Raw genomic sequence first — 72,089 nt, forward strand, 5'->3', positions numbered from 1 at the left:
AAGGTCCAGGGCACAGAATGTTCATCCTGCCCTTTGATGCCCATCCATCTTCCTGGTTTTAGTGCTTTAAATATTGTTTATCTTTTGCTCTGTATTACCCAGCCTGGCAGATTTTTCCCACAATTATCTTTTTATGAGGGAGGACTTTCTCCCTAGCAAGAATTTGAAATGGCTTCCACTTATTGAAATTATGCACATTCCTTTGAAGTTGATATCTGGGATTGCTTGACCAATATTGTTTAATGTTTAGTATACCATCCTTATCTGCCTTCTCAATGGAATATAAAGTTTGAGCTGCTATAATCTTGCCTCCTAACTCATCTCATTAGGTTTAACATCAGTTTATCACCAGGTTTACCCAATTGGGGATAAACATAGAACATAGAACAGTACAGCACAGAACAGGCCCTTCGGCCCTCGATGTTGTGCCGAGCAATGATCACCCCACTCAAACCCACGCATCCACCCTATACCCGTAACCCAACAACCCCCCCCCCTTAACCTTACTTTTTTAGGACACTACGGGCAATTTAGCATGGCCAATCCACCTAACCCGCACATCATTAGCCTGTGGGAGGAAACCGGAGCACCCGGAGGAAATCCACGCACACACGGGGAGGACGTGCAGACTCCGCACAGACAGTGACCCAGCCGGGAATCGAACCTGGGACCAATAAAGTTCCAGTATTTTAAATGTAATCTAACCTGCACATTTTTAAGTCTTAGACTAGCTTGCCAAGATTTATATTACACTGTTCTGAGTATATATTATAGCACTTCATCAAGTTTTTGATTGTTGTGCCAAATTATCTAAACATTGAAAGTAAATAACAAAAGTACACACTTTCATTTTGTGATATATCCTGTTTTTCCTCCAGAATAATGGCCAACTTGGTCGTCATAAAGCGCATTTTAATATTTCCAGCTGGTAAGACTCTAAAGTCTCCAGAGTGTAGCCTCCAATAATTTCTGAAACATTTTACATCTTAAGTATCATTTGTTTTCAAATTCCTCCATAGTTGCAACTCTCCCGATCACTTAACCGCTCCCTGTCTTAGAATCCTTTGAGATGCCTGTGCTCTTCAGGTTTTGGCTATTTGCGTATTCCTAATTTTTTTGCTCTGCCTTCAGCTTCCAAGGCCTAAAGTTCTGGAATTTCTTCCTTTACCCTCTCCAGTTCTCAAACGTCCACTCCACACTTCTATGAGTCTCCTTAAAATCTACCTCTTTCACCAGGTTATTGGTTACATGTTAAAACATCTCTTTCTGCGGCTTGGCGTCAAATCTTTTTTGATCATGCCCCAGTTAAATGCCTTGGGACATCTTTGCTCTGTCAAAGGTGCTATATTAATTCAAATTGTCATTTACCACTCTCTGAACATTCTGCATTGCATGTATACCCATTTGTGTGGTGTGACAGTCCAGAAGTGGCCACAGTGGAGCTGATTTATGAATTGGCCCCTCCTTGTAAGGAGCATCATGAACAGGATGCATTAATCATGCAATTGCAAGCCCACGCAATGTGATTTTTCGTACCAGTACGTCATGACCTGTGCTTCCTGATATTCCCAATTGGGAATAAAGTGAAGAATTCGCTGAGGCCCCCAGCAGCGGATTTAGATGATGAGTGTGCGAGGAGAATGTGGTGGGAGGCCCAAATATCGGTTTCATGCTGACGTGAATTTACAACAGGATCTTCCGCTGGTGCTCGCCATGGTGGATTGGAAAATCTGCCAGAGTATACCCGTCTAAAGTCGAAAGAAGAAGAAGACTGTTTGATATCAGCATTGTGGTTTCGTGCCCCACATTAGCCACAATTGTTTGTCTTTGGCCATACTAGTCTGGAAACGCCTGATCTCAGAAGCTAAACAGACTCAGGTCTGGTTCACACTTGGATGGGAGACTGCCTGTGAATGCCAGGTGCAGCAGGATGGGCTTAGCTCAGTTGGCTGGACAGTTGATTCGTGATGCAGAGTGAGGCCAACAGAATGGGTTCAATTCCCAGGACCAGCTGAGGATATTTATGAAGGCCCACCTTCACAACCTTGCCCCTCACCTGAGGTGTGGTGATCCTCAGGTTACATGATCACCAGTCAGCTCTCCCCCTCAATGGGTAAAGCAGACTATGGTCATCTGGAACTATGCCAAATTTGCTTCCCATGCCCGCTGGACATGATAGGTGCTTGGGTGCTTTATTGACCCACTTAATCACATTTTAATTTGCTATTTTAAGTTTTATTTCTGATTTGTTTTTGTTTCAGGCAGTATCCCGTTAAGAGGCTGCCCATTTTAATTCATCCCTGTTTATTTAATTTAGTTTATCTGGTTCAATCAAAATAGTTTGAAAGCCTGCCGTAGGATGGTGCGTATCTCATTTGGATCTTGTTAAAAGGATGCAGATGAAGGTCAGATGCCAGCTGCAAAACACGGCAATGTGAAAGACATTTGGAATAATGTAGTGGGCAGACATCGGAACTCACTGGAACAAAGTATGGGGTGCCAGCGACGTTCGGGGTGGAGGCAGCCCGCAACCTTAGAAGCCTAGAACATCACAGTAGTGTGTCAGCGGTGCATCTGCAGGTAGGCCGGCTCTAGGGTTGCTGGCGCCCCAGGCAAGCTGAACTTCGGCGCCCTTGGGGGGGGGGGGGGGGGGGCGAGGGGGGGCGGGGGCGGGGCCGAGGGGGGGCGGGGCGGGGCCGAGGGGGGGGGCGGGGGCGGGGCCGAGGAGGGGTGGGGGCGGGGCCGAGGGGGGGGCCGAGGCCGAGGGGGGGGGGGGCGAGGAGGGGCGGGGCCGAGGAGGGGCGGGGGCGGACCCGAGGGGGGGGCGGGGGGGGGCGGGCCCGAGGGGGGGCGGGGGGGGCGGACCCGAGGGGGGGGCGGACACGCGGGGGGGCGGACCCGAAGGGGGGGCGGACCCGAGGGCGGGGGGGCGGACCCGAGGGCGGGGCGGACCCGAGGGCGGGGCGGTGGGGCGGACCCGAGGGCGGGGCGGGGGGGGACTGAGCGGGGGGGCGGACCGAGCCGGAGGACCGCCCTGGTGACGGGCGGCCACCGCGCATGCGCTGGTTGGCAACGGCCCAACTGCGCATGCGCGGGACCCGAGTCTCTATCGCCCCCGAGCACATGGCGCCCCGGGCGACTGCCCGAGTTGTCGGTGCCTTGAGCCGGCCCTGGTAGGCGTACCAGATTAGGTGTCCTGGAGGGGGTCCAAATTCCACCTCAGAATGTACTTGAAGATCCATCTTCCTTCTTCTAGTCTCAGAGTGCTCCCAGAGATCTATCTTCATTTTCACGCAGTCCACCTTCTTTCTTCAATCGTGAGTCAGTGATGTTAGGCCTTTTCAATATGGCACCCAGACATGGAGAGGAACTACGTGCCATCCAGCTCCGCCCCGCCAATGAATAGGGATTAATCACAAGGGTGCATAATTAATGCGGTCAGGGCTTGAAGATTTAGCGTGTTTTCCCAACAGCTTCCACAGTGAGAAACACTCCCATGTTCCAGCCACGGCACGTAGTCTCAAAATGGAAGAATTCAGCCCAATGTCCCAGCATTCAAGTGAAATTTGGCCAGCATATTAAGTCATAGAATAAATTTTCAATCTATATATTCCACTGATCTGATGATATATCATGGTAAATGTGGTTGGCTATATTACACGTGCCGAGCCATGATCACCCTACTCAAACCCACGTATCCACCCTATACCCGTAACCCAACAACCCCCCCTTAACCTTACTTTTATTAGGACACTACGGGCAATTTAGCATGGCCAATCCACCTAACCCGCACATCTTTGGACTGTGGGAGGAAACCGGAGCACCCGGAGGAAACCCACGCACACAGGGGGAGGACGTGCAGACTCCACACAGACAGTGACCCAGCCGGGAATCGAACCTGGGACCCTGGAGCTGTGAAGCATTTATGCTAACCACCATGCTACCCTGCTGCCCCACCCTCTCTCCACTCTCTTCCCCCCTTTCTCCACTCTCTGCCCCCCTGTCTCTCTGTCCCGCCAATCTCTCTCTCTGTCCCCCCTCACTCTGTCTCCCCCCTCCATAGAATCATAGAATCGCTACAGTTCTAAAGGTGGCTATTTGGCCCATCCTGTTTGCACCGACTCTTCGAAAGAGCACTCTACCCATGTCTACTCTCCTATCCACTCTGCCCTATCCCCATAACCCCATAACCTAACCTGTACAACCCTGGATACTGTGGGGCAATTTTGCATGGCCAATCCACCAAGCTGTACATCTTTGGACATTGGAAGAAAACCAGAGGAAACCCAAGCAGGCACAGGGAGAAAGTACAAACTCCACGGACTGTCACCCAAGATTGTAATTGAACCTGGGTCCCTGGTGATGTGAGGAAGCAGTGCTAACCACTGTGCCACCCCCATTATAATGAGCCTAAATGAGTGGAGCTAGCAGAGTGGCTTTCATCGCCAGGTTGCTGAGGGAGTGGAGGGGCACATGCACCTCTATCCTTCCGAGCACTGAGTGATGAAGAGAGCACAAAAGTTTTGACATGAAGGTGACCATAGCCAGCCTCAACATCAACTGCAGCAGAAAAGCACTCCGCAGATTCCAGGATTATCCGGTCCTCTCGAACGGGAAGAATGCGGTGTGCTTCCTGCATGAAACCCATACCGTTCCAGGAGATAAAACCATATGGCTCCTGGAGGGAAGGGGGGAGTGTGTTTACATAAGTCACCTGGTCTCCCATTCTAGTGGGCTGGCTATCTTTTTGGCCCAGCATTTTCAGCCAGAGATCTTGGGGTTCAAGGACCCTGTGCTACACATAAAATGGTCGGTGGGAGCTGTGGGGGTGGGGTGGGCATAGTGACGGTCTTTACTTTGTGAATATCTAAGCTTCCCTGTCTGGCCAGCAGTAAACAAGTTTCTTTGAGCAAGTGTCCACTCTTCTTGCCTCCATCGACAGGGGAGAGTGCATTGTCCTCGAGGTGGGACTACCACTGCACCCTTGAGACAAAAGTGCATCGCACTCTCGCTGGTGAAATTGAGGAACCTGGTCGGGTCCATCAACTCGGTCGAAATCTGGCGACATCTCTATCTTGACTCCAGTGTGTTCACGTTTGTGAGGGGCTTCAGGAATCCACTATCTTTACATTTCAAGGGCATACCTGCCCTGTGTGCCGTCATTTTCTGTGCAGCAGGTGCCGTGCTCGGACCACCGCCTCATGTGAGCTGATCGTGCTCCATCTTGCACTCATACGCGATCGCGTACTGGCACTTTAATGACCTGCTGCTCGAGGAAGAGCAGTTCCTAGGCTTGCTTCATTGCTTCTGGGACGGCAGGAGAAGGAAGCGGGAAGGCTTCCCTCCTTGAGGCTGTGGTCGATGTGGGCAAGATTCCATCTCTTCTGTCAGGTGTATGAGAGGGGGTCAACAAAGTGGAGAAAATACAGTATTAGGAGCGAGCTGCTCAAACTGGAGTTACGTCTCGGTCAGCCCGATGAACACACGTCCCTGCAGCTGGCGTACAGAGAAGAGAAGGGCATGCTGTGGGACCTCATCGAGTCCTGCGACGTGTACGTGAGATCGTGGAATCAGTTCGTTAAAATGAAATTAAAATTGCTTATTGTCACGAGTAGGCTTCAATGAAGTTACTGTGAAAAGCCACTAGTCGCAACATTCTGGCGCCTGTTTGGGGAGGCTGTTACGGGAATCGAACCGTGCTGCTGGCCTGCTTGGTCTGCTTTCAAAGCCAGCGATTTAGCTCTGTGCTAAACAGCCCCTCTGGACCTCAACCTTCTCTTCTTCTACTCAATGGAAAAAAAGACACGGGGGTCCCTCAGCTGCTCTTTACACTACTGGCCGACAACCAGATCCCACATCTCGGATCCGGCGGGCATCAGGGTTAACACCCAGAACTTCTACACTGTCCTCTCGGATCCGTCCAACGAGGATGCTCACAGAGTTCTGTGGGAGGACCTGCAGCAGGTCAGTCAGAGGGTGCGGAATGATTGATGCCCTTTAAACCTGGGGAAACTGGGCGGCTCCCTTGACAGACTTTCCAGGCGCAAGAACCCGGGGCTGGACAGGCTGACCGTGGAGCTCTTCAGATCGTTCTGAAATGTCCTCGGGAGCGAGGGTCCTGTGGGAGAATATCACAACCAGAGAAATTCCCCCTTTGTTCACAGGGCCACTATTACCCTGCTGCCCTAGAGGGGGATCTCCGCCTCCTTAAGAGCTGGTGAACGGTCTCCCTCCTCAGCACGAACCACAAAATTTTCATCTTCCCTCCTTGGCACCATGCTTGACCACATGATCCACCCTGACCAGTCCTAAATTGGCTCTGGGCCGGAACATTTATGATAACTACCAGGTCTGGGACCTGATCCACCATTTCCGGAGTGCTGGTCTGTCAAGCGCCTTCCTGTCTCTTGAAGTGCGTTCAACAGGGTTGGTCACAAATACTTGTTTGGAACTTACCGAGCATTCTTGTTCGGAACGCCTTTCGTCTCCTGGATAAAATGTACACTGCGCAGAGTGCCTCATTAAGGTCAACTGGCCCTTGACGTCGCCTCCTAGCTTTGGGAGAGGAGTGCGCCTGGGCTGCCCCTTGTCTGGCCAACTCTATTCCATTTGCGTTGAACCTTTCACGCGCCTCCTGTGGAGGAGGTTGTCAGGACTGACCCAGCGTGGGATGAGCTTCGGGTGGTCCTTTCGGCTTACGCTGATGAAGTGCTCATCATGTTCATGGACCCTGTTGGCCTGCGGAGGAAAAGTGATTGCCAGTCTGTGTACTGTGCTGTGTCTTCTGCCAGGATCAACTGTGCCAAATGTTCTGGACTTTTGGTTGGTCCATGGCGGGTGGACCCCCTCCAAGAGGAGCTTAAGCCTTTCACCCGGAGCAGGGTCAGTCTCCTTTACTTGTGAGTTCATCTTTCACCGGCTGATGAATCCTGGTCGCCAAATTGGCAGGAGCTGGAGGCCAAGGTCACTACTAGCTTGGGACGTTGGACAGGACTGCTCTGAGTGCTGTCTTACAGGCGTTGAGTTCTCATCATTAACCAGCTGATTGCCTCCATGTTGTGGTACCAGCTGGTCACTTTGACCCCTTGCCCCTGAATTTGTCACAAAACTCCAGAGAATGCTCATTCACTTCTATTGGGACAAAAGACTGCACTGGGTCGCTGCTGAGGTTCTGAATCTCCCGCTAAGGGAGAGCAGTTAGGCACTGGTATGCCTACAGTCCCAGATGGTGGGATGGAATTCTCTGCTCCCCATGGTGGGAGAATCATGGGAGGGACGGACGACTCACGACACGCCGCCCTGGCACCCCCCGCGATTCTCCCACCCCCCGCTCGAGGAATCGCCGCTCGCCGTTTCTCCCGGCGACCTGCAATTCTCCGGCCCGGATGGGCCGAGCGGCCTGACGTTCCCGACCTGTTCACGCCAGCGGCAACCACACCTGGTCGCTGACGTCGTGAACATGGCGCCAAAGCTTCGTTTGTAGTTCGTGGGGGGCGGAGAGGGGAGTGAGCACCACGGCTGTGCTCGGGAGGGGACTGGCCCGCGATTGGTGCCCACCGATCGTCGGGCCGGCGTCTCCAAGAGACGCACTCTTTCCCACCGCCGCCCCGCAAGATCAAGCCACCACGTCTTGTGGGGCAGCGGAGGGAAAGACGGCAACCGCGCATGCGTGGGTTGGAGCCGGCCAAACTGCGCATGCGCGCTGACGTCACTTAGGCGCCGCCATCGCGTCATTCTCGGCGTGCCGCCTTGACGCAAGCGTCAAGGCCCGGCGGCCGAGATTTACGGAGCGCCGCTCCAAGCCCCCTGGGTGGGGGGGGGGGAGGGGGGGTGAATAGGTTGCGAGGAGAGGCCTCCAAGGCCGTTGTGAAACTTGGCCAAGTTCACGACGGCCTTCCCGATGCTGCGCTGGAGCGGAGAATTCCGCCCGTGATCTTCCACCTTCAGACCCTGCAGCAATACCCTTACGTCGAGCCCCTCCCAGAAGGTGTGCCCTGGCAACGTATTTCTTCCACCAGGTGCACAGCCTGAGCTCTAACAAGCAGCTCTTCTTCATAAACCTGATGGGTCTTCATAACTCTTTGCAGATGCTGCCCGTCTTTTACCAGGAACTTCTCAAAGTCTGGAACATGGCCGCCTCATGCTGCAGCTCTCCCCTGTCTGGAGTAGCGGCTGTCGTCAGGGAGCAGTTGCCTCTACCTCCCCCAATATAATTTTGTGTGGCTGGTGGAGAGACAGCTGTGGCTGCCGGGCTGACCAGGATCGGGGACATAATAGGTGGCGGAGGAGTGCGCGGAGTAGCACTTCACGAGCTAGCACAGTGGTGGATGTTCCGCTGATGGAAAATGCCATTCATGACCTCAAAATGGTTGTGCTTGGACCCGATGGCACTTACGTGCAGGTATGCGATGGACTGCTGTCTGAGCGTACCCCTGCTCGGACGGAGTTTCACACTGGCCCCAAACCCTAAACCACCCCCCCACCCCCCTCCCCAGGCCAGGGAACTGGAGCATCACAGCCCGAGCTGCCTCGCAGAAATGCCCTCTGTGCCATTTTGTAGCACAGGGAGGGGTTTCCTGTATGGGCTGCTGCTGCACACCTTTCACTTCCTTGCCCTTGCCCGTTGCCTGGACACGCTTTGGCAGTCTGGCACGTCCGGCAGTGGAGTTTCCCAGTAGAGGTCCATCTCTAGAGGAGTCCTTCCCCTTAAACTCAGAGACCTGGGGTTGAGGGTGTTGCATGCAGCAGTCCCATAGATTGCATTGGCTCTTGGACTGTCAAGCTGCCTGCCATTTTTGTGGTCCTGTGGAGTCTGTAGACCATGCACAAAGAGGCTGCTTTAGATTACACCCCTGGTTTAGTTGTTTGAAAACTTTTTGTTACCATTTTGTTTGCAGTTCAGCCACACAAGTCTTATCAATGGGCACCCAGTGCGAAGAGGAGCAGGAAATTGAGGAGGACCTCCTTGTGAACTGACTGCGGGGCTGGCCAAGTTTGGCATCAACAGTTCCAGGCAGCGGACGACTGGAGTCTCATCTGACCCCACTGTCTGCCCCTCTACTGCAGTTACATTTGCAGACAGGTATCCCTGGAGAGAGAGCATGTGGTGTCCACCGGTTAAGCTGAGGCCTTCCATGCCTCAGGGCACCACAGGAACTAGGGTGCTTTATCGACCCTTTTAAACACGTTTAAGTTTGATATTTAAGTTTCATTTGTGATTTGTTTAAGGCATTGTCCCTTTCAGAGGCCGTCCCTTTTACTTTGGCACCAGTTCTTTTTTTAAATTTTAATTGGTTTCACACAAAAGAGTTCAGTCCCAACCAATGAACCCCAGTACTCAAACAAGAGTTTACATCATTCAGGAGACATTGAAGTGACCCAAGGCAAGGCTCTATGGTTCATAGAATCCCTACAGTACAGAAAGAGGCCATGGGTTCCATTGAGTCAGCACCGACCCTCTGAAAGAGCATACTACCCAGGTCCACTCCCCTGTAATCTAAGCTGCACACCCTGGACAGTAAGGGTAAATTTAGTGTGGCCAGTCCATCTAACCCGCACATCTTTGGTTAAGTCTAAAATCACTTACACCATCACACACCATGATGGGAAGACTTCTTTGAGGTGTCCCATGTGGATGCATATGTGGGCTGCATGCATCTACTCAATAGCCCCATCATCCAACATGGGACGGAAGTGAGCGCATAGTATTGGCCTTGGGCTTGGGTTTGGGGAATGGCCGTGAGACAAGAGCCAGGGAGACTCTTGAGTACCCAGGTGTGTAATTGTGGTGGACCTGAGAAGGACAGGAGTGGGAATATGCCAGTCGGAGAGGGCAGGGAGTGAAGCTTAGTGGAGAGGCACTCACTGCAGGGAAAGCACATGGTGGAGGTCACAGTGGAGTAGAGGGCTGAAGGGCAGGCCCTTCTCTGGAATCCTCACCGCTCTCTTTGGTTTCCTCCTCTTTGCAGTGCATGATTCTGGAGAATCATGGAGTCTGTCGAGTTGAGGTTTCTACTCATAGCGATCGAGCAGAAGCAGAGACAGAAATGTGTTGCCGCACAAGACCAGGACCAGCACCCTGCTGAGGAGGGGAGGCTGGGCCCTTAACTGTACAGGCAGCAACACCTCAGAGGGAACAGCCCATTTGAGACTTTACCGGCCAAGGGTTGTCTGACAACAGTCATCCTATCTTCAGATGTTGGAACCACCATGCTGGAGAAGACTGCGTCTACCCCGGGCCCCCCTGTGCTCCTCCATGGGATAGATAGGACCCTGGACTGAGATCCAGAAGCTCCACCATCCTCTGGTGCTGACACTCATGGATTCCCACCAGTGTCTGCACCATACGGTTAAAGCCCACATTCATGGAAGTCATGCCCTCAACCATGGAGTTGACATCCTCCCACAATGGAGTGCACGTCCTGCACCATGGTTTCCAATGTGGACACTGCGCTTGCAATGTTGGCCTTGGTGCATCTGAATGATGGCACCATCTCCTCAGACAGAAGATAATTAGCACCTCCAGTCAGCCTTGCAATCTGAGGAGGAATGCTGTCACCCTTCCCTGACTCTCACGACTCTGTCTTTGCAGTATCAGCATCCATGGGACGACCGGACACAGAGGCACATCATTGGCCAGGAACTCAGCAGTGTCTGGGCTCTGGCATCCCTCCACTCCTGGATCCCTGGGACATCACTCCCTTCACCTGCTGTGGATAATCAGCTATGGGGGGGTCTTGGTGAGTGACCCAGAAGCCTTTCTACTAATTAATCCCACTGAGATGTGAGTATCTGCACTGGTGGTGGGTGCGGGTGACAGCTGCGATGCCTCTTTGAGGGTGAGATCGGAGAAGTCTCTCTCTGAGCTGCTTTGTTCTGTATCTTCCTGGGGCGTAAGGATGGTCCAGGCTGGCAGACTATTTGCCCTCCAAGGGAAGGGAGATGGCATTCGTACTTCATGAGGAATTAATGGTGCGAGATGTTTACTCATATGAGGTTTTAAGTATGATTGTGTCCTGAGGGTTCTCACTTTTCCTCGCTGCCCCCACTTCAGCATAGGCACAGTCAGGTTCCTCCCCGGCCTGTTCAAGCGCATTCTCCTCATGAGGTGTCAGGTTTTTAAGCTCCCGCATGACCCCAGGTGTCACCTGCGAGTTCAATTGGTTAGGGAGTGGAATGTGCATGACTGGAGCAGGGACATGAGGGGCACCATGGGGGTGAGGAAGGCTTTGTGATAGGTGGGCAACCCGTGAGGTCAATGAGTGAGAGATTACCTTGGAGGTGCAAGGGGTGTGTAAGTGGATGTACTGAGAGACTGCAGATGGCAGACCTACCCTGGCTGCGCAAAGAGGATCATTCATCTCCTTCCTGCACTGCTGCTCCAACCTCTTCTGCAGAGTGCTAGCACTCACCAAGGCAGTTATTGCCTTCCATCTGGATTAATGACCCTGTTGGTGTGCCGCCACCCAGACTACGGGTCGAGTATACCCAGCCTCTGCTGCACCCCATCCAGGAGTCTGGCCAGGACTCACTCAGTAAAAACATGAAGCTGGCTTCCCCACTGCCAAGTGGTGGGGAGGCATTTACATGGAACTCCCCAGTGATTGCACTGATTAAGTTCCCTTGGGATGAGCGAATCAACAGGAGGGCACCCGGAGCACGGCGTGATTCTCTTGGGAGAAAAACGTTTCTTAAAGTGGCACAAATTCCGGGAGAAATCCTGCTGACGTACTTCAGTTTTCTCGCAGGAACTGACACTTTGTGGTTTTTTGATAAGATTCCACCCACTGTTTCACTCTCTAATATATACCATTTTGGAATCCATGTATATTCTATTTCTGGCTCCAAATCCCTTTACAGATAAGGTTGTTATTAAGTGCATTTTAATTCTTCCACCCAATAAGACCGTAAAGACCCATAGTTTAACATCTAATCATTTCCAAAATGATGGTCTTCATTACTTTAGGTGGCAGGTCATTCCATTTGTAGATCACCATGGGGAATGTTAACATTTATTACTGGGTGGAAAAGTGGTGACAGCAAAATGACCACTATTTTTACCTCTTGCTTTATTTTCTCTCCACAAGAAAAGGTGCAAAAGGGGCGGCCAATTTGTTGTCATGTTTTTTGCGCAGCAATAAAAGTTAAAGGTGCTCCCTTTGCGTGAAGAAGAATATCCTGAACCATTCTAAAATTTAACTTTGACATTTCAAGCGATGTCCCCACGTCCCATTCATACAGTTTAAAGTAAATTTCACAACATTTAATTTTTGCATTGTCTATATTGCCCATTTTACAAGATCATCGTATTGCCTGTTGAGCTGTAATATCCCCAGTAACAATGGGCTGAATAATACGCTCCACCCGTAATGATGATGTTAGGCACCATTTCTGATATCACGGTTTCCGATGATATGGCACCTGGGTGGGTCAAAAAGTTGGGAACCCATCCTCGTTTAAATATCAATTAACTAATTAACTATATTCAGTGCAATAATGTGATCAGAAGACACTAAGAAAAGGATCGGCAGCCTTATGAGTTCACATTTCCTGTCCTTCAGGATGGCAGCCATGTGGTATCTTGTATACCAAATTGTTTATTTTGAATAAAAGTTGGGACTTCAAAATACAATACATCTTCAGGGTGAGATTTATGATAGGTAGGGGTCTATTTTTTTAAAGAGCAAGCATGTTTGTGTGGGTTTTAAAACTGCAGCAGCTATCCAATTCAAACTCCATTGACTGCAACGACTGCTCATTTGAGTGGACAGAGGGACCTTCTGAATATTGTCTCAGGAGTAGCACCTCTCCTCCCATGCAGCATGAGTGTTCCATGGCTTCCTTTTCTACTCAGCACTCGGCATGAGCTTGCCGTGTCGAGCATATCCTGCAGACAGGAGGGCATCAAGGACGGCCTCACTGGACCTGGGGGCAACTTTGCCCCATCTAGAAATTTCTTTCTCCTCACTTCAATGGCCACACGTGTATGCACCAAAATGTGTCATTAATGTACGATTCATCAATGCCAAAAGGTGGGAGAATTGCTGAACTTCGAACCTTGTGCCACCTATCAAAATTGATATGGTTGGCAGAGATGAGCTCAGTTTTAAATTGACTTACATGGTTATAATACAGCATTCACAAATCTTCACTGTGTATAGTTTCTGTTCCCCAGCGATCATCTGATGGGTCACCAGACACTACCAAATGTTGGCTTCTGGCAATTCCTTTCTCTTCCCTTGAGCCCACTTGGCAATGCTTCCTCAAATGTTTCTCCCTGCCCTTGCTCTGACTTCTTTCTGTAGTTAATCTCCTTGTTCCTGCTCAAGGCCTGCAGCCTGTGAGAGCGGACATCCCGCTTTCCAGCACTCATTAGGCATGATGAAAGTTTGTGACCCACCCTTGCTTCCTAATCAGCAGCAAATAGCGCAGAGATGACGGGCACGGAAGTTGGACCACCGGCAATTTTGGGATGTGGAACATACCACCGGTGCATGGGCATATTATTCAGTCCAATATTTGTCTGATTTCGCTCCCATGGAGTGCCTTGGGACATCTTCCTCAATTGAGGGTACTGTATTGTTTTCATTATCATAATTACATCATACAATGGAATGTGAATTTCAGCTGATTTTGGAGCTGCTGACCTCCAATATCATTCAGTACTAGTTATATTGTGATTTTTCATATGTATAGTGCCTCTCCTCAGTTGCAAGACTGTTGTGTAATTTTTCCGATGATAAGTTCCAAGGTCCACATCAATAACACATTTTGTCTGTGTAATTTAGTCATTGATTGCACAATTTGGTCATTGAGATATTAGTTTTCTGAAAATGTTTTCTGAAAAGCATTCCTAATGTCCAAGATAGGATTTAAGTGAAGATATTGAAAAATTAAATTTTTCACAAAAGCACAATTAAATTAGTTTCTGCTTGTGTGCCTTTTTCAAATTTACTACTTCAAGGTGATATTTTTATCCTGTATTGTTAGTGGCTAAATTTGGATATTACAATCTAAAATATTCATACCGTAATGTTTTCCAGATTGCATAAGTACCCTTCAGTCAGCTATACCAGGGGTGCTATATATCATTGCCTCAACAATTCCTCAGTCATTTTCAAGAATTATTTGGAGAAACACGAGACAAATTTGGAAAAACTGCAGGCGAAATTCATTGAATATTTTTCCAAACATATTGTATATCTGTGTCTCTCTAATGTGTTCATGTGAGTGCAAAACGGTGAAAGTAAATGACAGGACATGTTGCACACCTTTTGTAGTCTTTATCCCATAAACTGAGCAAATGTTTTCAACTGAGGAAGCGAGATGGATTTCACGTTAACCAAGCAATTAGCAAAATCCAGCTAAATTTTGAAATCCATTATCTAATTCATTATCCATTATCCATTCACAGCTCCAGGGTCCCAGGTTCGATTCCCGGCTGGGTCACTGTCTGTGTGGAGTCTGCACGTCCTCCCCGTGTGTGCGTGGGTTTCCTCCGGGTGCTCCGGTTTCCTCCCACAGTCCAAAGATGTGCGGGTTAGGTGGATTGGCCATGCTAAATTGCCCATAGTGTAAGGTTAATGGGGGGATTGTTGGGTTACGGGTATACGGGTTACTTGGGTTTAAGTAGGGTGATCATTGCTCGGCACAACATCGAGGGCCGAAGGGCCTGTTCTGTGCTGTACTGTTCTATCTATCTATCTATCTAACCTGCGCACTTCTAATAATAAATGTGAGAAGCTCTTCATCATAATAAAATTATCAGCTTCTGGCAATTCCTTTCTCTTCCCTTGAGCCCACTTGGCAATGCTTCCTCAAATGTTTCTCCCTGCCCTTGCTCTGACATCTTTCTGTAGTTAATCTCTTGTCCTCTCCAAATTCATCTTGTCCATGACCTCCAACTTGAGCTCTCACTGAACTGCTGTTCACCGAAATTCCTCACCTGGTCTCCTATTGTTAGCTCTCCTCAGGTGTTGTCATCAACTCCATAAAATCTGCTGTCAGTTCCCCCCCAAAAAACACCTAGACCCCACCACCTTTGCAAATTACCACTCCATCTCCAACCTCCCTTTTCTCTCTGAGTTTCTTGAACATGCTGTTGTCTCCCAAATCTGTACCTATCTTTTCTAGAACAACATGTTCCAATCGTGTTTCCATTCCTGTCATAATACCAAAACAACTTGTCTCAAAGTCAGAAACAAATCCTCTGGTAAAGGTAAACTGTTCCTTGCCCTCCTTCCCAACCTCTCCGCTACCTCCTACACAAGTCAATAGGCCACCCGCCTCCAATGTTGACCAAATGGGTGTTATTGAATTTGTGTGCTTCCATTCTTATCTATCCAGGCAAAACCACAGTATCACCTGCAATGACTGCTCTTCCCATTCAAACACCATGACCTATCCTTGGCTCCCTCCTGTTTCTCATTTGCATACTGTAACTCAGCAGTGTGAACTGGAAACACAGGGAAAGTTTCCACATGTACACGGACGACACTTAGCTCTACCACATCACAAGCTCTCTTCCTCTGTTGCTAATTTATCAGACTGCTTGCCTGACATCCGCTGCTAAATGAGTAGTGATTTACTCCAGTTAAATATTGGGAAGTCTAATGCCATTGTCTTCACTCCCCACTACAAACTCTGTTCCCGAGATACCAACTTCATCTCTCTCCCTGGCAACTGTCTGAGCCTGAACTAGACTTTCCACCTCCTTAGGGTCATATTTCAACCCAAGATAAGCTTCCAACCTATCTGCGCCAGCACTATTTTCACCCTGTAACATTAACCGACAATGCCCCTGCCTCAGTTCACCTCCGACTGAAACCCTCATCCATCTTTCTGTTTCCTCTATGTTTCATATTCCAGTGTATCCATGGTTGGCCTCCCACATCCTGTCCTTCCTCAACTTTTGGTCAGCCAAAGCACTGCTGACTGTGGTGAATGTGTAAACACTATAATTCACACTACATTACTGTGCCCCTGTGGGCTCCATCTGTGCGCCGTTGCACGGCTCTGCCCACAGGGGGAGATGAGGAGCATGTACAGTGCTCTGTCCTCGGCTCCACCCCCTTCAGGAATATAAGTGCTGCGGTCCTGCGAGTCCGCCTTCAGTTCAGCATAGTTGCAGGCAGGCTCAGTTGCAAGCCGATTAAAGCCACAGTTTACTCCAACTCGTGTCTCTGGTTGAATTGATGGTTGCATCAATTTAATCGGCTTAAAGAACTACTATGGAATCGGGCCTCAAACCTGACTGACTGGAACTCGATCCACGGGCGGCAGAAGCAAAAGAAAATTTTCTGCATTGGCTTCAGTGCTTCAAGGCTTACCTGGCTGTGTCAACGACCTCCTCTGTTACAGATGAACAGAAACTCAGTCGCCTCCATGCAATGGTGAGCCATCGTATTTCTACTCAACTTAATGAAGCTGACTCTTATACTGAGGCCCTCGCGATGCTCAACTGCCTGTACGTGCGGCCCGTGAATGAAGCCTACACGCGGCACATCTTCACGACTCATCGCCAGCGCCCTGGGGAGTCGCTAGAGGACTATCTACTCGACCTCAAAGCCCTAGCATGCGACTGTAACTTCCAGGCCGTGACAGCCTCTCAGCACATGGAACCCGCCGTCCAAGATGTGTACGTTGCGGGGGGTCCGATCAAATTATGTGCAGCAGCATCTTCTTGAGAAAGGGGCCCAAGACCTGGAGGACACGGTAAAACTGGCGACCTCATTAGAGGTCGTTTTCCAAAGCCTAACTGCGTTCCCGGCCGATCGCGCGACCCCATCGTGGACCCCGACCAAAGACTGCCCCAGGCCTGCGCCGCGCGGCCACCCGCCCACCACGGAGGACTACCGTGCCATTTTTGCTGCCAGCCCCAACACCCCCGACAGCAATGCCTGGCCCTCAACATGACCTGCAGCAGCTGCGGGCAAAAAGGGCACTTCGCTAAGGTCTGCCTGGCCAAATCTAAAAACTTGAACCCCAACTCAAACACTCGCTCCTCCGACTCTCAGGCTCGCAGACCCCGTAACGTGGCAGCGTGTCTGCCGACTCCGCCTCCGCACAACATGTGCGACTCACGGGGGCCGCCATCTTGGCCATCCTCCCCCACGCGGCCAGCCACGTGCGATCCATGGGGGCCACCATCTTGGATGCCATCTTCGTCACCGCCCACCACGTGCAATCCATGGGGGCGGCCATCTTGGACGCCATCTTTCTCGCCGCCCACCACGTGCAATCCATGGGGGCGGCCATCTTGGACGCCATCTTCCTCGCCGCCCACCACGTGCGATCAACGGGGGCCACCATCTTGGCCATCACCCGCTACCAAACTCGAACAGTCATCGTGGGGCCGCTCCAGCACCGCCGACCACGGCGCCGTCTACCCTCAACTCAATGCCGTCACCTTGGACCAGTCGCGGCCCAAGCACCTCAACAGCTCCATGATGGCCGTCAGGATCAACGGCCACGAGACACCATGCCTCTTCGACTCCGGGAGCACCAAGAGCTTTGTTCACCCGGACTTGGTAAGGCGCTGTTCGCTCCCGGTATTCCCAATGCGGCAAACAATCTTTCTCGCCTCGGGGTTGCACTCAGTCCAAATACAAGGGCGCACCTCAGCGACTCTAACGATACAAGTTACATGAATTTCAAATTGTACGTGCTCCAAGACCTCTGCGCCCCGCTCCTCCTAGGACTGGATTTCCAGTGTAACCTCAGGATCCTCACACTCAGCTTCGGAGGGCTCCTGCCCCCACTCACTATATGCAGCCTAGCAACCCTGAAAGTCGACCCCCCCTCACTCTTCGCTAACCTCACTGCCAACTGCAAGCCAGTGGCCACTCGTAGCAGGAGATATAGTCTGCAGGACAGGGTGTTCATCAGAGCTGAAGTCCGGCGTCTATTGCGTGAAGGAGTCATAGAGGCCAGTAACAGCCCCTGGAGAGCTCAGGTAGTGGTCGTCAAATCCGGGGAAAAGCTCCGGATGGTGGTTGATTACAGCCAGACCATTAACCGATTCACGCACTTTGATGCGTACCCCGTCCCCCGGATTGCGGATATGGTAAACCAGATCGCACAGTACCGTGTGTTCTCCACGGTGGATCTGAAGTCCGCATACCATCAACTCCCAATCCGCCTGGAGGACCTCCACTTCATGGCGTTCGAGGCAGACGGCCGCCTCTTCCATTTCCTCCGGGTCCCCTTTGGTGTCACAAACGGGGTTTAGGTGTTCCAAAGAGCAATGGACCGAATGGTGGGCCAGTGCGGGCTGCGGGCCACTTTCCCGTACTTGGATAATGTCACCATCTGCGATCGTGATCAGCAGGCCCACAACGCCAATCTCTACCGATTTCTCCAAACTGCCCAAAACCTCCACCTCACCTATGATAATGAGAAATGCGTTTTCCACACCACCAGGCTAGCCATCCTCGGCTACGTCGTGGAAAATGGAGTCCTAGGACCTGACCCTGACCGTATGCGGCCCCTCTTACAACTCCCTCTCCCTCACTATCCCAAGGCCGTCAAGTGGTGTCTTGGATTTTTTTCGTACTATGCCCAGTGGGTCCCCCAGTATGCGGACAAAGCCCGCCCACTATTTAAGGCCACCCTCTTCCCACTGTCAGCTGAGGCTCGCCAGGCCTTCGACTGCATCAAGATGGACACCGCTAAGGCCGCCATGAGTGCAATAGATGAGTCCGTCCTGTTCCAGGTGGAGAGCGACCCCTCAGAGGTCGCTCTCGCTGCCACTCTCAAGCAGGCAGGCAGCCAGTAGCGTTCTTCTCCCGAACCCTCTCCTCTCCCGAACTTCGACACTCCTCAGTCGAAAAAGAAGCCCAAGCCATTGTGGAAGCCGTGCGGCACTGGAGGCACTACCTCGCAGGTAGGAGGTTTACCCTCATCACCGACCAAAGATTGGTTGCCTTCATGTTTGACAATTCGCAGCGGGGCAAGATTAAAAATGACAAGATCTTGAGGTGGAGGATCGAACTCTCCACCTACAATTACGATATCGTATATCGTCCTGGGAAGCTCCATGAGCCCCCAGATGCCCTGTCCCGTGGCACATACGCCAGCGTACAAGATGACCCTCTTCAGGCGATCCACAATGACCTCTGCCATCCGGGGGTCACCCGGCACGCCCATTACATCAAGACCCGCAACCTGCCCGTCTCCACTGAAGAGGTTAAAGCCGTCACCAGCACGGAGTGTAAACCGCACTTCTATAGACCAGACAAGGCACACCTGGTAAAAGCATCCCGGCCCTTTGAACGCCTGAGCATCGATTTCAAAGGGCCCCTCCCTTCAACTAATCGCAGCGTTTATTTCCTCAACGTCATAGATGAATTCTCCCATTTCCCGTTTGCCATCCCATGCCCCGATATGACCTCCGATACAGTCATCAGAGCCCTGCACAGTTTCTTCACCCTGTTCGGTTTCCCTAACTATGTTCACAGCGACAGGGGTTCATCCTTCATGAGTGACGAGCTGCGTCAGTACCTGCTCAGTAAGGGCATTGCCTCGAGCAGGACTACCAGCTATAACCCCAGGGGTAACGGGCAGGTGGAGAGGGACTCGCTTCCGCCCTGGTTGAGGACACCGAGGCCTGTCCTCCTCCGCAAACACGTTCGGACACATAAGACCGACCCCCTGGTAGAGAGGGTCCGACTCCTGCACTCAAACCCCTGATGGCCGACAGGACACCGTCTCCCTCTGGGACCTGGCACCCGCAGGCTCTACTACCACTACCACCGATGTACCTCCTACACTACACCCCACCCGACTTCCCATGCCCTGTGCCCTGGCACCTATTTGCTTCCCGTGCTCCCTTCTGCCCTACATACTGGTTTGCAGGAACGAAGCTCAGGAAGAACCATCCCTGGAGTCCACCCCTGTACCCGCACCGAACATCCTTCCACAGCCATCCGAGACGGCTGCAACACCGGTGCTTCGTCGGTCGCTACGCATGATTTGGGCGCCGGATCGACTGAACTTGTAGACCCGTCACCCCTGCTGGACTTGATGTTTTTAACAGGGAGTGAATGTGGTGAATGTGTAACCACTATAATTCACACTGTACATTACTGTGTCCCTGTGGGCTCCATCTGTGAGCTGTTGCATGGCTCTGCCCACATGGGGAGATGAGGAGCATGTACAGGGCTCCGCCCTCGGCTCCACCCCCTTCAGGAAGTATAAGTGCTGTGGTCCTGCGAGTCTGCCTTCAGTTCAGCATAGTCGCAGGCAGGCTCAGTTGTAAGCCGATTAAAGCCACAGTTTACTCCAACTCGTGTCTCTGGTTGAATTGATTGTCGCATCACTGACATCACTCATGACAAGCCCTGTTCACTGACTCTTGCTTGAAAATGCAACACATCGATTTTAAAATTCTCACCCCTGTTCTCTAATCCCTCCACAGTCTCATCCATCGCTATTTCTGCAGTTTACTCCAGTCGAACAACATTTTGAGTGCTCCTCTGTTGGTGCTGCTCTAATTCTGGCCTCTCAATCATTCTTAGAACTTAGAACTTAGAACAGTACAGCACAGAACAGGCCCTTCGGCCCTCGATGTTGTGCCGAGCAATGATCACCCTACTCAAACCCACGTATCCACCCTATACCCATAACCCAACAACCCCCCCCCCCCCTTAACCTTACTTTTTAGGACACTACGGGCAATTTAGCATGGCCAATCCACCTAACCCGCACATCTTTGGACTGTGGGAGGAAACCGGAGCACCCGGAGGAAACCCACGTAGACATGGGGAGGACGTGCAGACTCCGCACAGACAGTGACCCAGCCGGGAATCGAACCTGGGACCCTGGAGCTGTGAAGCATTTATGCTAACCACCATGCTACCATGCTGCCCCTAATTTGAATTTTTTATAACGGCACGGGGGGTGGACTCTTCATTATTGGGACGATGTCCCCATGCCGGTGTCAAAACGGTGGAGTTTCACGCCAAAAAAACTGGCGTGAAAGGGCCACAAATTCCTAGCCCTGCATGGGACCAGCAGGGACCCAGCGTAGATCTAGCAGCCTTTGCAACAGATACGGGTCCCCTCACACCTGGGTCAGAGGCCGCGCATGTGCATGGTGGTGGCCCCCAGTGATCGCGACGTGTTCCATGACAGACTCGGACCGCGGAGCTGGACCCAAAAAATAAACCTCCCGTTAGGCCGCGCGACTGACCCTCAATGCCCGCACAAGCATTTCCCGGCTGCCTAAAAGGCTCCCCCTGCCCTCCGATCAGCCTGCTCCCAAGCAGGGCGGCTGCGGACTGCCACGTGAGTATCCAGACTGGCTGGACCACATTAGTTCCATGCCGTCGGGATTCTGGCCAGTCGGGGTGGAGAATGGCAGAGCGGGCCTCTGTCAATGGCCACAGGTACTCTCTGAATACGCCGCTTTTCGGCGCCGGTCCCGATTTCTTGCGGGAAAATGGATTCGTCGCCCCTGCACCGACCGCAATTTTGGCGTTGAGGTGCAGAGAAGCCAGCCCGGGGAGTCCACACTGAGTAAAATAAAGAACTTAGATTTATTTAGAATAGCGGTATATGCAGTCCTAGTAGACCCCTGACGGGTCTCTCACTGGTCGGTGCCTTACTGGCAGACTTTAAACAATGCTAAATGGAGCTCCTGTGCCCCTCAGTGGGGTACCTCGTGCTCTGTGAGAACCATGGGGAATACAATCATCCCGTCCCGTTAAGTCCCATGTGGGATATTACAGAATTCCTCCACCATTGGTTGCCATATCTTCAGCAATGTAAACACTATGTTCTGGAATTCCTTCCCTAAACCTTTCTACCTCTCTAGCTTCCCTTTAAGAGACTCCTTAAAACTTACCCTTTGTTGTTTGTTGTTGTCATAACAGCAATGCAGGAAGAGGCGAAAAAGAAAGAGGGGAGAGAAAGGCAGTTTCCTTCCTTAATATTATTTTACCCATTTTTTGTTGTAGTTGAATTTTGAATGCCTTAAAATCCTAATTGCAAATATCTGTGGGGAAGGAAGGAAGCAGGAGGAGGAAAACAATTTGTGTTCAAAGGTATACTAGGCCTCTTCGTGAAAATGTGTGAAAGTGGATGGAAGCTGAAGGGTGAGATTGGTCAAAATCCTGGAACTCCCTTTCAGGGAATCTACACCACACTGGGATGAGAATGCTTTTTAAAAATAGCTCCCTGCGATCGGTAAATGCAGACTGGCGAGTGTACAAGCCACCTATGCATATTTTAGCATGCTAAACATAAAGGAATCCCACCACGACAAGGCTCCTAGTGCTCCAGTTTTCCTGCCAGCAGGAGCACTTTATCTCGAAACCAGAAATTCGCGACTGTTCTTTGTAATGTTCAAACAGCATGGGAAAAATGTAAAAAGTTAACAATTCATAAGCAGAACAGAATTGAAGTTTACAAAGTTATGCTGAGCATTGTCAACTTAAAATATTCAGACCATTTTGGTGGATTTGTGCCTCGAAATATCGCACCTGGGTGAAGCTAAACATTTGGAGTACACGTGCATTAAGGAGCCTATCCACCTTTCATCCATTTAAACAAATGGGGAAATAATGGACAGATTCCTGTAGTAGCTCTGCTCCACTTAATTTTACTATACCTGAGCATCCGAGTGTGAAATCAAATAAAAACCTTTGTGCTTAAATCTTTTTTTATCACTATATATATATATATAAAAATCTACTGGAATTAGAAGATACAGAAAATAGCGTTTAGAATCATCCAGAATAAGGAAAGGTTTCAGATGATTAAACGTCACAGTTTAGCACAAGATTAGTTTTGGGAGAACATTATTTTAATATTTAAAACATTTAAATTACACAGTTAAGATTAACCTAACTGTTACTTTAAACTTCATTGGGAAAGTAAGCAAGCGGTCATGAAATGGAAATAAGTGGAAAATACATTTAAAACAGACACCAGGAGAAACTTCTTTACTCAAATAATTATGTATGCTTGGCATAATCTACCAAACATGAAAATAGGGTCAAAAACATTGGAATTACACAAATTACAGTGAGGTCCTGAGGTAAATTATTTTAATTGAGTCGAGGCGAGAGCAATTCTTTCGCTGAATGACTGGGTTTGAAACATTTTTTATCGTCTTATATAATGATTGTCAGGACTCACAATGTATTCACATATAAATAATTTAAACATTACTTTTCAAGCTTTTTACCTTCACATGAATCCTATTTCACATGATAGCATCATGAAAGAGTATCTATCCTATTGCTACCTGGTAGCCCAGATGCTCCCTGCTAGACCCAGCAAGCCAGCTGGAGAAATGATGTGCCAGATAAGTTCAAGGATGTTCTTTTATATAAGACATAAGTTTGATTTTTTTTTAATGTCAGTGTTCAATGATCACATCTTAATGTTTATCTGAGGAGCTATAACGATTAATCATTGATCTGAAAATGGACTGGTCAGAGCAGTATCTTCTGAGGAATCACCTTTGACTTTATTTTGGGCACTGATGTTTGTACCAAACCAGTCCGTGTAATTCACACTGTTATTATATGTGATGTACTGTGTCTGTGTAAGCTCGTTATACGAGCAGTTGCGCGGCTCTGCCCCTAGGGGGAGATGAGGAGTTTGTACTGGGCTCCACCCTTGGCTCCGCCCATGGCTTCGCCCATGGCTCCTCCCACTAACCGGAAGTATAAAGCCTGGCAGTCTGAGCCTGCCTGCCAGTTCATCTCGGCACATGCAGGTTCCATTGTAAGATCATTAAAACCACTGTTCACTTTCAACTACGTGTCGTGTGAATTGATGGTCACATCAATTTAATGATCTTAGGAAACAAGAAGAAATCGAAGAAACAACTCAAGAAACAACTATGGAATCAGCCCTCAAACCTGACCGACTAGAACTCGTGCCGCAGGCTGCAGAGGCAAGAGAAATCTTCCAGCACTGGCTCAGATGTTTTAAGGCCTACCTGGCTGAATCAAGTACTCCAGAAACTACAGAGGAGCAGAAACTCAGTCTACTGCACGCAAGTGTGAGCCACCGTATATCTTCTCAACTAAATAGTACCAACTCGTATACGGGGGCCTTAGCTATGCTAGATCGAATGTACGTGAGGCCCATCAACGAGGTCTATGCGTGCCATATTTTTATGACCCGCCGCCAGTGCCCAACGGAGTCGTTAGAAGAATTCCTGCGAATTTTAGCTCGGGACTGTAATGATCAGGCGATATCAGCCGAACAGCACTTGCTGTTAGGGATGTGTACGTGGCAGGCCTCGGATCGAATTATGTGCACCAGCGGTTGTTAGAAAAAGGGGCCCAGAACTTAGAGGACACGGTAGAACTAGCTACCACTATGGAGGTCTCATTCCGCAGCCTCACCTCGTTCCCCGCGGACCAAGCGACCCCATCCTGGGCCCCCGACCAGCGACTGCCCCAGGCCTGCGCTACGCGGCCACCCAGCCATCACGCAGCCCCAGTGTGCCAATTTTGCGGGCAGCCCTAGCACCCACGGCAGTACTGCCCGGCCCGCAACGCGACCTGCAGCAACTGCGGTCGCAAAGGACACTATGCCCGGGTCTGCCTGGCGAAGAAATCCCCCCACTCCAAACTCTCCTGCAGCCCAAAGCACTCGCTTCCAAAACTCACAGGCCCGCAGGCCCCGAAATGCTGCAGCCTGTATGCCGACTCCGCCCTGACCCGACATGTGCAACTCATGGGGGCGGCCATCTTGGCAATCCTCCTCCATGCGGCCGGCCATGCGCGACTCATGGGGGCAGCCATCTTGGGATCCATCCTCTTCAAACTCTAAAACTCACCTCGACGACTACGAACTCAGAGGGCAGTCATCACGGGGCAACTCCAGCACAGCTGATCGAGCCGCCGACAACCCTCAACTCAGCACGGTCACGTTGGACCAGTCGCATCCAAAGCACCTCCGCAACTCAATGCTGACCGTTAAAATCAACGGGTACAGGACGCCGTGCCTCTTTGACTCCGGGAGCACCGAGAGCTTCATACACCCAGATCTGGTAAGACGCTGTTCGCTCCCTATTTTCCCTGCACGGCAAACTATCTCCCTCGCTTCGGGCTCACACCCCGTTCACCTCCAAGGGCGCACCGTCGCGACCCTAACGATCCAGGGCACTAACTACTCAAACTTCCAGCTGTACGTGCTCCCTGAACTCTGCGCCCCACTCCTACTGGGACTCGATTTCCAGTGCAACCTCAAAAGCCTCTCACTCAGCTTCGGCGGGCCCTTGCCCCCACTCACTATTTGCAGCCTCGCCACCCTAAAAATAGACCCCCCTCCACTCTTTGCCAATCTCACGCCGGACTGCAAACCCGTAGCCACTCGCAGCAGGCGATACAGCCTGCAGGACAGGGTATTTATCAGAACCGAGGTCCATAGGCTCCTACGTGAGGGGATCATAGAGGCCAGTAACAGTCCCTGGAGAGCTCAGGTGGTGGTCGACAAGACCGGGGAAAAATTCCGAATGGTAGTGGACTATAGCCAGACCATTAATACGCTCCTTGATGCGTATCCCCTCCCCAGAATTGCAGACATGGTGAATCAGATCGCCCACTATAAAGTCTTTTCCACGGTGGATCTGAAGTCTGCATACCATCAGCTCCCAATCCGCCCGGAGGACCGCCACTTCACGGCGTGTGAGACCGACGGCCGCCTCTTCCCCTTCCCCCGGATTCCCTTTGGCGTCACTAATGGGGTCTCGGTGTTCCAACGAGCAATGGACCATGGTGGACCAGTACGGGCTGCGGGCCACGTTTCCGTACGTAGATAACGTCACCAACTGCGGCCACGACCAGCAGGACCACGACGCTAACCTCGATCGATTTCTCCAGATTGCCCAGAAACTCAACCTCACGTATAACACGGAGAAATGCGTTTTCTGCACGACCAGGCTAGCCATCCTCGGCTATGTCGTGGAGAACGGAGTCCTGGGCCCCGACCCGGACCTTATGCTTAGAACTTGCTCTCCCTCATTGTCCCAGGGCCCTCAAAAGGTGCCTGGGATTCTTCTCGTATTATGCCCAGTGGGTCCCTCAATATGCCGACAAAACCCGCCCACTATTTAAGGCCACACTCTTCCCTCTATCGGATGAGGCTCATCAGGCCTTCACTGGTATCAAGGAGGACATCGCCAAAGCGGCCATGCGGACGGTGGATGAATCCACCCCATTTCAGGTAGAGAGCGATGCCTCAGAGGTCGCTCTCGCAGCCACTCTAAATCAGGCAGGGAGACCAGTCGCCTTTTTCTCCCGAACCCTCTCCACTTCGGAACTTCGACACTCCTCGGTCGAAAAGGAAGCACAAGCCATCGTGGAAGCGATACATCACTGGAGGCACTACCTCGCAGGTAGGAGGTTCACCCTCATCACCGACCAAAATCGGTTGCCTTTATGTTCGACAACTCTCAAAGGGGCAAGATCAAAAATGATAAGATCTTACGGTAGAGGATCGAACTCTCCACCTACAAGTACGATATTATGTACCGACCGGGGAAGCTCAACGAGCCCCCAGGTGCCGTGTCCCGCGGCACGTGTGCCAGCGCACAAGAGTGTGGTGATCATAGATCTGAGTAGAGGCAATACAACTGAGCAAGCACTAGAGGGAGCACGGGAGAGCTATATATACACAGGGACAGGAAGTGACGACACACTTCACGGAAGGCAGAACTCGTAGCAGGACACAGACACACAGGCAGGCAGCATTTGAGGTAGCCGTAAGTTAAGCTCTGAAGAGAGAACAAATTCATAATAAAGCACCTTCTCCACATTTGAGACTACGAGCTTTATTAAGACACGAGGAACAACACATGGTACCAGGTGTGGCTTCAGATGCTTACTACAGGACAACTCAGCTGCAGACACAGAAAGAACAAAATAGCATGGAAATCTCCTACTGGACATTGGACTTGGGAAGACATCGCTGATTCGAGGATGTGGCTTGGATACCCACCTCAGCTGGACACGACTGGCAATGTAAGAAATGTCTGGAAAATATTTAAACAAATGTTCGATTTTTATATCATAGCTAATGATGTAGCAGCAGCCTCAGACGAAATTAAAATTGCAATGCTCATCGCAGGACATGAAGCTAGGAAAGTATATAATGGATTTAAATACTCAAAAGATGAAGACAGCAACAGCTTACAAACAATACTAAACAAATTTGAAAAGTACTGTATGGAATTTGAACAGCACGGTATGCTCAGAGGCCAAACTGCACAGAGACTGAGTGATGCAAAACTTAAACAATCACTAAAAGAACAAGAAATCGTGAGTGAAAAGTACAGATCAAAAAGAAGAAATAACTTGAAATTTTCACACAGCCACAACGCTTAAATCCAGTCCAGATCGAAAGGAAAAGGTAACGTACAACTTTCAGAAAGAAAAAACGCTGAAATCCGCGATAAAATGGCGTCGGAGCACATTTTACAGTCTCGGGCAGACAAAGAACTACAAACTGCATCTGCGCATGCGCAGGAAACAGAAGCCGCGCATGCACAGTTTAAAAAAGTTTGCGTTGCTGATCGTTATGCACATGCGCAAGCCGCGCATGCACAGTGGACACAAAACCGCACAGTGAAGGAAGGCCGATTTGCGCATGCGCAATTGATTCCTACGCATGACGTCATGAGCGTCATGACGTCTGAACATCCGGACCACGCCTACTTAATAGGGAAATGCCCGAAAATTGAAAACAAGATACTTAAAGCGGTAAAACCAAACTTTATTGCCTCAGAAGACAAAAAACCGCCTGAACTTAAACCAGCAGTTAAAAATAACTCGCACAACACCCTGGAAAAAGCAGTCTGCACCACCCAAAGTGAAGAGAACAAAAATAAATCAAAAACAACAAAAGGTGATTTGTTTTTCGAAGATTACTACTCAGACATGGCTGAGTTATTCAGATATGCTGATCACAGCATCAGTGACATGGTCGCAAAGTTCAACACGAATCTACTCGTGGTAGATGAATCCAACCAAGATGATTTGGTTTTTGAAGAATACTACTCAGACATGGCTGAGTTATTCGGATATGCTGATCACAGCATCAGTGACACGGTCGCAAAGCTCAACACAAATCTACTCGTGGTAAATGAATCCAACCAAGATGATTTGGTTTTCGAAGAATACTACTCAGACATGGCTGAGTTATTTGGATATGCTGATCACAGCATCAGCGACATGGTCGCAAAGCTCAACACGACTCTACTCGTGGTAAATGAATCCAACCAAGATGATTTGGTTTTCGAAGAATACTACTCAGACATGGCTGAGTTATTTGGATATGCTGATCACAGCATCAGCGACACGGTCGCAAAGCTCAACACGAATCTACTCGTGGTAGATGAATCCAACACCATAGTGCCATGGCAGATCGTCGATGCATTGGATGACAGCAATACCCAAGACGAAGACGACGCCACACAGAGAGCACAGAAAGACTCCACAGTGAGAGCGATGACAGGCTCCACAGTGAGAGTGATGAAAGACTCCAAAAGGGAAGCAAGCAAACACTCTCTGGCGAACACCATGCATGAACAAGACCATGAAGGTCAACCCGCCGTATCTGAGCAAACGCAAGCAGACTATGAAAGTCTACCAAGCTCAGATAAACAAGAAGAAGACAATGTACATCTACCCACTGCATGCGAAAACAGAGACAAGGTGATCACACTCGACGTACAGGATCACAGCGAGGCTGACAGTTCTCAGCTTGTCTGTACAGAAGCACAGAGTAGGGCCACCCAAGAGTCCAGAGAGACCACGCCAATAGAAACCGTGCGGATTTTGACTCCAGAAGAGGAGCACCAAGAGTCCAGTGAGACCACGACAATAGAAACCATGCAGATTTTGACTCCAGAAGAGGAGCACCAAGAGTCCAGTGAAACCACATCAACAGAAAACAGGAAGATTTTGACTCTGGAAGAGGAGCGGCAAGAGTCCAGAAAGACCACGTCAATTGAAATGTAGAAGATTTTGACTCCAGAAGAGGAGCACCAAGAGTCCAGAGAGACCGCGTCAAATGAAATCGTGAAGAATTTGACTCCAGAAGAGGAGCACCAAGAAAGCAAAGACTCAAATTACCCACACGGGACACTCATTGAGCATAACAAGAAAAACAAAAGCCAAAAGAAGCACAGCAGAAATGAGAACAACAACAGCAAGAACAAAAGCAACATGAAGCGCGACAAGAACAACAAAAATCGCAAGAAGCACTGCAGAAACAAGAACAACAACAGCACCAACAAAAACTACAAGCACAACGACAAAAACTACAAGAAGAACAACAAAACCAACAAGAAGCATAACAAAGACAGAAACGACAAAAACAGCAACAAGAACGGCAACGAAAACAACAAAGACAGGAACGACAGAAACAACAGTAATGAAACAACAACTTGTACAAAATGGTACAACTCTGCACATGAAGGACAATGCCACAGCACACTGCAAAACAATGACAAGACTACAAACATGCCATGGGATGACAACGAATCGCACAAACTCACATCTGCTCCAGAACAAGCAAGCACACCAGCTTTCAAGGCAGATGACATAATAAATCGATATCACAAGCACAGAAAAAAGTCCATGTCAGTCAACATCAGTGATTCGACCATGCAAACACCTCGGGATGATGCATTGGTTAGTTAAAATAACAAGCACACCAACAACATTCACCACGTCAACAACAGCAAAAGAAAACACTCAGTGAACAAATTAATCAAGTTTGGACTCATAAATGTTTTTATTAAGATTGGACTCATAAATATAAATTGGCTTTGTAAAATATGCAATAGCACCATCACTTGTATAGATACACATATAAGTAACTGTTTTGTACAATTTTCTTTAACGATGTACAGAAAATATGTAAAGAAAAATGGGGGGATGTGGTGATCGTAGATCTGAGAAGATGCAATAGAACTGAGCAAGCACTAGAGGGAGCATGGGAGAGCTATATATACACAGGGACAGGAAGTGACGACACACTTCACGGAAGGCAGAATTCGTAGCAGGACACAGGCACACAAGCAGGCAGCATTTGAGGTAGCCGTAAGTTAAGCTCTGAAGAGAGAACAAGTTCACAATAAAGCATCTTCTCCACATTTGAGACTATGAGCTTTATTAAGACACGAGGAACAACACAAAGACGACCGCCTGAAAGTTATTCACGATGACCTCTGCCACCCGGGGGTCACCCGGCTCGCCCACTACGTCAAAGCCCGAAATCTGCCTTTCGTCACAGAGGAGGTGAAAGCCATCACCAGGGACTTCCCGATCTGTGCGGAGTGCAAACCGCACTACTATAGACCAGACAGGGCCCACCTGGCCAAGGCTTCTCGGCCCTTTGAACGCCTCGCTATCGATTTCAAAGGGCCGCTCCCCTCGACCAATAGGAATGTGTACTTCCTGAACATCATCGACGAGTTCTCTCTTTTTCCCTTTGCTATCCCGTGCCCCGACATGACCTCCCACACAGTCATTAGGGCCCTGCATAGTATCTTCACCCTGTTTGGTTTCCCCAGCTCCGTTCACAGCAACAGGGGTTCGTCCTTTATGAGCGACGAGCTGCGTCAGTACCTGCTCGAAAAGGGCATCGCCTCGAGCAGGACTACCAGCTACAACCCCAGGAGGAACGGGCAGGTGGAGAGGGAGAATGCGACGGTCTGGAAGAGCGTCCTGCTGACCCTCCGGTCCAGGAAGCTCCCGACCTCCCATTGGCAGGAAGTCCTCCCCGACGCGCTCCATGCTATTAGGTCCCTCCTATGTACGGCCACCAACGAGACCCCTCACGAGCTGCTATTTGTTTTTTCCAGGGGCACTACCACGGGGGTTTCGCTCCCAGCATGGTTAAAGACAACGAGCCCGGTTCTCCTTCGGAAGCATGTCCGGACTCACAAGACTGACCCACTCGTAGAGATAGTGCTCCTGCTCCATTCAAACCCACACTACGCATTTATAGAGTACCCTGACGGCCGTCAGGACACTGTTTCCCGCCGGGACCTGGCACCTGCAGGATCCAACTCTGACACCACCGCTGATGAGATACCCCTCACACTATACCCCTCCCAACCCCCTGTGCCCGGTGCCCCCACGCCTGCAGTTCCGCTGCCCGTGCTCCGCGCCCCCGCGCCATTGGGTTTCCGGCGCTCCCCGTCACCAGTCGAACCAGTCGGATATGAAGATCTGGCCGAATCACACCCAGAGTCCGCCACGGTTCCCTCGCCGACCGCCACTGCCCAGCCACCAGAAGAGGCTGCAACCCAGGTGCTTCGTCAATCCCAGAGGACAACTCGGCCGCCAGATCGACTTAACCTGTAATTTATAACCTGTAAATTGTAACTTGTAACTTGTAATTCGCAATTGGGAATTGGTAGACACATCATCCCCCCGGACTCAATTTTTACAGAGGGTGAATGTGGTGACTCACAGTCCGTGTAATTCACACTGTTATTATCTATGATGTACTGTGTCTGTGTAAGCTCGTTATATGAGCAGTTGCACGGCTCTGCCCCTAGGGGAAGATGAGGAGTTTGTACTGGGCTCCACCCTTGGCTCCGCCCATGGCTCCACCCATGGCTCCTCCCACTAACCGGAAGTATAAAGCCTGGCAGTCTGAGCCTGCCTGCCAGTTCATCTCGGCACAGGCAGGCTCCGTTGTAAGATCATTAAAACCACTGTTCACTTCCAACTACGTGTCGTGTGAATTGATGGTCACATCAGTCATGTTGGAAACAATGATGAAATATGGAGGTGTTTCATTTTAAAGTTCCCAGGCTGGATTCTCTGCAGCCCGATGGCAAAATCGTGTTCGGCGATCGGGCAGAGAATGGATTCTGATGCCAGAATGGGGCCGGCGCCAGTTTGATGCTGGTCCGCCATGCTCCGCCCCCTCCAAACCAGCATCATCATGACACGCGGCGCGCGCCGTTTCAATGGCGTTGGCGTGTCATCGGCCGGACAACCCCCGATGCTCCGTCCCTAATGGACTGAGTTCACCGATGGCGTGGGCCACATGTGGAACCCAGCGTGCCAGCTCCGGACAGAGTCCAGCGCTGCCACACTCGACCGGGATCCATGCCATTGGCCGGTGGTTTCTGCTAGGGCTGGGGGGACTGGAGGGGGTTGGCCAGGTGGTGGGCTGTGGGGTCACGGTTGACAGGTAAAGTTCGTGCACAGCCGGCACCATGTTGCACGGTACGACCTTTGCAGGTTGACAGCCATGTGCATGCGTGACCCGGGACCCAGCTATTCTCCGGCCATTTTCAGCTCAGTTTCACTCAGCGCCGGTGCTAGGCCCTCATCGATACCGGAATCGGTGAGGGTTTCACGCCAACGTTTCACTGGCGTCAACACTTAGTCTCCCAAGCGGAGAATCCAGCCCGGCCATGTGTCTCAAAGAGAAAAAAAAGGATCAGTTGCTTCCTCCTAATTCTCATGTCCAATTAGCTTGGAACAAAAAAGATGAGAGATTTAACTTTATGGGACCTGACAAATCAATGGAAATAATGAATGTCTACATTCGATGTTCATTTGTGTGGTAACTTGAGACCACAAAGTAGGGAGTTGAATGCGTTGCTTAAAAGAAGGAACTTCTTTATAAAAATAAATAATGAATTTTAACAATAACAGTAACTCAGCAGAACAGTAGTAACAGTAGTAACAGTAGTAACAGTTATAACAGTAATAACAGTAATAAATATGAAAACAGGAGAACTAGTAAAAATTGGCTTTGCTTACATATCAATCACTCTCTTGCAGATTGAAAAGTCCAGCAAAGCCCCTACGTGCTCAAAACCCTCAACAGATACCAGGTAATCAATTAGATAGGAGAAAGGCTTAGGAGAACACTCTTTTCTCAAAATGACACCCCATTACACTCTCCGCCTTAAATTTCAATCCCCCATCAGGACAGAAATACAACAAAAGTAATGTTTTAACTATACAAAAGTCTGTCAAGAGCTTTGTGCTTGCATTGTGACCTATTGATGAATCTTGTAATGGTTGATATGGAATCGCAGATGAAGAGGTAGATTGAGAATGTGAACATGAACGCTCCTCTTCCGCTCGCCCGTTAGAGTCAGCTGGCAAACCTGGAAACACAGGAACTACTTCCTAGTGAACATCCAAGTGCAGCATTAACTTCTGTCATGTTATCCATAATGGTTGCTGAGACGGAAACTTTTCCTGACTCCGAGTCACAATGTAAATTAACATGGTCTTGGTGTCTGTGAATAACTCTTCGATCTTGCAAGGTCACGACCCAAGATTCCGGATCACTTTGGTTTAAAATTATTCCCGGTAGCCACCTCTGGTTACTACCCAAGTTTCTAATGTAAAGCTGGTCATCAGGTTTGAACTGCCTCTCTTTGACACTGTCGTTGTGTCCTTCCTTTTGCTTATCTTATCTCCTGCTTACCTTTGATCTGGATGAAGCAGAACCAGATGAGCCTTCGGTTTTCTACCTGACAACAATTCCGCCAGAGAGAGCCTTGTTGTGGATTGTGGTGTGATATGATACTGGAATAAAATTCTTGAGAGCTTTTACTCCAAATATCACCCGCCATTCTCTTCAGTCTCTCCTTCAAAGTTCAAACAGCTTGCTCTGCCAAACCATTCAAAGTCGGATGAAACGATGCAGTACGCACATGGCGCAAACCATTCTTTTGCATGAATTGTTGAAATAATTCACTGTAAACATCATGCCGTTATCTAAAACAAATGAATTGGGAGATCATGAGTTCCAAATATTTGATGGAGCTTTTCAATTGTCATAGGAGCTGTAATATTACTGAAAATATGTGCTTCTAGCCATTTCACCTATGGCAATCAAAAACATGTGGTCCATGAATGGTCCCGCAAAGACCACATACAGTCTGGGCCACGGCCTATCAGGTTACTCCCAAGGATGAAGTGGTGCTGGTGCTGCCATCTTCTGGGTTACCTGACATGTCAAACATGATTTCCCCTTGTTCTCCAAGTCCAGACCCATATTAGGCCACCAAACATACGGCCTGGCGAGAATTTTCATTCTGGAAGCACCTGGATGAACCTCATGAATTTCATCCATGACTTGTGTGGTAGTCACCACTGTTGTATTATATACTGCAAACGAGGGTATTACGGTAAAGCCCCTATACTACAGGTACAGGGGTAGATCCCTGCCTCCTGGCTCCGCCCAGTAGGCGGAGTATAAATGTGTGTGCTCTCCGAACTGCAGCCATTTCGGCAGCAGCTGCGGGAGGCTCCACATCTCTGCGTAATAAAGCGTCGATTACTCTCTACTCTCGTCTTGTCGTAATTGATAGTGCATCAACTTGCGAATGATAAGGGGGTGGGACAGCCACTCTTGACCCCCACAGTATGCATCCATCCTGCACACTGAACTCAACCCTCCTCTTCACATAAGGATTTAACGCATCAGCTGTTTTGATAGTTGGCCACCCTTCCATCAGAAATATTTTAACTTGTGACAGACAAAGATCTCTGGCTGTCCACAGCTTAGTTTGCTTCACACTGGAGAATATGTGAGTCTCTCGAGTGAGAACATTGTCTCAGATGGACACAATCCCGTAAAGGGAGATGACTGAGCGTAACCGCATTTGCGTTGTCTTCCCCTGTACTGTACACAATATTGTACTGATAAGCTGACAATGTAAACGCCCAGCACTGTATTCTTACTGAGGCCATGAGAGGAATACATTTAAACTCATTGAAAAGTCTCAGCAACGGCTTGTGGTAGTTAAATATGGTGAACAAATGACCATAGAGGCACTGATGGAATATTTTCACTGCAGAAAGTTAGCTAGACCCTCTTTGTCCAACTGTGAATAGCCTATTCAGCTTTCGTCAGCATCCTGGATGCAAAACCGATGGGTTTTTCAGACCCATCCTCCATTAAATAAGAAAGTACTACCCCACACCATAGGGTGAGGCACGGCACCACAGGCTAAGTTCCCTGTCTGGATCAGAATGGACTAGCAGATTAGCCAACTGCAGCAGTGCTTTCATGCAGCAGGGCAGCACGGTAGCATAGTGGTTCGCAAAGTTGCTTCACAGCTCAAGGGTCCCAGGTTCAATTCCGGCTTGGGTCACTGTCTGTGCGGAGTCTGCACATCCTCCCCGTGTGTGCATGGGTTTCCTCCGGGTGCTCCGGTTTCCTCCCACAAAGATGTGCAAGTTAGGTGGATTGGCCATGATAAATTGCCCTTAGTGTCCAAAATTGCCCTCAGTGTTGGGTGGGGTTACTGAGTTAGGGGGATAGAGTGGAGGTGTTGACCTTGGGTAGGGTGCTCTTTCCAAGAGCCGGTGCAGACTCGATGGGCCGAATGGCCTCCTTCTGCACTGTAAATTCTATGATAATCTATGACATCCTTGAAATCCTCTGTGTGTACCCCCACTTCCATTTGGTTTTATTGTGCTGGAGTAGGCGCAGGGATGCTGACATGTAGACATTTCTGACAAAAACTTTCCATAATAGTTTACCAAGCCCAGAAATGAGCTTCCTTAATGTCTTACATTTTCCCTTCCGTGGCAGATAAGCCATGCGCAGTGATTCTGTCCAAGATAATCGACACTTTGTGCCTGGAAAATGCACTTGCTCCTTTTCAGACGCAGTCCCACCATCGAATACCTTTTAAAAACATGAGGCGTTCCTCCTCAGTCTTGCCTGTAATTAAGTTTCATTCAAGAAGAGTACAACCTGAGGAATGCCTTGGAACAGAGTGTCCATCATCCTTTGAAAGTTTGTCAGACTGGAGGAAATGCCAAAAACCAAACGATTGTACTTGAAATTTAAAAAAAAGAAATTTAGAGCAGCCAATTATTTTTTCCAATTAAGGAGCAATTTAGCGTGGCCAATCCATCTACCCTACACATCTTTGGGTTGTGGGGGCGAAACCCACACTGTGCAAACTCCACATGGACAGTGACTTGGGACCAGGACTGCACCCGGGGTGGTCAGCGTCGTTAGGCAGTGGTGCTAACAACTGCGCCACCGTGATCACCTGACGATTGTACTTGAACAGCCCTTTATGTGTGTTGATGGTTACGTACTGCTTCGAATCTTCCTCTAGCAAGAGTTATTGATCTACCTGACTCATGTCCAGTTTTGAAAACAGCTTGCCTCCCGCAGGAGTTGGAAACAAATCTTCCATCCTGGGAAATGGATGAGCATCTAACTTGGAAACCTGGTTGATGGGGAGTATGCAGTCACCATAGATAAGCACCATGCCATCATTTCTAAGGACAGGAATGATTGGAACCGACCAACAAGAACACTGAATAGGCTCAAAGATTCCGAGCCTTGGCAGCTGTTCCAACCCCTCCTCCACTTTCCTTCTCATGGTGTAGGGCACTGTTCTGGGCTAGAAAAAGCAAGGAGTAGCCTGAGGGTCTATGTACCAGTTCACAGTAGTACCATTCAATGTACCCAGTTCATCTTTGAATATGTCCGGATAATTCTTGACAATATCCTCAGTCACCCTCGTGTGCTTGATCTCACCCCATTTCAATGGAATTTTGTGGAGCCAGGCATGCCCGAGCAAACATGGCCTCTTCCCTTCCACCACAAGGAGGTGTGCTCTTGCTTCTTGACGATATCCAATATGGACTTCCACTGCCTCGATCAAAGGTGTACTCTCTGGTGCATGTTCGAAGAATAATCTCTGCTGGAGTATAGGCTGGCATTCGTTTAGAGTCCCATGTGGACTTGTAGGTCTCTTCATTAATTACGGGTGCAGAGGCCCCTGTGTCCTCCTTCATCTTGAGTTGCTTACGATCAACCAGCACGGTTGTTAAACTCGACTCGGTTCATGCCTCATTCACATGGAACATTCCGTAAGCTTGCTCCTCTGCCTGCTCTGAGCTGTCTAAACGACGTATTTTTGATTGAGGTTTCTGCAAATTTAAATTTTCTTGCTCCGCTTTCGACTTGCTCTTCGCACCCCAGCATTTGTGCAGTAAATGTCCTTTCTTGTTGCAGTGGTGACGAATAGCAGCTAAAAGTTTGCAATGATTTGCATAGTGTAGCTCCACCACATCCTAAGCACACCACTGCTTTCACCGTCTTGCCTACAGTAAGAAGTCTTACAACACCAGGTTAAACAGTTTGTTTCAAATCACTAGCTTTCAGAGCACTGCTCCTTCCTCAGATGAATGGAGAGGTAGGTTCCAGAAACATTTATATGGACAAAGTCAAAGATGCAAGACGATACTTTGAATGCAAGCATTTGCAGGTAATTAAGTCTTTACAGAGCCAGAGAGGAGTAACCCCAGGTTAAAGAGGTGTGAATTGTCTCAAGTCAGGACAGTTGGTAGGATTTTGCATGCCCAGGCCAGATGGTGGGGGATGAATGTAATGCAACATGAATCCCAGGTCCCGGTTGAGGCTGCACTCATGTGTGTGGAAATTGGCTATAAGTATCTGCTCTGCGATTTTGGAGATCAGAGGCTGAATGTCCTTGACTGCTGAAGTGTTCCCCGACTGGAAGGGAACATTCCTGCCTGGCGATTGTAGCGCGATGTCCATTCTTCCATTGTCGCCGCATCTGGGCAGCACGGTAGCATTGTGGATAGCACAATTGCTTCACAGCTCCAGGGTCCCAGGTTCGATTCCGGCTTGGGTCACTGTCTGTGCGGAGTCTGCACTTCCTCCCCGTGTGTGCGTGGGTTTCCTCCGGGTGCTCCGGTTTCCTCCCACAGTCCAAAGATGTGCAGGTTAGGTGGATTGGCCATGATAAATTGCCCTTAGTGTCCAAAATTAGGGTGCTCTTTCCAAGAGCCGGTGCAGACTCGATGGGCCAAGTGGCCTCCTTCTGCACTGTAAATTCTATGATAATCTGCATGGTCTCGCCAATGTACCATGCTTTGGGACATCCTTTCCTGCAGCATATGAGATACAAGTATGTACTGCGTACATGGTGGGTGGTGTTCTCACATGTAATGGTAGTGTCCATGTCAATGATCTGGCATGTTGTTGCTCATTGTGCTAAGTGTGCTTTACACTTAATTGCTCTGTTTTATAACCTTTGCTCTAGAGTCGCCAGGTATCTTTCTGATACCACCACGAGGTTCAAGTTCAAGTGCTGATCAGTAACTCAATACACCAGTTAGTAAGGTTTAAATCAAAACACATTTATTATATACACAGTCAATCGCTACTCATGCATAAAATACTACAGAACTAGACTATTTCTAACACTAATAGGCCAATACTTAGCTTTGGAAAAGGAACCCACTAGGTCAGGGAACAATGGCCTCTCGTTTGATCTGGAGTCTGCAGGCTTCCAGCTGGTATGGACTAAGGGTTAGGAGCGCCTATCTCATAGCGTGCGTTGACTGGACACTTACTTGTTGGTGTAGCTGCTAGGTTGAGAGTCACTGTCGAGTTCTTTGAGGGCTGCTAAGAAGACTTGCCAAAAGACCGAATTGAACTTGGGGACTCTACTTTATAGTCCCCAGGGGCTTTGCGCCCTTTTGGGCGGACCCTGTACCTGGTTCCAATTGATTGGACCATGTCCCAATCGATTGGTTTGATTTCCCCAATACTGGGGCTGTTCCCTGATCGCTGGGCGGTTCCTAAGTGTCCGTTGGCTTCTTTTGTTTTGGCTCTCGCTGGCGCCGAGCAGTCTGGCTTTGCCTCGATTATCTTAACTGTTGCTATTGCTCCCGGGGGTCGCTCATCAATATGCAGATGGTCGTCAGTTTCAGTGCTGTCTGCTTTCTGCGAGTCTTAATATACAGGAAGCTTTGCATTCTGCTTGCTTCCCTGTACCTGTCCATTTTTCCCTGCGTTCTTAGCGAATCTCCATTTTAAAGTCGGGAAGTGGCCAACCCAGGTGGCTACACCGTCTTGCAGAGATTGCCATGGTAGGGTCGTGTGGTGTCTTGGCCGCTGTTCTGAAGGCTGAAAACTTCTTACTGTGCTCACCGCAGTCCAACGTCGGCATCTCCACTTTTTGCTTACAACCTCGTTCTTCATTTGAAACAGGTCACCCCACTTCTGAATATCTTTAGCATTACTGGCAGCCATTTCTATGCCCTACAAAATTTCCTGAGTCCCCTTAAAAGTATGTGTGGCTTCACGCTACAACCAACATTGAATGCTGTCCCCATTGATGCCGCAGATTAGCCTTAATGCCGCAGACCAGCCTATATCCCAGCAGGTCTTCTAAAACGGCTCCAAAATCATAAGTGTTCTGAAAACCAGTGTAATCGTGCTAAAAAGTTAGTTATCGATTGACCTAGTTTTCAAAAATGGCTATGAAATTTGAATCTTAGAACAATCACGGATGTTTCGGATTTTGCTGATTCTGGACCAAAGCAAATTAATCTGCAAATGAGATCTCCTCTGGTTTCCATGGCGTGGCTAGAAATCTCAGCAACTTATAAGTCTTTGCCCCAAACACACACTCAGGAGAATCGAATGCTATTTTGCCTCATCTTCTATTCCATTTGCTAAAAAGAAGCTTTCCACATATTCAGCTCAGTCCTCCCTTCACTCATCAAACTCACCGACTGCTCTGAATATAGCCATGGTTCTGCTAACTTGAAATTCCATCAAATAAATCCTTAATGAAAACTAGCTACACATTGAATATAATGTTGTGTTGCTATGGTGAACATTGAAAAACGTTGTTTCGTTTTCTTGCCGTTTTCTCCTTGTTGTCAAAATGACGTGGAAGGAACTTTCCCATATAAATAAAGAACTAAGTGTGGTCATATTACGAGGGGTAGTATGGTACCTGGGAGTGCAGAGGACTCGCTGCCCATTGGCCCAGGTATCGTGTGCCTCTTAGCCCGATTGACTGAGAGGAAGGTAGCTCCGCCTACGAGGCAGGGTTTAAGCCAGCCATTTTCCTGTACGTCTGCTGCCGGGTTCACTTCTTGCGAATTAAAGCCTTTCGTTCGGATTTCACCTACGTTTCGTGTCCATTGATTGTGCATCAATTTAATTAGCAAGGTTTTAAAGGATGGAGCTTCGCATCAAGCCGGAGTGTCTTCGACTCAGCCCGCACGCAGCAAATGCAACAGCTGCATTTAAGCATCGGCTTGCTTCAATAGTTACCTGAGCACAGCGGAAAACGTCCCGACGAGTGAACAGAAATTGCACATCTTCCACTCGTGAGTCAGCGTGTACACGCTCATAGAGGACACGACAGACTACGACACGGCTATGGACTTACTTAAAGGACATTTCATACAGCCGGTGAACCAAGTCTGTGCTCGGCACTTACTAGCCATGAGGCAGCAGATACCTGGTGAGTCCCTGGACGAATTTTACCGTGCCCTCATCGTGCTGGGGAGGAACTGCGGCTGCCCACAGGTGTCTGCTGCTGAGAATACCAAACTTCTGATCCGAGATGCCTTTGTTGCAGGTATGCAGTCCTCGAACATCTGCCAAAGATTGTTGGAGAGAGAAACTTTAATCCTCACGGAGGCACGGGCCCTCGCCTCCTCCCTAGACTTTGAAAATCGTAACGCTCACGCGTACACCCCCAACCGCGTGGCAGCCCCCTGGGCAGTGTGGAACGCGACCTCTCTCACCCCCACAGACTCGGACCTCCCCAGGCCTGCGCGCAGGGCGCCCCAAAAAACCCGCGGGGCCCCGCTGCTATTTCTGCGGCCAGGCAAAGCACCCCTGCCAGCGCTGCCCGGTCCGTTCTGCAACCTGCAAGGGCTGCGGTAAGAAGGGTCACTTTGTGGCCGTTTGTCAGTCTAAAGCGGTCGCTGCGGTCCCAAGCAGCGACTGCGGGTCCTCCCCCCCGCTCTCCTCAGGGGCCCCGTACGGCCCGCAGACCTCGCTGCCCCCACCCCCGCCGCCACGTGCAATCGCCGGGCACCGCCATTTTGGACCCCCGACGCCACGTGCGGGGAACGGGCATCGCCACTTTGGACCCTCGACTCCACGTGCGGGGAATGGGCGCTGCCATTTTGTCCACCCCCCACCATGTGCGGCCGACGGGCGCCGCCATCTTGGATCGGCACCGAGGATCCTGCAGGTGACTACTCCCTGCCTGATGATGACTCTGAGTTTCTGCCACGACTCGCCTCAGTCACACTGGACCAGTCGCGGCCTCATACCCTCTCCACAGTGACCACGAAGATCCTGCTCAATGGCCACGAGACAAGATGCCTGCTGGACTCCGGGAGCACAGAGAGTTTCGTCCACCCCGCCACGGTAAGACGCTGCGCTCTTCCTGTTTACCCGGTTAAACAAAAAATCGCTCTGGCCTCCGGTTCTCACTCGGTACAGATCAAGGGGTGTTGCATACGGACCTCGTGGTCCAGGGGAGGGAGTTTAAAAACTACAAGCTATTCGTCCTCCCTCACCTCTGCACGACAGCACTCCTGGGGTTAGACTTCCAGTGTAACATCCAGAAATTAACATTCAAATTCGGCGGCCCTATGCCCCACCTTACTGTCTGCAGCCTCGCGTGTCTCAAGGTCGATCCCCCGTCCTTGTTTGCAAACCTCACCCCGGATTGCAAACCCTTCGCCACCGGGAGCAGACGGTACAGTGCCCAGGACCGGACCTTCATCAGGTCCGAGGTCCAGCGGCTTCTGAAGGACAGAGTCATCGAGGCTAGCAACAGCCCCTGGCGAGCACAAGTGCTGGTGGTGAAGACTGGGGAGAAGAATAGGATGGTCATAGACTACAGTCAGACCATCAACAGGTTTACGCAGCTGGACGCGTACCCTCTCCCAGTATCTCCGACCTGGTCAACAGGATCGCGCAGTACAAGGTCTTCTCCACGGTGGACCTCAAGTCGGCCTACCATCAGCTCCCCATCCGCAGGACCAGCAGGACCACGACACCAACCTCCGAAAATACCTCCGAACCGCAAAACTCCTGAACATGACCTACAACAAGGACAAATGCGTGTTTAGCACCGACCGTCTAGCCATCCTCGGCTACGTAGTGCGTAACGGAGTGATAGGCCCCGACCCGGAACGCATGGGCCCCCTGATGGAGCTCCCTCTTCCCCACTCCCCCATAGCCCTCAAGCGCTGTTTGGGCTTCTTTTCATATTACGCCCAGTGGGTCCCCAATTACGCAGACAAAGCCTGTCCCCTCATCCAATCAGCCACGTTCCCCCTGTCGATGGAGGCCCGTCAGGCCTTTAGCCGCATCAAAGCGGATATTGCAAAGGCCACGATGCATGCTATCGATGAGTCCCTCCCTTTCCAGGTCGAGAGCGACGCGTCCGATGTAGCTCTGGCGGTCACCCTCAACCAAGCAGGTGGACCCGTGGCCTTCTTCTCCCGTACCCTCCACGCTTCCGAAATCCGCCACTCTTCGGTCGAGAAGGAAGCACCGGCCATAGTAGAAGCTGTGCGACATTGGAGGCACTATCTGGCCGGCAGGAGGTTCACCCTCCTCACAGACCAACGGTCAGTGGCTTTCATGTTCGACAACGCACAGAAGAGCAAGATAAAGAACGACAAGATCTTGCGGTGGAGGATCGAATTGTCCACCTACAACTATGACATCTTGTATCATCCTGGAAAGCTAAATGAGCCTCCCGATGCCCTGTCCCGCGGCACCTGTGCCAACGCACAAGTGGACCACCTTCAAATCCTCCACGCGTACCTCTGCCACCTGGGGGTCACTCGCTTCTTCCACTTTATAAAGACCCGCAACCTGCCCTACTCCATCGAGGAGGCCAGGACAGTAACTAGGGAATGGCACATCTGCGTGGAGTGCAAACCGCACTTCTACCGCCCCGAACAAGCGCACCTAATAAAGGCTTCCCGCCCCTTTGAACGTCTCAGCATGGACTTCAAAGGTCCCCTCCCGTCTACCAACCGCAACACGTACTTCCTCAACATGACTGACGAGTACTCCCGCTTCCCGTTCGCCATCCCCTGCCCCGACATGACCACAACCACCATCATTAAAGCCCTACACACCATTTTCTCCCTGTTCGGATTCCCAGCTTACATCCATAGCGATCGGGGGTCCTCCTTTATGAGTGACGAGCTACGTCAATTCCTGCTCAGCAAGGGCATCACCTCCAGCAGGACGACCAGTTACAACCCCCGGGGTAACGGACAGGTCGAGAGGGAGAACGGTATGGTCTGGAAGACCGTCCTGCTGGCCCTACGGTCCAGAAATCTCACAGTCTCCCGCTGGCAAGAGATCCTCCAAGACGCCCTCCATTTTATCCGGTCACTTCTCTGTACATCCACTAACCAAACGTCTCACGAATGCCTTCTTGTTTTTCCCAGGAAGTCTTCCTCAGGGACCCCGCTCCTGACCTGGCTGGCTACCCCCGAGTCCATCCTGCTCCGGAAACACGTGCGGGTGCACAAGTCGGACCCGTTGGTCGAGAGAGTTCAGCTGCTCCACGCAAACCCGCAGTACCCGTATGTGGAGTATCCCGATGGCCTACAGGACACGGTCTCCCTACGGGACCTGCCACCCGCCGGATCCCGGCCAGCCCCCCCTGGCACCAGCCCCCCCCAACTCTCCCCTCCAACCCCAACTGCCCCCGGCAGGCGCCCCCCCACCCCACCGACACCTTTACACGCGCTGCCTAGTGGACAGGATGACCCTCCCCTGGCCTGGCCCCCGCTAGCTCCGACTAGGGGTGCGGACGCAGCCGCAAGAACAGGATCATCGCTCCCGGAGTCACGGATGACCACCACTCCAACGTCGCCGGCACAGCTCCGCAGGTCGCACAGGACGTCCAAGGCACCCGATTGGCTGATCGAATCCATGTGAACTGTTGATGGACTCTTGTTTTTGCTTGTTCTCTATTTTTTTTTCCATTCTCCAAACTGTACATAGTTACTGTGTTTTGTCTCAACCCTGTAAATAGTTGCGGGCCAGTGGGCAGCCATCAGTGAAATGGTACGATCCAACATCTCAAGTCACACGACCAGTTTCTTGTATACTCGCACGGGACACCCCCCCTCCATGTCCGCATTCCCACTACAACCCCCCCCCCCCTCCTTTCTCAACAAGGGGTGAATGTGGTAGTATGACTAGGGGTGTTACGGTACCTGGGAGTGTGAGCTGTCATTGGTGCAGAGGACTCGCTGCCCATTGGCCCAGGTATCGTGTGCCTCTTAGCCCGATTGGCTAAGAGGAAGGTAGCTCCGCCTACGAGGCGGGATATAAAAACCCGTGTTCCCCGGCAGCCAGCCATTTTCCTGTACATCTGCTGCCGGGTTCACTTCTTGCTAATTAAAGCCTTTCGTTCGGACTTCACCTACATTTCGTGTGCATTGATTGTGCATCACTAAGCTTGACAATAACAGTAACTTAGCAATAACAATGGCAACAGTGATAACCATGAAAACAGGAGCAATAATAAAAACTGTTTTTTCTTACAGATCACCCTCTTGCTGACTGGAAAACCACCCAAGCAGGTGAGGTAAAGTCGCCATATTCCCAGTTGACCATAGGCTGTTTTCCCTTTTGAGGGGGAGAGCTGATTTAACTTGAGGATGACCACACCTCAGGCCAGAGGCAAGGTTGAGAAGGCGGACCTTAATGAAAAGCCTCAGCCGGTATGGGAATTGAATTCATATTGCTGGCTTTGCTCTGCATCATGAATCAGCTGTCCAGCCAAGTGAACTAAACCAACCACCAAAGCATGCACATGTTCAAAACCCACAACAGACGCCAAAAAAGCAATTACATAAGAGAAAGGCTTATAAGAACACTCTGTACTGAAAGTGACACTCTGTAACAATTTGAAATGTAAATCAACATAAATATTGAGAAACAGCAGACAATGTGCTGCAGACATATGCAATTAGTTATGTATTCTGAAAAGGAAACAATTAGCAGAAAAATTTGGGATGGGCCCTGATGGAGCTGTACTGTTTAACCAGAGGTTAAGTCGCATTGCCCTGTCTCTCTAACTTCACCAGCGTTATAAGATCTGATGTGACGGACTGGTAGCTCAGTGGCACAAACAAAAATGGTTTATTCTCTGCCATTCCCGCTACCTCCAGCACGATGACACCTGCAAACATTGAGGAAACCATATGCAGCCGGGTTACCATTTTGCTGAACACTTCGGGTCTGTCCACAGCAATGACCCTGAGCTTCTAGTCATCTGTCGTTTTAATCCTCCAATTTTCTCACACTCTGACCTTTCTGTCTTCGGTCCACAGCAATGTTGCACAACTTGGAGAAACTGTACCTCAACTTCTGATTGGGCACTTCACAACCTTCCAGACTCAACACTGAGTTCAACAATTTCAGACCGTGGGCGGGATTCTCCAATAATGGGGCTATGTCCCCACGCCTGCGCGAAAATGGGCGTGAATCACTCCGGACCTTTTTCTAGAAAGTCCGGGGTGATTCTCCATTTTAAAGATGGCCAGCAGGACCCCAGAGTGCTCCTTGCAGCTCCAGCTGCCAATACGGGGACCTGCAATTCTGGTCGCAGGTCCGCGCATGCATGTGGCGGCCGCTGCGGCGCTGGCCCCGTGCGACATGGCAGACCCACACAGCGGGCCGGCACCAAAGAAGTAGGCCCCCGCCCAGGTGTTGCACGTTTTACTGTGGTTGTAAAACGCGTTTATTGGAGTGTATTAACACGCCTCCGTATTCGACGTGTGCTTAACACTACTAGGCTCTGTTCTATGTATTTATTCAGCTCTGGAGTTGCCAGGTGCCGTATAGACACCGTCACAAGTATTCCAAGGTCAAGTTCAAAGTAATAAAGACGATACACCGATTAGTAAGGTTCAAACGATCAATATTTATTATACAGTTATAATAAATACTCATGCACACACTAAGAGACTAAGCTATAACTAAACTTAAGCAAACAGAATACTTATCTAACAGGAACAGGCAAGGTCAGAGAACGAGGCCTTCGTCCTGGTCTTGTACTGCAGCCTTCAGCAAGCGTTCTGGTACTGGGGGTCTAGTGGGCTTGGATCGCGTAGCGAGCGTTGAACTTACGGTTTCGGCGGCTGGTGCTCAACGGCTGGAGTCAGGATGCAAGATGTCAGTCAGAGCCGGAGCACGGGTTTAACAGACCGGGCTATGTGGGGAATTTACCTTTATACCCCTCTCTAATGTCCTTGCCCCCTTCTGGGCGGGCTCTACCTTTCGGTACCGATTGGAGCGTTTCCAAACGGTTACCTTCGAAATCCTCCAATGCGAGGGCCTTCCTCGGTGTTGGGGGGTGGTTTCGATATTCGTTACTTTGGTGCCATCCTGTCTGCGCAACCAATTAAGTGTTACATTGAGATGGAAATGTTGCCATTGTTTCTGCCTGGATCTGGGCTGCCTCATCAGAATGCTAAGCGCTTTGCCATTAACACCTTTGGCTTGGAGATCTTGCACCTGGCCAGAAACTGGTTTGCTGCTTGCAAAATGCTAATTAGTTGAGAGCAGACTGTCTGCTCTCACTACAAAGGCTTTTCCTTCTGTCTTCCATTTTACTTTGGCTCAGTGTCCATTTTGCGTGGCCAGCATGGCTACATTCCCTCCTTGTGATCCTCACAATCATAATATTGTGAAGGATCACCTATGTACGTTGCCTTCCTTGTGTTCTGACCTCTTGCCAGTTCCTGTTCTACTCTATCTTAGACTATGGGAAGAAGAAATTTTTTTTTAACTAACATCTCTACTTGGCCCTATGTCAAAGGGACATGCATTACTACAACTGGGAACCTCTACCTATCACTATTAACCGTAACCTTAACTTAACATTTCATCACTCTAAAACCTTAACCATTCACACCACAACATCACACTTCCCAACTCGGCAGTCGAGTATGGAACAATATAATACATGGCTGAACTTTTTATTTACAGAGTGTTGTAATCAGTGAGGGGTTGAGGGGTTTGGTGGAATCCGAAGATGGGGGATTGAACTCTATAGATGGGTGAGGTGCTGGAACGAGAGGCTCTCCTCTTCCATTTCCTCAACCTGAGGGTCTGTACTAGTATGATGAGGATCGCGATCACCAACAGTGATTCGATTATATAGGACATGGAGTACCACGTCATGAATTTAGTGCACCAGGTCTGAACCTCGCTGATCAGGGCTGAGCACTGGGGGTTTGCTGTAATTGAAACATTTACGGTGGGGGTTGTGGGGGAAACGTGTCTTGTTTCCACACATATACACATAACATTTAGAAACAATAGGTGGGCTTCCATCATTTTGCTGTTCTTCTTCTTTCTCTTCCTTCTTCCTCCGGTATTGACAATCCTTGCTTCGATCCCTGTCTCGTCCTTTGAAACCTTTGGGATCAAGCACAGTATCTGTCAATACACAGTTTAAGACCTTTACTTGTTAGTGCATCTGTCTTTCAAAACCCAATTGACCCATTAAATGACTGGCTAAGTCACACCCTGTGACTCCCCTCATTTTCTTTTTTTCAAAAAGCGAATTTAAAGACCAGCATACACCTAACAATCCTTCCTTCTGCGAGCCGTCTCGCAGGCTTTGCTAGTTTACCATCTGAATGTTCCTGGATGTAAATAGCATGTGGGATGGCGGCCTAAGGGCTGCCTAACGAAAAATGAAAACACAATTTTGAAAGAAACGTCCGAATGAGTTGCGTATGGGCCGCTACGGGTACGAGTTGGATGGGATCCCCGGGTAGGGCGTGCTGTGCCATACCCGAGCTTGGCTGACCAAAGTGGGCTCTCAGACAGGGCGGGTCCTCAGTGCCGTTTGTCCACTGCCTGAGTAACCTGGAGTAAACGGGTACGAATGTGGTTACCGTGACTTGCAGCCTCTATTCACCGAATAGAGGGGCACCTAAAAACAATGGAGCCAAGATGCTCCTTTCTGAAAACAGGGAACAAGTCGTGAACCGTGGCGGTTCACCAGAGGATACAACTGAAGTTCTCAGAAGTATCTGCGGACAAACTATTTGGCGTGTAGCCTTACAACTTTGGAAAAGATCTCCAATCAAACCGGGTGTTTGGAACCGAAGTTCTCAAAGGTATCTGCGGACAAACTAACGTGTATGTGAGGTGGTCACAATCTTTTCAGCTGAAAAGAAGATGTCCATCCTCCAGCTGAACAATTTACAATCCTGAAAACAAACAAACATAAAACGAAGACAAACATACGTGCAGGTTCCATCAGAAAGGACATCGTTTCCCTCAGACGATTCCTATTTTACATCATCTGGACACCTCACTTTTCCTCTGTCTCTGTGAACAGGGTCACAAAGGGGTTGCCGTGTCGGGATTCAGACACCGTGTCGTCCTGCTCTCCCGGATCCCACACCCTTGTGTGGATCAGGCATGAAACTTTAGCATTGTGTGACCGGGGGTCACTCTCATCATTACGGACAAGTCTGTAGGAATTGTCCCTGTGCCATTGTGTAGTGTCAAGTGTGTTGTCGGGGTAGTCGGGGTCGGGTGGTGGTTCTGGATATTTGAGGTAGGTGACTTCCATGGGGTCACTGGAGTCGGGGTCGTAGTTGGTGCAGTGTGGGCTGTATGGCTGTGTGCTGTCGCTGTCTTCAGAGTCAGTGTCAGTCCTGCTGTCTCTGCTGTGGCAGCTTGTGGGCGTATCGGGGCGTGGTCTGTCGTGGTCTGTGGGCGGAGTCGTGGGCGAGTCCGAGGATGAACTGGTCTGTGAGGGGGATGGTGGAAAAGTGTTTCTGGTGGGCGGGGTGAAGTGTTCTGCTGCATCCAGCAGTACATGATGAGCATGGTTAGACTGTGTTCCATACGCCTTAAGCTGGTTAATATGAAACCACGCGGTCTTCCCATTAGGATACTTTATCCTGTAAACGGAGGGGCTAATTTTGTCCGAAATTGAGTATGGGCCAGAATATTTTGGAGCCAAAAAACTGCTGGGGTTGTAAACAGATAACATTACCTGTTGCCCAACCTGGAATTCTGTGGTGTGTACGGTCTTATTGAAACAGGCAGTGCGTTGTTGACGGCGTTTCCCAAGCTGAACTGCGGCTGCAATCTGTGCAGACCTCACAGTCTCAACCAAGTCTTTAACCGTCTTTTCGTGTGTGAGGGCTGTCACCTCGGGGCTGGTCATGTCCAGTCCTAAAAGGAATTCTGTCCCTTTCATAGGGCGTCCGGTCATGAGTGTATGTGGTGTGTATCCTGTAGATGTGGAGACAGTGTTCCTTATGAACATGAGTGCAAATGGGAGCACTGAATCCCATGTGGAATTGTTCTCTTGAACCATTTTCCTGAGGGTCGTTTTTAGGGTCCGATTCATGCGCTCCACAATCCCGCTGGACTGTGGATGATACGCAATATGGAAGTTTTGTTTTATACCAAATATTGTCAGGACGTTCTTCATGACCCGTCCTGTAAAGTGAGATCCCTGGTCCGAATCGATACTTCGGGGTAAACCCCATCTCGTGAAGATGTGGTGGGTCAGGATCTTTGCAGCTGTCTTAGCTGTGTTTGTACGTGATGGAAATGCCTCTACCCATTTTGTAAAGGTATCTATCACCACCAGAACATACTTATAGCCATTCCGACAAGGGGGCAATGGACCTATAAAATCGATCTGGAGGTTTGTCCAAGGGCCGTTAACTGGGCGAGTATGCCGAAGTTGTGCTTTCTTAGAATACCGCTCCGGGTTATTCTGAGCACAAATCAGGCAATTCTCTATATAGTGTGTTACATCTGTCCTGAGATTAGGCCACCAACAGAGTTGCCTGAGGTGCCTCGTGGTTGAATCAATTCCTTGGTGTCCGTGGTTATCGTGAAATAAAGCAATCATTGCATTTCTATCCTGCTGTGGGACCACATAAAGTTGATCCTTAATGATCACACCCTCATGTGTGGTCAGTGCGTGTTTAAAGTGCTCGTACGCAGGCACAAAGTTTCCCTTGAAAACCTCCCTGAGGTCTCCATCCTGTTTCTGTGCTGCTACGAGATCTTTAACCTCTGTTTGCGAGACTTGTACTGCGCTCACAGGGGCGCTAGCTGGTGCGCTAGCTGGGGGGTCCATAAGTGTCCTCTCCTGGAACCTGCCTTAGCCAACGCGTCGGCTTTTACATTCCCAGGGGGTGATGACCTATGGTGGCTGCGAACTTTTATTATTCCGAAGGTCCTGTCCTTCGCTTTGTCTAGAATATGCTGGAGTAGAGGGGCTGATGGAAGGGGTTTTCCGTCTGCGGAGACAAAACCTCGTGTCCTCCACAGGGGCAGAAAATCTGTCAAACTGTTGCAGACATATAAACTGTCCGAATATATGTCTGCTGGGCTGGGGAAAGAATCGGGGTGGTCCACTATATATGCTATGGCTGCTAGCTCTGCTGCCTGCGCGCCTAAGTGACCAGGTAATTTCAGTGCTATTTCCTCGAGAGCGCGCCCCTGCGCGTCCTCGACGTAGATGCCGCATCCAGTGATACGCTCACCATTCAAAACTGTGGATGAACCGTCCACGTATATCTTGAGGGGTCCACACGTGTCTGTGTGTGGGGGGCCTTGTGCGGGGTTTCCTAGCTTCCTGGGGGGTGTTTTTGCTATGAAGGGGCCTGTGTTATGCAGGGGAGCTACAATTTCACAGTCATGGGGCTGTCCGGGGTATTGGAGGTTGTCTGCTAAATATGTGTGTGTGCGTGTCCGTTTTACAGTAATGTCCCGTCCTTGTAAAAGTAGGGTCCACCTAGCTGCCCTAATCTGGCTAACTGAACCGTCCTTCAGTCGACCGTCTAGTAGTAGCTGTGTGGGTGTGTGTTCGGTTAGAATGGTGATGGGGTTTAGTCCGGTTATGTATGAAAAGTACTGTACTGCCCAGAAGACAGCAAGGAGGTGCCTCTCACAGGCTGAAAATCCTTGTTCAACCGGGTCTAACAGTCGGGAGGCATAAGCCACTGGTCTTAGCTGCTCATGCCGTTCCTGAAGCAACACGGCCGAGAGGGTCAGATCTGTGCTCGCTACCTCGATTGCGAAAGGGGAGAGTTGGTCTGGGACTAGCAGCGCGGGTGCTGCACTAAGGGCTCGTTTTAACTCTTCCACAGCCTCTGTATGCTGCGGAAGCCATTCCCAGGGGGCTCCTTTCTTAAGGAGGTCTGAAAGTGGGGCGGCTTTTGTCGCGAATCCGTCTATGTGGTTCCGACAATAACCAACCAGTCCTAAAAACGACCGGAGGGCTGAAACATTCTGGGGAAGGGGCAATTTGACAATCGAATCAATTCTTTTGAATTCGATCTCGCGTTTGCCGTGTGTGATGACTGTTCCCAAATACATCACTTTACTTTCCAAAATCTGGGCCTTTCTGGGGTTAACTTTACATCCAATTGAAGTCAACAATTCCAGGAGTTCGACCAGAAGCGAAATGTGCTCTGCCTTTGTGTCTGTCTGCAGTAGTAGGTCGTCTACATACTGTACCAGACATTCGGGTCGGGAAAATTTTTCTAATCCACTTGCCAGCTGTCGGTGGAAAATGGAGGGTGAATTGTGGAATCCTTGTGGGAGGCATGTCCACGTGTACTGCTGAGTTTTAAAAGTGAATGCGAATTTGTATTGGCACGCTTTTGCCAATGGTATGGACCAGAATCCGTTACTGATATCCAATACCGTGAAGTACTTGGCGTTGAGACCCTGCTTGAGCATGGTCTCGGGGCTAGTAGCTACCGTTGGGGCTACTGCGGGGGTTACTTTATTGAGTTCCCGATAATCGATGGTCAGACGCCATGATCCATCGGGCTTCCTCACTGGCCAAATAGGGGCATTGTTGGTGGAGGCTACCATTCTAAGTACACCTTGGTCCAACAAGCTACCTATAACCTTTTCTATTTCCACCTCTGCCTCGAGGGGAAATCTATATTGCTTTTGCGGTCGGGGGTCCTGTCCGGTAACATGAACTTGTCCAGTCATTCTGCCACAGTCATGACGGTGACTTGCAAATGCTGTCCTGTGTTTGTTCAGTAATGCTTTAATTTGTCTGTCTGTGTGGAGTGTAGTCAGGGCAAATGAGTACTCTCCCACTGCGCTAATCCGAATAGCGTAGTCTCCTACTGTGAGGGTGGCTGGTGCTCTGTCTGCTCTTGCCATTCGCCAGACACACTGGTTTACTGGGTCAAACGATAAGCTGCGTGTGTTCATAAAATCAATCCCTAGGATGTGTTCTGCTGTCCTGGGAAGGTTTACTAGAACTACGGGGTGCCTTGTGCTAATGTTCCCTAGCTGAATTGCTATGGGTGCTGTAATGTGTCCCTGCTGCGAGTGTCCGGTGAACCCGCTAAGTGTAATGGTGGATGTGGTCGGCCACGTGTCTGCGTGTGCCGTGGTTGTGGAGTTAATGGTGGTGCGGGATCCTCCTGTGTCCCAGAGTAATTCTATGGGCTTCCCTTTTACTCTTGCTGTGACTACGGGCCTCCCTGATGGATCCCATAGTGTGTCACAGACCCAAGTGGGGGAGCCCGAACACCGTCAGTTCGTCTCGTCCACATTGGTGGGTCCTGACTGTACTGTAACATTATGGATCGGTTTTGACTTATTGCGGTTCAGAGTGCTTGTCTGCTGGCCTCTCTGAGATCGCTGGGGTGCATTGTATTCTTTTGCCCAATGCCCTAACTGTCCACAGTTATAGCATTCTTGTCCTTTCTGTTGTGGGCTGCTCTTGCCTTCATTTACCCATGCGGGCTTCTGGTGCTCCCTGACTGCTTGGATATCTGCAGCAGCTTGAGCCTCTTCTGGGGATCTAACTTTGCCTTTTCCCTGAAGCGATTGCTCCCAAGCGCGGGACAACCTTTTCAGGACCCATTTCTCGTTATGGGCCTCTTCTGAGGGGTCATAGCTGTTGCAAGCGCTCTGTCCTGCTTCTGTTGCGTGGGAGATTAATGTGCGCGTCCATTTAACCATGTTTTCGCGGGATAAATGCGCTCTATCTAATTGTCCAAAAACTGCGCTGAAATGAATCCACAGCCTTCCTGCGAATGCTGTGGGGTGTTCGGATCTTTTCTGTCGGCATTTGTTTAATCCTTCTACTGGGTCACCTCTATTGTACCCTATGGCATCTAAAATGGCGGTGTGCATCTCCTCTAGGCTGCCTCCTGCCACGTTCTGTGGGTCGGGGAGGGCTGCTACTACACTTTGGTCTAAACTCAGAACTGTGAGCTTAACCTGCTCTCTCTCATCCAGGCCGTACATGGTAGCCTGCTGTTTCACTTTTGCGAAAAATTGGTGGGGGTCTGCGGTGGGGAGGAACGGAGTGATCTTTTCACACGCGTCCCTTAGCTGGGTTACTGTTAAAGGGGTGGTGTAGGTTATGTCTGGGGCGCCTTCTGATTCGGCTTTTCTCTGCGTGGTTACGGGATTCATGGGTGCGGTTATGGTCTGAGCTGTGGGGGGTTGGGGTGCCTGTCGTTTCTGCTGAGCTGCTGGCGCACATGTTCCCTGAACATAACGCTGCGCTGTCTCACTTAATTCCTGCCAATCTGGGGCATTTTCCCCATCTAACTGTGCTCCAAAGGTGCTTTGGAAGCCATTCTGCACCGAAAGCAGAGATTGCAGTTCCGCAATCTGTTTCCTGCATTTCGCGTGGTCAACTGTGCTTTGTCTTTGTTCGGTCGTTGCAGCATGGAGTGCTCTCAAAGCTGCTTTGAGATCAGAACATTGCCTCTGCAATGCCTCCACCTGCTTTTCTGATTCCTGTCTTATCAGAACGGCACGTTGCACGTCCTGATAGGCTTTCTCATACTGGGTCCTGATGACCTCCTCTGCGCCTCGCAACTGTGCCAAACAGGACACAATTGCCATCGGCTTGCGTGCTTTACTTAGGTTCTTTTTGTGTATTTGAGAGAGGTTCTCCCACCAAGTATGACCTATACTCCCGGGACCTGTCTCCTCATTTGCACAAAACTCTTTCCAAAGGGGCCATCCCTTTCCTTGTAAATATTTGCGGAGTTCCAGCTCCCACGTGGGACACTGGCCTACTCTGCTACTGCTGCTGGTCGCTGCGACCACAAACCTTTCTGGATCCATCAGACGTTCCATTGCCTGCATGGCCATTTCCTCTGACTCTCTTTTATTTAATTTGGAACAGGGGGTTGCTGGGGTTGTGTTTCAAGAAACGGGTACGGCTTACGCTATGTTCCGTTCACAAAACTACCGAAAGTTTGTCGCAACAAAATGCTTTCAGTTTTACCTTACAGCCCTGTTAGTACGCATGCACTAAACACACTTCCGAATCACGCTTATTATTTTGAACACCTTGAATACTTGTGATCTCTTTCTTTCTCTGCAATTTGGAGTTCTAATTCAAATTTCAGGGTCCTGGACACTGTGGTGTTTCCACTTACAACAGGGTCCCACCAGAGTCGCCACTAAATGTTGCACGTTTTACTGTGGTTGTAAAACGCGTTTATTGGAGTGTATTAACACGCCTCCGTATTCGACGTGTGCTTAACACTACTAGGCTCTGTTCTATGTATTTATTCAGCTCTGGAGTCGCCAGGTGCCGTATAGACACCGTCACAAGTATTCCAAGGTCAAGTTCAAAGTAATAAAGACGATACACCGATTAGTAAGGTTCAAACGATCAATATTTATTATACAGTTATAATAAATACTCATGCACACACTAAGAGACTAAGCTATAACTAAACTTAAGCAAACAGAATACTTATCTAACAGGAACAGGCAAGGTCAGAGAACGAGGCCTTCGTCCTGGTCTTGTACTGCAGCCTTCAGCAAGCGTTCTGGTACTGGGGGTCTAGTGGGCTTGGATCGCGTAGCGAGCGTTGAACTTACGGTTTCGGCGGCTGGTGCTCAACGGCTGGAGTCAGGATGCAAGATGTCAGTCAGAGCCGGAGCACGGGTTTAACAGACCGGGCTATGTGGGGAATTTACCTTTATACCCCTCTCTAATGTCCTTGCCCCCTTCTGGGCGGGCTCTACCTTTCGGTACCGATTGGAGCGTTTCCAAACGGTTACCTTCGAAATCCTCCAATGCGAGGGCCTTCCTCGGTGTTGGGGGGTGGTTTCGATATTCGTTACTTTGGTGCCATCCTGTCTGCGCAACCAATTAAGTGTTACATTGAGATGGAAATGTTGCCATTGTTTCTGCCTGGATCTGGGCTGCCTCATCAGAATGCTAAGCGCTTTGCCATTAACACCTTTGGCTTGGAGATCTTGCACCTGGCCAGAAACTGGTTTGCTGCTTGCAAAATGCTAATTAGTTGAGAGCAGACTGTCTGCTCTCACTACACAGGCTTTTCCTTCTGTCTTCCATTTTACTTTGGCTCAGTGTCCATTTTGCGTGGCCAGCATGGCTACACAGGTCGCAAGCTTCCGCCAATTGGTGGCCCCCGATCACAGGCCTGGCCATCGTGGAGGCTCCCCCGGTGACGGATCCCCCAATCCCTATCAGGTCAGCCACCGCAGCTGCGACTCTGAGCTCCTGCTGGGTGGAACCATACGTGAACCACGCTGGTGGGAACTCGGCCGGTCGTCCGTGGAGAATCTGTGAGGCCTTCAAGCCATCTTTAAATATTATAGAGACTTATAACAGGGGCAACCACAGCCGCAGCCTGTCTGTCCTGCGAAACTCTCCCAGAACCCTGCTGCAGCTTCTCTCAGGAAAGTCCATTTCACTCCTTGACTGTGAGCAGCCTCTAGCTTCACAGCAGAAGGCTATTTTGAATGAGGGATTAGCCTTGTCAGTCGTGAGAGCACTTCACACTGCTGAACTGTCAAGTGCCTCATTGAAGTGCCATTTCTCAGAGGATGATTAGTGCACAGCGTGTCAAGCAAACTGTGATGCCTGAACATGTGCCTGTACTCGAGGAGGATCAGCACCATAGAGGCAGCTGCCTATAATCAAACACTAAAGGGCACGGTTTCAGCATTGGGAATCCTCTCACGGCCAAAGGGTTAATGAGCGGAGAGCAGCTGAGCACGCCCTCTCGAATGTTACTGGCAGGGGTCTGGGGTCCAGGGGCTCCTGATGTGGCCTGCGGTGAGCGTACAGAGCAAGATTTTCCAGCACAACTGGCTCATTGGATGGCGCTCTGAGAGAACGCGGGACAGTCATGGGAAAGGTGGGGAAGTCTTGGGGAATTTGAGAGTCCGGGGATGGAAGCACAAACTGATTATCAGTCTTTACTTCTCCAATTCCTTCCAGTTACAGAAATGTTTGCTGGTGTGAATCCTGCAGAGACTGCCCTCCCTCTGCTTCTGGCAGCCTAAGCGGGCAGATGCTAGAGAATAATAACAACGATAACAATAATATTAATAATCGCTTATTGTCACAAGAAGGCTTCAATGAAGTTACTGTGAAAAGCCCCTAGTCGCCACATTCCGGCGCCTGTTCGGGAAGGCTGGAACGGGAATTGAACCCGCGCTGCTGGTCATGTTCTGCATTACAAGCCAGCTGATTAGCCCAAAATCAATAATGACAACACAGGCTGGAGGTGACACTACATGTGCAGGGGACCGTTGCACACCCTGGAGACCCAGCCGCTCTTCAGGCGGAAGGGAAGGCCAGCGACGGCCCAAGGTACACAGGCATCATTGGTCCTTCCATAAGTTGACAGACAGCATACGCCGCAGAAGATTGTGTCTCAACAGGGAGACAGAATGATACCTGTGCCATGTCCTCACGGACATGATACTTCGTGGAGGAGGAGGGTCCACTCCCAGTGGCCAAGCAGGTTACTGCAGTACAAAAACTTTACATTACCCCAGTCATTCAAGGGTTGAAGCGGGGTATTTGTCATCTCGCAGTCATCTGCCCACGTGTACATCCGTGAGGTGATGGGTGCTCTGCATGCCAGGACATCAGACTACATCACCTTCGACCTAGACCAGGCACACCAAGATGCCCGGCTTGCAGGTTTTGCTGCCATTGCTGGGATACACCAAGTCCATGGGGTGATCGATGGAACACATGCTGCCCAGTGAGCATCAAGGCATTAGAGAGTGCCCCATATTAACAGGAAGGGACTCCCTCAATTTTCAGATTATGTGTGACCATTGCCTCAGAATCATGCACGTGTGTGCCCGCTAACCTGTGAACGTGCATGACAGCCACATCTTTGCACACTCTGAGATCCCCGGTGTCTTTGAGGAACACCCCAGGATGACAGGTTGGCTCGTGGGGAACAAGGAATACCCGAGGACATGGCTGATGACGCCAGTGTGGAGATCTGAGACTGAGGCAGAGACCCGATATAATGAAGCCCACGTTGCCACCCATGTTGTCACTGCCCGGTGCATCGGCCTGCTGAAAATGCGGTTCTGGTGGTTCCCTGTAATACACCCCCCAAAGGGTCTCCTACTTTGTGGTGATCTGCTGTGCCCTCCACAATCTGGCGCAGCAGCGAGGCGACATGCTGGAGGAGGAGGAGGAGGTGGGGGACAATGCGGCCTTGTCTGAAGAGCAGCAGCAGGTGGACCAGGAGGGCCTGGAGGAAGACCCCAATGAGGAGCAAGAGGATGAAGAACAGGCTGTGGCGAGTCACAGAAATGCCAGGAGAATCAGGGAGGCATTCATTGTCTCCAGATTCTCCTAAGACAAGGCCTTGCCTGTCAGCTGAACAGCCCCGCCTCCCCCCCCCCCCCCCCCCCCCCCCCTCCCCGGGCACCACCACCCCCTTCCTCCATGAAGATTAATGTGGCAGGTGTTTCACATATATCAGGTGTGACATGGTTTAATGGTAAACATTTTAATATGACTGATTTCCATTTTCCCGAGATACAGATAGTGACCTAATCAGTGTCCTCTCAGTGCTCCTCACTCTTCTTGATCCTAAGGGTCTAGTGCTACATCTATGTGTGTTCCCAGGATGCACATCAGAAGTGGAGGCAGCCTGCTCCTTTCTGCGCCTTGTGGCCTTCAATGCCCTTGACGGTCATCCTCCGGAGGGCCCTACTGGTGACTCATGTGTTGCCGTGCCACCTTGTTCTGCCTGCTGCCCTTGAGATCACTGGTGTATAGAGGGGGGAAATCAGAAGAACTGGAGACAGCCATAGTCCCCGTGTTGACAGGTCCCGGATTGGCCTCCAGTGCTTCCTTGTCCCTGACAGTGTCCACAAGGCCCTGGGTGACTCCATGGGCCAAATGGGCAGCTGGACGAACTCCAGCAGCCCCTGAGTCCTCTGGCTCTGCCAGTCTGGTCCCTCACCATTGTCTGCACCACTGTGTCGACACCCTCAGTGATGCTCCTCAGTGACTTGGCCATGCTCTGGAGAGCCTCAGCCATTTCCACCTGTGACTGGGACATGCCCTTCATCGACTGGAACACGATGTCGAGGCCCTCAGCCATGGTCGTCACAGACTGAGCCATGCCTTGGACACCACCACTCAAGGCGTGGATGTCATGCTCCAGACGTTCCACTACAATTGCCATCCTAGCAGTGTTGGCCTGGGTGCCAAGTATTGTCAGCACCATCTTCTGGTCCTGAAGGTTTTGAGACTCCTCCAATCTGCCTTACCATCACTGGAATGTCGCTGACACTGCCTCCTGAATCACACGGCTAGGCCTATCATCTGCATACCCCCGCCTTTGGCGGCTCCAAGTCCCTCCAACGCAACACAATCCATCTCCAGGTTATCAGAGAGGCAAAGGCCAAGAGGTCAGTCTCTCTCCCCACCTGTACTCCCGGATCCTCCGACATTCTAAATATCACCACCACCTCTGGACTCAAAATCTTTGACATTACGTCCGAAAATCCCTTCCAAAAGCTTTCCACTGAATTGCGCCCGTTAACTCTGCTTCTGTCTCCACAAATGATGCCAGATCTTCTGACGATGACCAGCATTTATTTTAATTTCATATTTCCAGGATACACAGTATTTTGCTTTTGTTTTGAAACAATCTATAAGATTTTCTTCCACATCATGATATTGAATTAAACACAATATGCTACTATCGCGGGCTGAGATTTAAAATGCAGAAAGGACGCATAACTCATTAAAAATAACTTTTCGTAATCGCGAAGGGCCCAATTATCCCTCCCACATTTCAACTCTCACCGGTCAAAAAATGTATTTGCTTTGTTCAAAAAAGCTAGATTTGGCCCAGAGCAAATGCCAATTGCTATTAATGAATGCTCAATGGAGCTGGCGTGGTTCAGTATTGTAGCTGACTTATCTGTAGGATGGAAGGCACCGGGTTCAAGTTCCACTCCAGGACTTGTTGGCTCGGAAAGAACCCAGGCAACCAAGTATTTGTGCCACTCTGAGGCCAGGATATATAGGGAGGTTTAGTGGTAGGAAGAGCATTCCACCTGTTCTGACAAGATGTGAAGGAGTGAAAGGGCTCCCCTCAAATCCACAAATGATCACTGATATGAAAGTGATCAACCAGAGTAATGATGACTCCACGTAACATGAAAAAACCCAAAAGAGGAACTAAACAAGCATTGAAAAATACTGGGCTGGATTCTCAGTCCCCGACGGCGAACTCGCATTCGGCAACAGGGCGGAAATCCTTTTTGACGGCCATATCGGGACGGTGCCGGTTTTCAGATTCTCTGTCCCCTGAAAAGCGGCGTACTCTAGGTGTATGGCCCGCTGATAATCCACGGTCTCAGGCCATTGCCTCCATCCCCGAACGGCCGAGTTCCTGACAGCGTGTGTCACATGTGCTCACACCGTCCGGCAACCTCACGTGGCGGCTGCGGATTCAGTCCGGGCCTGCCACAGATGGGGGAGGGCCGATCCGCGGGCAGGAACAACTTCATTCGGGGCTGGGAGCACTGTGGTAGGGCGGTCCGGGGCCCGCGATCGGCCGAAGGGGGGCATTACTTTTGCACCCCGGGTCTGTGGACTGAGTTCGCCATGGAGCACTGCACGGCCGTTGCAGGCCACCACCGTGTGCATGCGCGGCCACGGAGCCGGAAGTGCTCAGGGCCATATCGGCAGCTAGAGCTGCAAGCTCTACGCTGCATCCCTGCTAGCCCCCAGCAAGACGGTGAATCGATGGCCGTTTTGCGCAAGTTTTCTTGGCGTCAAAGACCATCGTTTTCATGCTGGCGTGGGGACTCAGTCTCTGATACAGAGAATCCAGCCGTCTGCCTCTGAAATTCCAAAAACACTTTTGTACTTTGCTTCGAAGTAACTTATTTCCTTATACTGGCTGCATATAGGTAATATCGTTGTGAAAAATAGGTAATGCAAATTTATCTTTAATTAAAGCTACAGTATTAGAAACATTATCCTCTCAACAGCATTTTGTACCTCTGACCTAGTTTAAAGTTTAAATGGAAAGCATGTACGTTCTGGAATTAAATTACATCTATTCATTTTAGTGACATATTTCAACTCCCACACAGCACTAACATTCGAAAAACAAACTTAAACTATAGGTTGTGAAACCAGGTTCAACTCACACAACCATCAAATTACTTTAATTTGTAGGGGAGTTTGAGTAAAAAAACACACACTTGTTTAAGATTCTCAGCCTTTAGTAACTTTTATGAAAACCATGTCTTATCTCAACCATGTTATGTGAAAACCGAATCTGAATTCTTCATTTTGTTTTTGACCTTTAGTTACCTTCATCCATCTTTGAACTTGTCAATCAAGCATATTCCTTCAATATAGCAGCCAACAACATTCCTTTTTCTTGAAATATGTAATTGGCTTGCTGCTGGTGAAAATTCAGATTGAAATGGGAAAGAATAAGGCAAAAATAAATGTGCAATGGAGTGATTGACTACAGGAAAGACGCAAGTCTTTTAGTTCTTGACTTAGCTGTACATATATACAAACAGGCAATGCAACATTTCAAAGACCTGTAGGTGAAATCATCTTCCTGAAAACATCAATAAAAGCAACTTTCTCAAAGATAAATGTAAATTTCTGAAAGAAAAACAAAACACCCAGAGCTACCAGGGAAATAAAAGAAGAAGTTGTAAACATATACCTGGATCTGAGATCATTTTAAGATAATGTCATCAACTACAGAATTGAAACTTTCAATACAGCTAGACAATGAACGAACAGCAACATATTTCCAAGTTATTATAGAATGCAACTTGAAAGGGACATTTGAGGTAATGGCTTCCCAACATCTGCTTCTCTTGCCTTTCTTGGTAATATGGATCACTGGTTTGGACGTTGCTGCACAGTAAGGGTTGGCGAGCCACAGCACTGCATTTCGTATATGATACCGACTGTACACAGATAGCAGGGGAAGTGAATGTTTGAGGTGGTTTGAGGGGTCCCAATTAGGTAAGCCACTTTATCCTGGATGGTGTTGAACATCTTGAGTGTTGTTAAAGCAGTGCTCATCCAGGCAAGTGTAGAATATTGCATCATATTCCTGACTTATGCTTTATGCACAGGCTTTAGTGAATCATGAGGTGAATCACTCGACATAGAGTACCCAACATCTGAGTGGCTCTTGTAAACACAACATTTATGTGACTGGTGCAGTTACGTTTCTGGTCAGTGGAGACCCTGCAAGATATTAATAGTTGGCGATTGGTTGTCAATGCCTTTGAATGTAAAGTGGAGCTGTTTATACCTCTTCTTCTTGTTGAAGATGATTTTTGCCTGGAACATGCATGGCATCTGCGTTTCTTGCCAGTTTTCAGTACAAGTCTGGCTAATGTCCATATCTTGCAGCATGTACTGCTTCATTAGCTGAGGGTTTGTGAATGGAACTACATACGGAGTAATCTTCAGTGAACTTCTGACATTATGAGTGGGAAGTCATTGATTAAGCAGGCAAAGATGATGGTCCTCCAACAGCCACAACCATCTTCCTTTGTACTAGGAATGATTCCACCCTGTGAAGAATTTTGCGCTGGATTCCTATTCAGTTCAGTTTTACAGAGGCCCTTTGCTGTCACTCTCCACTGCTGCCCATTGTCAAATGCAATCACTCTTACCTTCTGGATTTCAGCTCATTGACCATGTTTGGACCAAAGTTGGAATGGTCAGGAGCAAAGTGGAGCTGAAAAGGAGCACCAGTTGGCAGGTTATTTGTGAGTTAGTGCTCCTTGACACCACTGTCTGTGACTCCTTACATTCAATGACTCCTTACACTCTTACACTCCTTACACTCTGGTCCAAATCATAGGTGTAGCAATGGGTACCCGCATGGGTCCCAGCTACACTTGCCTTTTTAACGGGTCTGTGGAACATTCCTTGTTCAGGGCCTATCCGGGCCCCCTCCCACAACTCCTTTACCGATACATTGATGACTATTTTGGTGCCGCGTCATGCTCTCGCCGGGACCTGGAAAAATTCATCATCTTCGCTTCCAGTTTCCACCCCTCCATCACTTTCACCTGGTCCATTTCAGACACTTCCCTTCTCTTCCTTGATCTTTCTGTCTCCATTTCTGGCAATAGACTATCCACTAATATCCACTACAAGCCAACCGACTCTCGCAGCTATCTGGACTACAGCTCTTCACACTCTACACCCTATATGGACTCCATCCCTTTCTCTCAACTCCTTCGCTTCTGTTGCATTTGTCACAATGATGCCACTTTCCAAAATGGTGCTTCAAAAATGTGTTCCTTCTTCCTCAACCGTGATTTCCCACCTACAGTTGTGGGCAGGGCTCTCAACAGTGTGCGGTCCATCTCCCTCACCCCCTCCACTCCCTCCCAGAACAAGGATAGAGTCCCCCTCATTCTCACATTTCATCCCACCAGCCTCCGTATGTAAAGCATAATCCTCCGCCATTTTCACCAACTCCAGAGTGACGCCACCACCAAACACCTCTTCCCTTCACTCCCTCTGTCAGCATTCTGCAGAGACCGTTCCCTCTGAGACAATCTAGTCCACTCCTCCACCATACCCAGTACCTCTCCCATCACCCATGGCACCTTCTCATGCAATCGCAGAAGGTGTAACACCTGCCCCTTTACCTCTTCCATGCTTAACATCCCAGGCCCAAAACAGTCATTCCAGGTTAAGCAGCGTTTCACTTGCATCTCTTCCAATTTGGTCGATTGCATTCGCTGCTCCCAATGTGGTCTCCTCTAATCGGAGAGACAAAACGCAGACTCGGTGATCGCTTTGCTGAGCATCTTCGGTCTGTGCGCATTCAGGACCCTGACCTTCCTGTTGCTTGCAATTTTAACAAAAGACCCTGCTCCCATGCCCACATGCCTGTTCTTGGCCTGCTGCAATGTTCCAGTAAAGCTCAACGCAAACTGGAGGAACAACATCTCATCTTCCGCTTAGGCACGCTTCAGCCTTCCGGTCTGAACATCGAATTCAACAACTTCAGATGATCAGCTCTACCCCATCTCAACCCATTTGTCTTCATTTCATTTTAACTGTCTTTTACCATTTCTTTCTTTCTTAATATATATTTAAATCCCCCCCCCCCCCCAATCTTATCCACCTTTCCTTCACCTTTCTCCTCTTTGCTTCCCCCTTCCCTTCCCCCCACATCTACAGTTCATCCTCTGATGTTAGTTTCTCTGCTGTTTGACCTTTCACAATTTTTCCCTCTGTGGGGAATGCCAGTAGCACTCTTTCCCCTTGGTATCTGTGACCATTAGCACCCGGTTTCCCTGGGTTTCTGTGGCTATGACTCATCTTTCATTCTCACTCCACAGTATAAATATTTCCCATTTTCTCAGTCTGTTAGCTTTGACAAAGAGTCATCAGACTCGAAATATTAGCTCTTTTCTCTCCCTACAGATGCTGCCAGACTTGCTGAGATTTTCCAGCATTTCCTCTTTTGTTTCAGACTCCTTACATTGCTTCGCTGATGATGGTGTATTTGGCTGGATTAGATTTGTTCTGCTTTTTGCAGACAGGGCATGTTAGGTGGAATTTTCAGTTTTTTTTAACGAAGTGATAACACGGGTGGAAAGAACAGTATGCTGCCTACAGGCATCATTGCTGGTCCCTTCCCACCTAATTTTTGGGAACTTAGTTGAAAGAAATCCTGGAGGTGGGTCCCATCACATCACCCTAGTGGGGCGGGCTCTGAATGAGCCCGGCCTGGCAGAAGCCTCAGCCTTTAAGAGATCAGGGCACAGCCTTTAAAGAGCGGACAGGGAACCACCCCCTTCCCATGCACATGGGGAACACTACCCTTCTCATGCACTCAGGGACACCACCCCTTCCTCGGAAGCCACCCTACCAACATCTCCAATGGAAGCCCCCACACTGCACCTGGCACTACACCAGGGTACTATCCAGGCATGAGCCTCTCCCCCCCATGGGCTGTACTTTCCTGTGTGCCCTGGTGGGACCATTCACCAGGTTCTCTTTCTGACAAACTGTTGTAAATCCTGCCAAGATGACAGCACACTAGTGGGGGAGGGGGTTACCAGCCACAATTCCGGTCTGCCGAAAACGGAAGCAGAAAATCCAGCCCAATTGGAGCTGCACTCAAACAATTTGGTTAGAAATGTGGCTAGTTCTAGAGCACACGTTTTCAGTACCACAGCAATGATGCTGTTGGGACTTATCGCCCCTGCTGTATCCAGTGCCCTCAGCTGTTTCTTAAGACTGCATTCAAGCTTAGATGTCTTTATGCTGGCATGTGTAATGCCACATGCTGGGGCAGCAGGGTAGCATGGTGGTTAGCATAAATGCTTCACAGCTCCAGGGTCCCAGGTTCGATTCCCGGCTGGGTCACTGTCTGTGTGGAGTCTGCACGTCCTCCCCCTGTGTGCGTGGGTTTCATCCGGGTGCTCCGGTTTCCTCCCACAGTCCAAAGATGTGCGGGTTAGGTGGATTGGCCATGCTAAATTGCCCGTAGTGTCCTAATAAAAGTAAGGTTAAGTGGGGGGGGGATTGTTGGGTTATGGGTATAGGGTGGATACGTGGGTTTGAGTAGGGTGATCATGGCTCGGCACAACATTGAGGGCCGAAGGGCCTGTTCTGTGCTGTACTGTTCTATGTTCTATGTAATGCTGATGCTCAGATGGATCATCCTACTCAACACTTCTGGCTGAAGATGTTTGCAAATGCAAACATTTTCTTTTGCACTCTTATGTGGCATGGTGGCACAGTGGTAAGCACTGCTGCCTCAAAGCCCCATGGACCAGGGTCCAATTCCAGTCTCGGGTCACTGTCTGTCGGGTGTTTGCACTTTCTCCCGTGTCTGCGCGCGTTTCCTCGGGTGCTCTGGTTTCCTATCATAGTCCAAAGATGTGCAGGTTAGGTGGATTGACCATGCTAAATTGCCCCTTAGTATCCAAAAGATTAGGTGAGGTTACTGGGTTATGGCGATAGGGGATAGGGGGATTGTTTGGAGTCTTGGGCGGAGAGATGGCAGATGGAGTTTAATCCGGACAAATGTGAGGTAATGCATTTTGGAAGGTCTAATGCAGGTAGGGAATATACAGTGAATGGTTTAACCCTCAAGGGTATTGAAAGTCAGAGAGATCTAGGTGTACAGGTCCACAGGTCACTGAAAGGGGCAACACAGGTGGAGAAGGTAGTCAAGAAGGCATACAGCATGCTTGCCTTCATTGGCCGGGGCATTGAGTAGAATAATTGGCAAGTCATGTTGCATCTTTATAGAACCTTAGTTAGGCCACACATTGGAGTATAGTGTTCAATTTTGGTCACCACACTACCTAAAGGATGTGGAGGCTTTGGAGAGGGTGCAGAAGAGATTTACCAGGATTTGCCTGCTATGGAGGGCATTAGCTATGAGGAGCCGTTGAATAAACTTGGTTTGTTCTCACAGGAACGACGGAGGTTGAGGGGCGACCTGATAGAGGTCTACAAATTATGAGGGGCATAGACAGAGTGGATACTCACAGGCTTTTCCCCAGGGTAGGGGGGGTCAATTACTAGGGGGCATAGGTTTAAGGTGCAAGGGGCAAGGTTTAGAGGAGATGTACGAGGCAAGTTTTTACAGAGGGTAGTGGGTGCCTGGAACTCGCTGCCGGAGGAGGTGGTGGAAGCAGGGACGATAGTGACATTTAAGGGGCATCTGGACAAATAAATGAATGGCAATAGAGGGATACGGACCCAGGAAGTGTCGAAGATTTTAGTTTAGACGGGCAGCATGGTCGGCACGGGCTTGGAGGACCGAAGGGCCTGTTTCTGTGCTGGACATTTCTTTGTTTGTTCTTTGCAGGCATGGGCTTAAGTAGGGTACTCTTTCTAAGGGCCGGTGCAGACTTGATGCACTGAATGGCTTCCTTCGGCACTGTAAATTCTATGATGCAGAACACACATTCTCAATCTACCCTATTTAGCATGGTGAAAGCGCCACATAACACAATGAAGTGTCTTCAATGTGAAGATTGGACTTTATCTCCAGATAGAGTGCAGTCATCACTCCAACCAATGTATCTGTGAATTGTAGATCAGTGATGTCAAGATCAGGTTGTTCTTCCCTCTTGTTGGTTCCCTCACCACCTGTCACAGGCCCAGTCTGATAGGTATGTTCTCCAGAACTCCATCACCTCAGTCAGTATTCGTGCTATCCAGGCAATTTAGGTGATTCACATTGGAGACACCTATCCAGGGTATATCCTGTTTCCTCGCTAGTTTCAGTAATTTTACTAATTAGTGTTCAACTGATCCGTCAGTTGAGGAAATGCGGTCGGTGTTTATGAGCAGTTGGTTTCCTTTCCTCAATTGATCTGATGCTGTAAGATTTCATGTGGTGGCAAGCAGCACGGTGGTGCAGTGGTTAGCACTGCTGCCTCACGGCGCAGAGGTCCCAGGTTCGAACCCGGCTCTGGGGCACTGTCCGTGTCGAGTTTGCACATTCTCCCAGTGTTTTTGTGGGTCTCGCCCCCACAACCCAAAGATGTGCAGGGTAGGTGGATTGGCCATGCTAAATTGCCCTTTAATTGGAAGAAATTAGTTGGGTACTCTAAATTTAAAAAAAAGGAAAAAAAAGATTTCATGTGGTCAGAAGTCAACATGGCGAGTCCTAACTTTATATCTCAGTTCATCACCTTTGGTCATTCTGTTCTGCTTACAGGACAGTATCTACCTGAGGATGGTGATGGAGGAGGCTATGATGTTATCTCAAAGCTATGACTCTGTAAGTATGACTATTGCGTGACTGCTTTGTAGGACAACCCTCCCAAATTTGGCAAAGGTCCCCAGCTATTAATGAGGAGAATTTGGGGATTTTGGGTGGGGTAGGGAAAGGTGTTGGCTTGGGCATTCCTGGTTGTGTCAGAATCCACTGTCTAGGTCGATACTTGGTGGTCAGTTTAGTTTTATTTTTGTTACAGTCTGTCAATGCTGTTTTGATATAACTGGGCTTATTTCAAAGCTAAGAATCAGGGCCAGATTTTAGCTACCAAGACAGGTAGCTCGAGTCAGGAAGTGATTAGATTTTTGATTGGCCCACCTCGGGGCTCGGCAACACCTTTGGTCACCTCCGATCTGTTTCCTGGGCCAGCAAGCCCGATCTCATCCCATTACCACTCTCGCCCCACCTTCTGAAGTGAAAATTGCATGTGTGGGGCCCTTCATCTGAAGGCAGATCTTTGGGAAATTTCCCAACTGAACAGAAATGCCTTGATAATAAAGGCCCATTACCTGCAATTTTCACTGAGGGGAATGTTGGGAGGTAGGGTGCATCATGTCAGCCCAGAAGCAGATCGGAGTTGGCCAAAGGTGTTTCTGAGTGCTGGGGCAATCTGCACTGGACCTCACCCCATTTGCTTTAAAAGCTAATATGGTCTCTTGCTCTCAGATCCCTCTCCTCCTCACCCCCAGCTATTCCCTATTCAATCTCCATGCTCCATCCGTGCCAACTCATGCCATCCCACCACCTCCTCATGCCTCTTGTACCCGACCTGTCACATGCATAACAACTCTCCCCTCCATACCACCTCATGGCTACCTTAAGACCACCTATTCCAACTTCATGCCGCCTCATTCTTCCTTAGCCAATTATCCAGTGGCCACTATGGAGATGAAAAATTATAAACTTCTAATAGAACTCGGACACACTTGATATAGAAAAAAGCTCTCATCTGTGAAACTTAATCCACTCAACCTGTCCTCCTCCTTCTTCAGATATCAAGCCCTCAGAGGACATTGGCAACTGTGGATTCCATTGAATTGGTCCGTGATTATGCTTGACAAAGTGTTGCAGTGATGTACCATTGATTTCTTCAGCAGGCTGACCATAAAACTCTCCCATTCTTACTGTCTACCATCAGGCATATCAGAAGGATTTGCAGGCTGATAATTAACCTGTTTGGCCACATTATGAATACACCATTTATGATTATCAAGTCCTGAAGTGGATTTGAACGTGAATGTTCAGGCCAAGATGTAGGGATGCTGACACTGTGGCATAATGCCCATTGAAGTAGTCAAAACAAACATTGAAGGCAGCTACCCTTTAATAGCCCCTGTAACCATTGATCAAATAAAAGCTCACCCCCCCCCCCCCCCCCTACTTGTGCTTTCGGAGGTTTTGAAACTCAGGCAAGAATTCATAATTACCTCAGCTGCAGTAACAGTCCTTGGGAGAATTCAGCCCGCTGTTTTTTTTTTAACTTTGCCTGGTTTGCTTAAAGATCTGGGGATGTTTAAATAACTTTGGAGTATGACACTTAAATAGAACTTAACCACCTTTCATTCATAACTCCCAGACTGTGAGTTTCCTTGGATCAGAGAAAATGGGATCTGTTTGAACTGAGCACCCATTTCTGATGGCCTGACTGAATTTGGGTTTCCCACCTGTGTGATTTGCAGTCTGCACCTTTTCTCCTGCTGCCAAAAATAGGATTTGTTGGCAATGGGTTCGGGATTTATGCATCAGGGTCCCACCTGCCATTTTAAATGTTTTCAAAGTTGACCCAGCTCTGTGAATATTTGGCCCTTGATCACACAGTATAGATGTGGAGTAACATTTAAGTCAGACTGGGTAAGAACCAGTGGCTCTTTATGACAACCTGATATTTTGTGTCACTACCCAGCGTAGATGCTATGGGCCAAAGGGCCTTTTCTGTGCTGTAGACTTCTATGACTTTCTGTTAGGTCTTTCTTCCTGCTTTTTAGTTAAGAAATTGAATTTAAATTGATGAGAACATCAGAAGTGCATCTTTTATAGAAATTGGATTTAGTTGTGTATGCACAAGAAACCAACTCATGGAACTGCTGTCCCTCAATCCAACGTAAACAATAGTCAGTACAACATCAGCTTACCTCTTTTAACAAAGCCATGGGGCGGGATTCTCTGTTAGCCGGCACCAAAATCGGGGAGTGCGATCGGGCAGAGAATAATTTCCGATGCCAAATCGCGATTCTCCATCACCTTGAAAACGGCGTAATTGCGTTTCACTTTGCATGTACTTTAAACACGTTTGCATATCATTAATCGGCCCACCCGCGTTTCTCCGCCTCCGGTGGGCTGAGTTCAATTGTGCTTTCAAAAATTGTGAACCTAGCATGGTGGCTGCTGAGAGAGAGAGACGGTGTACGGACAATGTCCAACATTGCCATAGTTTGCCGACAGTCGTGCCGCTGGCTGGAGGGCTTATGCCAGGACCGGGGGAGTAGTGGGAGGTGGCCAGGAGGTGGGTTGTGGGGTCCTGGTGGATGGACATGGAACACCATTGCCGGCAAGGCAGCCATGTAGCTGCGCTCACCGCTAACAGCCCACTTTAAACCTCGTGACAGGGGTCATATAGGTGTCCCCCCCCGGGCATCCCCTGGTGCCCTCTGCCCCAGCCGGCCCATCAGCTGTATGGGCCCGCTCCAGGGCAATCAGTGGCATCTTTTTGGCTTTGATAAGTGTGTGTGTGGGGAGTGTACGGCTGCAGCTTGTCAGCCTCCCGAGTGTCAACACGGACCCGGCAAATCCCGCACCGATTTTCGTGGGAATCAACTGTGTTCCACATGGTGCCAGTGTGAGCCTCTCAGAGGTAGCGGAATCAGTCCAGGTGCGGCGCTGATTTTATCAGTTGTAAAAGGCCACGGAATCTCCGTTGGCGTCCGCACTTATCTCAGAAATGGAGAATTCTGCCCATGGTATATCTCGGCAGTAAATCCCTTTCATTACAGATTTGTATGACTTGTTTTTATTGGAATTTATCTTACCAAGGTATGAATACTTACAAAAAAGGTAAAGCACACTAATAGTTTAGCCCTTAAAAATGAAATATTTTAAAATAATTATTAATTCATCTTTTGATTTAATTTTAATTATACTTATTTTAATGATACATGGTGATGATATCACCCAAGTTAGATGTGGTGATAGCCACTGTAGATATGCATACTTGCAGTAGGGGGATGTATGGCTGTACTTGTAATACAGGTTCCTCCGGTAAGCCCCTGCCGGCTAGCTCCGCCCTCAGGGAGCTTGTGTATAAATATGCGTGTGAGTCACTCAGACCCTAGTCTTCAGTTGCAGCCGGAGGAATAGCATCACACAGCAATAAAGCCTCGATTGAACTTGTCTCTCGTCTTTGAGTGCAATTGTTAGCGCCACATTAGAGAAAGTGAGCCTCGGAGTATAATAGCTAAACTAGTATCAGAAGTAGGTTAGAGACTGATGATGTTTTTAAAAATCCCCACAATGCCAATGGAAAGACAACTGCTGGACAAGATTTTACTTTCTGAAACTTTTACTGTAACAAACCAACGATGTTAACATAATTCAAATTTTAATTAACAAAGATATTAAGTATTAAACAAGGACAATAAAAAAACTCACTTGAAATAGTTCATACAACAAAGACACACCTCACATTGTTACAAGCATTGAAATTACTTCCTGCACAAACGTGGGCCGACAGACAATCTCACTGTCTTTCCAACCCAGCCTCCGTTATGTTTTCCTTCTTCTCAGGCAGCCCCTGTGAGATTGTAGTTAGCTTTATATTTACCCTTTGCTGGTTAAATGTTCAGGTCACATGGACATTTCTTCGAACTGAACAATGTCTGATGGGCCGAATGGTAAACAGTAAATTCTATGATTCATAATCAGGAAACCAGTTAACTCCCTTTCAAAATACTCCCCAGCCCACTTTGGTCTGAAAGGGACATCACCCAAAAGAAAATGTAGGGTGAGATTTAACAAAACATTTTAAACATGGATTGGCAGGGTGTTCCTCGACGGCTGCGTTGGCAAGATTCCGGTCACTGTTTAACAGTATTTATTACCGAAAATGAGCCGCCAAGGGCTTCTCGCCATTACTGGCTCTCGATGTCTGATTCGCTGGACCTGTGCTTCAGCCTCTTGCCACTAACAAGGTGGAGCTGCTTTTAAATGCTCCCTCACCACTCACTCCCAGTTAACACATAAGCATGGCAGCGTGCAGACCTGCTCCTTGCTTTGGGGATTCCCAGCTCACCAGGCTTCTTGACATCGTTGATGTGAGGTGGGGCATCCCGTTCCCCCGAGCGAGTCAGAGGACCAGCAGCAGTGTCAGCAATTCAGCCTGGGAGGCAGAGGAAGCATGTGGGCAGCATGACCAGCAGGAACGCTGTTCAATGTCAGAAGACAAATGACTTCCACTGAGTTACAAGGTTAAGTTACTCTCTCCTGGTATCTGTTCTACCTGTCACCCCTCAATTTCGCAGCCCCTCCTGCCTCCCACACCTCAAATCCTCCCCACATCCAATCCTCATGCTTGTTCCTCAGAACCACTGGCACCCACCAGCTCAACCCTTTCATGTCCAGGTGCGGTGCCCACACATGCCACCTGCTATGGACCCTCCTGACCCATCAAGCGTGTGGCTCACAATGCTGTCTCTGTCCATGCAGGAGAGGATAGCTCATAATGAGTGGAAAAGGGTCAAATAGGGTGGGTAGTCCCAGAGATCCGAGTCCTCACCACCTTTGAGGAACGGACCCTGAAGATCGCAGGGTTGTCTGAGGAGAGAGAAGTCGCTGACAGCGAGGTTGGTCTTTACCCAGGTGGCCTGACTCAAGTGACTTACCCGCTCACTGACTACATGTCCATTATCTCGCATGATCTCCATCTGATGAGGCCCGGCCATCTAGAGCAATTTCCCCCTCCCCTACCATCCAAGAGACCACATCAGAGGAGAGCTCCGAGGAGACCAACATTGAGGTGTCACGGCTGTCATCCCCACCTTCCACCAGCGGAGAGACACACATGTCGGTGGGCAACATTAGTGGATAGGCTTCTGGGCGCAATCTGGTGAGCACCACACAGTTGCTGATGCACATCAGATGGAGGCAGGAACATCCAAGAGAGACAGCAGTTGGAGATCAGCTGGATCCCAGTATTCAACTGGGTCCCAGCCAGATGCC

This window comes from Scyliorhinus canicula, chromosome 5 (assembly GCF_902713615.1).
Source record: "Scyliorhinus canicula chromosome 5, sScyCan1.1, whole genome shotgun sequence".
NCBI classification, from domain to species: domain Eukaryota; kingdom Metazoa; phylum Chordata; class Chondrichthyes; order Carcharhiniformes; family Scyliorhinidae; genus Scyliorhinus; species Scyliorhinus canicula.